The sequence below is a fragment of the Triticum dicoccoides genome, chromosome 3B, assembly GCF_002162155.2.
Source record: "Triticum dicoccoides isolate Atlit2015 ecotype Zavitan chromosome 3B, WEW_v2.0, whole genome shotgun sequence".
In the NCBI taxonomy this organism is placed as follows: domain Eukaryota; kingdom Viridiplantae; phylum Streptophyta; class Magnoliopsida; order Poales; family Poaceae; genus Triticum; species Triticum dicoccoides.
Window position 1 is genome coordinate 368211483 of NC_041385.1, and position 53171 is coordinate 368264653.

Consider the following 53171-nt stretch of genomic DNA (forward strand, 5'->3'; position numbering starts at 1 on the left):
CCATGCTTGGCCCCTGCGCGCACGCGCTCGCCGCCCGCGCGTGTCTGCGCGCCCGCCTCGCTCCCGCGTCCCCCTGCTCCGCGCTTGCCTGTGGCCGGCGGCTTCCCCCTTCGATCTGGGCGTACGCCGGCTCGGGCTGGGCGCCAACGCCCATGCGCTCTGCCCGCATCCCGCTCCGGCCATGGACACGCTGTGGCCACCGGCCTCTTCTTCCTTCGCCTGGCGCCGTCCACCGCTGGCCCGCGCCCTACCTCGCCCTCCCACGCGCGCCATGGAATGCCCCTGTCGCTGGAGCCGCAGCCTCCATCGACCGCCGCCACCACTCTCCGACGGCGCCGCCCTTCGCCGGCGCCGTTCGCTGCCGGCTCCCCCTCGCTCCACCTACCGCGGCCGACGCCACAATGGCCGCGCCCGCTGGAGCCCCGTTCCAGCCTCGCCCGCGCCCGTTAAGCCCCCAGGGGCCTATGACAAGGGGGCCCCATCACCAGAACTTTTTTTTTTAAAAAGAATTAAAAATATAATAATTAATTAATTAATTAATTAATTAATTAATTAAGGAATTAATTAAGTTAATTAATCATGCTTAATTAATCTAATTAACTAGTTAGTTTAATTAAGTAGTAATTAGTTTAACTAAGACCTAATTAACCTAAGCAGTGTATGACAGGTGGGTCCCACTGGACCCACATGTCAGTTTGACCCAGTCAACTCTGTTGACTGCTGACGATAGCATGACATCATGCTGATGTCATTAATTTATTTTCGAATTAATTTAAACAATTGATTAAATACCAGAAATTAATAAAATCTTTAGAAAATCATATCTTTTAATTCGTAACTCGGATTAAAATATTTTCAACATGAAAGTTGCTCAGAATGTCGAGACGAATTTGAATATGCAGCCTGTTTATCCGCCACGCATCCCTAGCATAGCGAACACACAACTTTGCCCCTCCGTTTCATTAGTCCGAGAACGCGAAACACCGGGAATACTTTTCCGGATGTTTTCCCCCTTCACCGGTACCCCCTCGTACCGCGTTAGGGCACACCTAGCATCACGTTTTGTCATGTCATGCATCTTTATGCATCTGTTTGCATTATATTTATTGTTTCTTCCCCCTCTTCTCTCGCTAGACACCGAGATCGACGCCGCTGCTACCCAGTACGACTACGGTGTTGACGACCCCTCTCTCTTGCCAGAGCAACCAGGCAAGCCCCCCCCTTGATCACCAGATATCGCCTATTCTTATCTATACTGCTTGCATTAGAGTAGTGTAGCATGTTACTGCTTCCCGTTGATCCTATTCTGATGCATAGCCTGACATTGTTGCTACACCTGTTGATACCTTACCTGCAATCCTAAATGCTTAGTATAGGATGCTAGTTTATCATCATTGGCCCTACATTCTTGTCAGTCTGCCTTGCTATACTATTGGGCCGTGATCACTCGGGAGGTGATCACGGGTATATACTATACATACATACATACTATACAGATGGTGACTAAAGTCGGGTCAGCTCGAAGAGTACCCGCGAGTGATCCACGGATTGGGGGCTGAAAGGACCTTTGTCCCGACGGCCCTCTGTGTGGATCTTTGTGGCGGAGCGACAGGGCAGGTTGAGACCGCCTAGGAGAGAGGTGGGCCTGGCCCTGTTCGGCGTTCGCAGACACTTAACACGCTTAACGAGATCTTGGTATTTGATCTGAGTTGGCTACGAGCCTATACGCACTAACCATCTACGTGGGAGTAGTTATGGGTATCCCGACGTCGTGGTATCAGCCGAAGCACTTCAGACGTCAGCGACGGAGCGGCGCGCGCCGAATTGGACTGGAACGCCACTAGGCTAGGTCTGCTTTCGGCCGCCCACGCAACGTGCAGGTGTGCTCAGGGCGATGGGCCCAGACCCCTGCGCGCTTAGGTTTAGACCGGCGTGCTGACCTCTCTGTTTTGCCTAGGTGGGGCTGCGACGTGTTGATCTTCCGAGGCCGGGCATGACCCAGGAAAGTGTGTCCGGCCAAATGGGATCGAGCGTGTTGGGTTATGTGGTGCACCCCTGCAGGGAAGTTAATCTATTCGAATAGCCGTGATCTTCGGTAACAGGACGACTTGGAGTTGTACCTTGACCTTATGACAACTAGAACCGGATACTTAATAAAACACACCCTTCCAAGTGCCAGATACAACCGGTGGTCGCTCTCCCTCAGGGATACGAGGAGAGGATCGCCGGGTAGGATTATGCTATGAGATGTTACTTGGAGATGCTACTTGGAGGACTTCGACCTACCCTCTTCTGCCTGTTGCAAGACGAAGGTGACCAGAAGCGTAGTCTTCGATAAGACTAGCTATCCCCCTCTTATTCTGGCATTCCGCAGTTCAGTCCACTGATATGGCCTCCTTTACACATATACCCATGCATATGTAGTGTAGTTCCTTGCTTGCGAGTACTTTGGATGAGTACTCACGGTTGCTTTCTCCCCCCCTTTCCCCCTTTCTTTCGTTCTGGTTGTCGCGACCAGATACTGGAGTCCAGGAGCCAGACGCCACCGTCGACGACGACCCCTACTACACCGGAGGTGCCTACTACTACGTGCAGCCCGCTGACGACGACCAGGAGTAGTTTAGGAGGATCCCAGGCAGGAGGCCTGCGCCTCTTTCGATCTGTATCCCAGTTTGTGCTAGCCTTCTTAAGGCAAACTTGTTTAACTTATGTCTGTACTCAGATATTGTTGCTTCCGCTGACTCGTCTATGATCGAGCACTTGTATTCGAGCCTCGAGGCCCCTGGCTTGTATTATGATGCTTGTATGACTTATTTATGTTTTAGAGTTGTGTTGTGATATCTTCCCGTGAGTCCCTGATCTTGATCGTACACATTTGCGTGCATGATTAGTGTACGATTGAATCGGGGGCGTCACAAAGACGGAGGCTGCCAGAAGCGTAGTCTTCGATAGGACTAGATACCCCCCTCTTATTCTGGCATTCTGCAGTTCAGCCCACTTATATTGCCGCCTTACACATATACCCATTCATATGTAGTGTAGCTCCTTGCTTGCGAGTACTTTGGATGAGTACTCACAGTTGCTTTGCTCCCTCTTTTCCCCCGTTTTCCTTTTCTTCTCGGATGCCGCAACCAGACGTTGGAGCCCAGGATCCAGACGCCACCGTCGATGACGACTTCTACTACATCGGAGGTGCCTACTACTACGTGCAGCCCGCTGACGACGACCAGGAGTAGTTAGGAGGATCCCAGGCAGGAGGCCTGCGCCTCTTTCGATCTGTATCCTATTTTTGTGCTAGCCATCTTATGGCAACTTGTTTAACTTATGTCTGTACTCAGATATTGTTGCTTCCGCTGACTCGTCTATGATCAAGCACTTGTATTCGAGCCCTCGAGGCCCTGGCTTGTATTATGATGCTTGTATGACTTATTTTACTTTTAGATTTGTGTTGTGATATTTTTCCGTGAGTCCCTGATCTTGATCGTACACGTTTGCGTTTATGATTAGTGTACGGTCAAATCAGGGGCGTCACAGAACCCCTCCGCCGTCGGTGTTTGGGAGCTGAGGTCGATACCGGCGTGGGTAGCAGGGCCGCTTGCAGACGGCTATGAACCCCACACGACGAAGTCGTTTCCGTCCATTACCGCCATGAACCGTGTTGGCGGATCAGATCACGCAATGTCACATGCGCTCCTTGTGCTGGCGGAGTGAGCCCTGGCTGAGGCAGACGGGGACGTGCCCGACAAGGAGCCGCGCTGGCCTCTCGCGCAGCCCACCGACCGAATTCGTCGTCCCTGCGCAAGGATCCGTGCGGGCCGAGGCCGACGGGGATGGGCCGCGCAAGGAGCCGCGACTGCTTATCGACGGGCGGACCGGCCGCGGGGAGACGAGGGGGTTGGAACGGGAGGATAGGCGGGGGCTGCTTACCGGCGACGGACATGAGCGCGGATACGGCGAGGCGCTTTCATGGGCGGTGCGAGTGGGAGGGAGGGAGAGGACGAGAAACTTTAAGGAAGTGGGGAGGGATCTGCTGCTGGGAGAGCGAGAGAAAAAAGTGTTTTTTTAGTGGTCCCGAGGGTGGGTTAGTATTTCTGAGTGGGTTAGATGCATTTAACCCAAACTAACCCTACTGTTTGGATATTTTTGATTAGTTGAGTCCAAACTAACCCAAACTAACTCCGATCCATGGATCCAAACAGAGCCCGTATTGAATTTAGGGACTGTATTTGATCAGTTTCAGAGTTTAGGGACCGTATTGGATCAGTTTTAGGGTTTAGGGACCGTTTTGGTTCTCGCGAGCAAGTTCAGGGACGGTTGATGCATTTTAGTCCAGGAAGGATAAGTCGCAAGTCGCAACTCCACTGCTATTACTACACCTACCCCCACCCCCCGCACATCTCCTCAAACTCGTTATCTCCCTGGCATGCTCTGCGCCCACTAGATCCGATCTATGGACCCCCTCCTCCCCGTCCTCCTCCTCCTCCTCTCCCTCGCCGCCTTCTCCGCTGCCTCCGACGAGATCGACGGATGCGGCGGTTTCGTCGAAGTATTCCTCGTGTTACTCGCTAAGCTTCAGTTTCGGCTTGGCTTGGCTTGATTCTAATGCATTTTCCGATTGGGCTCTTGGTGCAGGGCCTGGCCAAGTCGAAGAGGGCGTCGGAGTCCAAGTTCGACTACTCTGACATAACGGTATGCGATACATGCCGCACTCTAATTATTTCGTAAATTATCGTTGCGTTCTGTACTTGTTGTCGACCAAGTTGCTGCGCTATGTTGCCGCACTCTGATGTGAGGGGATTGCTGCACCCCCTCACTCTGACATAACGGTATGCGATCTACGTTGCTGCACTTGATCAAGCCTCTGCTAGTAGTTAATGGGTGCTTCAGCAGGGATACGTTTTGTTGCTTGAGATAGTTCACCTGAACTGATACCTTGTGGATTTTTCTAGTTGCTGTATGCCACTGGTTCCAGTGGCGCTGCTAGTTTGGGCCAATTGTTTATAATTACAAATTGCTAGATGCTTTGTGCAATGGGGCTACCTGCTACTGGTTGCTATCAATCGGACTAAACTACTTTTGCTTTCTTCCCATGGCGAAAATGAATACTGGGTCGCGGAGAATTATAACGCTAATGTTTCGTTGCCTGCAACCATATGTATGTTGTATTTTGTTGCTGCTAGTGATGGTGGTCACCAAATTTGCTTGGGATTAGGTGACTGCTCTCGTGACTTGATTACGCAGTTTTACATGAAAAATGACATGGAGGTTGTGACTTTTGAGCAAGTTCCATGCATTTGCAAAGCTTGGCGCAAGTAAAAAATGTTGGAGGTGTTAGAAACTCTGTCAACAATAGTTCTACTCTGTCAACAATAGTTGTACTCATGATTGACAGGTTCAATTGTAATCATGATGGTGGGTTTATATTCTCTGCCATTAATTATTTTTGAGCTAATTGAATCTGTTTCCCCAAGGATTTTTCTAACAATAACATACCCTGGTTATGCATAAGATGTATCGTACTACATCAGTGAGAAAATCTCATATCTTCCCTATAGTTGCTTATATGCATATCAAAGCCATAGAGACTAATTCTACATCTGCAGTATAATTATTAATTCCAGATTACTTTTGATGACCATATATTCTACTTTATGCTTTTGTTTTTGTCGTATCTGGTATGCACAAATTCATTGCCTCCTAAACTTTTTGAATCAGGTTGAGCTGTGTACTGTTGATGGTTTGGTGAAAGAAAGCACCCAATGTGCTCCTAATGGCTACTATTTCATTCCAGTCTATGACAAGGTATACTTGTGGGTGATGCTTGCCTTTAGTGTAGGTTTCTTCATTATGAGTTATCTCACCTTTTCATGTATAATTTTTTTTACAAGTAGGGATACAGATATAACAGTAATAGCTATTTTTTGTGATGTGTATGATATTTCAATAGTGAGCGCTGCATTCCCATTGAAACAGTTGTGGACCCTAATCTTTTGATTTTGGCTTGTTGTCTCTCCACAGGGTTCATTTATCGTCAGAGTTAAGGGGCCTAAGGGATGGTCATGGAAGCCTGAAACTGTAAGTTGATGTGTCGACTGAATCTTTTTGTTCTTCCCTTTTTCCTGTCTTAGTTATCTGCTTGGCTTTGACTTCCTTCTATTGTGTGAAATAAGTCATCAATTAACATTTTCAGGTTCCTGTTGTCATTGATCAAAATGGATGCAATGGAAATGCAGATATGAACTTTCAATTCACTGGGTCTGTTGCTTTGACCATTTATTTAGTACTTTTTTTTGGTGTGGATAATTATCTGATTCAAGTTTTAACTGTTGAATTCGTCATGCAGATTTACAGTATCTGGTAAAATAGTGGGAGCTGTTGGTGGTAAGAGCTGTTCAAAAGATGGAGGACCTTCTGGTGTGAAAGTTGAGCTGTTATCAGATTTGGATGAGTTAGTTGCATCTGCTTTGACATCATCAACAGGAGGATATGCGTTTGTGAATATAATTCCTGGTTAGCCTCACATTCATCATTAGAAAACCACAGCATATGCATGTATATAGTCTGATGTGAGAAGTGTTGGTCATTTCCTGTGAGTCCATCTCTTACTCATGTTATCAGTAGTTATGGAGTACCCTATTAAGGACTTGTATGATGTGACTTTAATTAAAATTTGTCAACGTGTCTTTCTTTTTTGTTTCATTTGAATATATTAGATGCTTAATTTACTCCTGTTAATGACATGCCACCATATTTAAATTTTTATAGGTTGTTCAACTATTTTATATTGTTGCATTTGTTCGGATCAAGTCCTCTGGAAAAGATAAGCAAATGGGTCGTTATGTTGGCATGAGTTTCTGGCTCGAATAACTTCTTGACCAGTCTGCTTAAGTGGTGAAAAATTCATGTAGAATCTAGTGTAATGGCAAACCATACCTGCTCCCTTCATGGGCTCATGGTTGTGTTGAACCCTAGAGCCCAGAAATCATTTCCCTCCATTGGTTTTCCACCGGAGGCATTTTGTGCCACGAACCTAGATCCCATATTTATATTTGTATAGGTTGTTCAATCTGTTTTTTTTTATTATTCCATTTGTACGGAATCAAGTCCTCTGTAAAAGATATGCAATTGGGTCATTATGTTGGCGTGTGTTTCTGATTGGAATAACTTCTCGATCTGTCTACTTAAGTTGCTAAAAAGTCTTTTAGAATCTAGTGTCATGGCAAACCGTACCTGCAATCTCTCTCATGGTTATGTTGAACCCTAGACCCAAGAGATCATTTCCCTCCTTTGGCGTTCCACCGGAGGCATCTGCACCACGAGACCCACTCCCACCCCACAACACATCAGCAGAGGCATGGTAGTAACTTTGTCTCAAATGTCTCACGCACCCCCTCTCCATCCTTTGCAAATATGACCCAGACATTTGGGGGAAACCTATTGCAGCGAACTGTTTCTTCAGCCATAGTTTTGGTCCAGTTCGCTCGGAATTCATTACCAAGTTGCCGATCTCCATGCACAAAATCACAAGCATCAGCAGCTAGCCTAGTGGTGGACAGGCTCTCCTCCAGCATGGTCGATAGAGGAAAGCGCTGCAGCAGCGTGGCGCATGAGTAGGTTGTGACGCTGGTGAACTTTTGGCGGCGGCCGGTGCTACGTGGATGTATGTACAGAGACCTCCAGTGCTTTGGCCTTTGAAAGTTGGGATCATGAAGTAAAGCTTAGTGAATCTGGGAGGGATTTGGATTTTTTTTGAACAGCGGGAAGGGACCCGAGGTTCTGAAATTGGCATTAAAAGAGTAGAATTGAACAACACAGCTTACAGAAGGACACCAAAGAAAAAGAAGATTATAGACACATCCTTCCTTTTTGCAAACAAGAACCCAGCATAGACACTTAGATTGCAAGCGAGTCCTGGTAGTTGAAAAGGAGCTCGCAGGTGATCGGCGACAGGCCGAAGCTGGCGATCAACCCTAGCTCTTGTCGGAGCAAACTGGAGACATATGAACGACCAAAGCTTGTCCGGAAGAACCATGAATGCGGCAGTCAAAGAGGTCGTGGCTGTGCATCTTGGAAACGAGAATCACCAAAGCCAGCTTCCTTTCCTGTTGGTACACCAGATTTGCATGGATTGAAGCCAAATCCAGCCCGATACTTCCTTCCACCACCTCAGTGACGAAGAAGGAAAGAAGAAGCTTCAGACTCCACCAGATTGGGCTGCCACAGGAGCTTATTGTGGAGCTCCCGATGGATCACCTCCAGCAGCTGTCCTCCCCCATGGAGGACAGCTGGAAGAGGTGAAAGGCAACCAGCTGACGCAGTTTGAGCGCCATGAGAAGCTCCAGTCCGGCATGACACCAAACACCATGAAGGCCGCCCTAACCTAGACCTACACCTACTATACTATATACAACGAGGATCCACACTCCCATCCTATCCTCACTCCGGCCGGCCTTGTTGGTGAAGGAGAAGAGGAAAAGAGGCGCTTAGTCGCCGTTCTGTCATCTACACAAGATGATTTGAGGCCTATGCTTTGCTGACAGTTATCATGTTATGCAACTCGTGGTGCATTTATGTTAATGCTAGCTGTTAAATCTCCTAATCGGCTGTCATATGTTATATATTTATGTGTAGCCTTGCCTTATGCTTTAAGCGCTTAAATTTTTTGGGTCTTTTTTCCTATCGAGCCTGCTCCTTTTTTACTTTCAATAATTCTGGATCTTTCAGTGAATAGAAATATGTGGTACTTCTAGCTCTTGATAAAAACTAGTAAGCTTGCACGTGCAGCGCACGTTAAATGTTGACCACAAATATATAAATTTGATTAATACACAATGTTGTTATGTCACTCGAGTAGTTTTTCCATAAATGAGACATCCTATGGTCTGATAGGCTGCAAAAGAAAAAGAAATCTAGTTATGATTGAAAAGCAACCTTGCATTGTGTTCAATACGTGGAGATGCAACTCTACAATTGGTCTAAATATCATTGTGTAAGCAATGGATAACTAAAACCTGGGGAAAAAGATAAAAGAGATAGTTAAATCTGCAGATACTATATAATATGAGGTTGCTAACCAAATGCTTATATAAACCTGCAAATGGCCTTGATTAAGGTATCATGAAATTTCCGGTAGTCAATTACGTGTTACAGATAAACATAACTCACACTCGAACGACTACTAAAATACAAAACAAATATCTCACATAAAAAAATCTTGTCTCATGGATGCCTCCTTATGCTTATGCTCCTCCCACAGGTGCTCAGATCCAACAGCATGCCCTCTTCCTGCTGGGAATCAGTACAGATACACATGTGTGTGAGAGAAAGTAGACCCAAAAGGAAGAACACAGAGGGGTGCTGTCCTACGTACCTCTTCCACAATCCACAGTGTGCGTCTTTGCTGTGCTCTCTCTCTTTCTCAACCGCTTATGTAGATCGAGACCGAGCATGGGCAGATTTCGCACGGTGCGACGAAAAAGAAGAAAACCGGGCAGCGAGGAGCGGCGTGCTCCAGTGTGGGCCGTGCGTGTGTCAGGCGCCGCTACAAGGCAAGGGATGCACTGAGGAGTAGGAGGATGACGGGGTGGGTGCTCTTGGGGAAAGGCGGTGTCGCGCGGGGAGGAGGCGGGGAGCGACATCGTTGCGTGCGTAGGAGTGGCAGGAGACGTCGCGTCGGCTGGCGGCGGGGAGCGGCGATGCTTTCGGGTAGGTGGTGTCGCGAGGACGGCCGTAGTCGCCGGGAAGCGCCCCCATCCAACCTCGCGCGCCAGGCGGCCGTCGGAGCCCGCTCGCCGGCGAGCACCTCCTCAGCCGCCGCCAGGACTCTCCTTCTCTTCCCCTCTTCTTCCGAAGATGCGCCACCGCCCGAGTCGGCTTGACCCGTATCCATCGGTTGGCATCCCAGGCGACCCGTCGCGCGACGAACCTGCCACCGTTCACCATCCCAACCGCCCGCCCGCATCTCTAGCGAACGGCGTATGGCACGGGCGGCGTATTGCGCGGTAGGCGGCGGACGGCGGGAGGGCGGCTACCGAACGACGGGAGGATGGGGGGCGGCCAAGTTGAGCGGAGGATGATTGGACCGGGTGCGGAGGAAGATGCGGGCGGCGGGAGGATGGGCGGCCCGCGCGTACTGTGGTGAACGGCTGGCGTGCTGGCGTGGATGAGGAGGAGCGGGCAGAAATCTTCTTTTTCTTTTTTGCGGGGCGAGCGGGTGGAAGTTGTTCGGGCGTGGTGCGCAGCGGTTTCTTTTTGCGAACGCGGCGGGGTGGGTTAGCGATTGATGGATTAGTGGATTAACCTGTGGCTTGCAACGTTAAACATCGAAGGATTTGGAGCCATTAGATCTTGTAGATGGATGGATCTGATTGTTTGGATCTGCCCTCTCTCTTCCTTTTATAGGGGTAGTAGATATGTTGTGTACAGCGATTTCGAAACGGAAATAACGAATGCATGAATCTGATTCCCAATTTGCGAATTGGAAATGTATACCCCCTAGTGAACCCAATTCATGATCGTGAAATCAAATTGTGAATCGAGCTAATTGCGAATCTGGTAACTATGGTCCAAACATAACATTTCTAGCTCAGCTTTTTATTATAGTGGTATCCATTAATGGATTAGTCTGGTCAGGCTCTTACTTGCACCCATTTACAAATGATAGCCATGTATATCTTGTTTCTCCCCCTTCTCATTTGAGCTTTTAGTACCTGACATGCATTTTCTACGTGACACCTTTGTTTGTTCATTTATGTGTGTCTTTGATCTTTTCCAGGACTCTACAGGTTGCGTGCATCTCATCCTGATTATGAAATTGAGATGACAGGTTCATCAGAGGTTAGGATTTCATCGTTCCTTATCTGCCAATATATGTTATCACACACATGTATTGCTTATAGTGGAGTCTGTTTTCTGTATGTAGGTGGACTTGCGATTTGGAAATGCTGTAGTAGATGATGTTTTCTTCGTATCAGGATACAATATTCATGGCTCTGTAGTTGCACAGGTACTGAAGGAATCTGTATGTTGGCAATAAGTTATAACCAATGCTGTAAGCATATGACTGAAATTGCCAGCTTTAGGGTTGTGATTTTCTTGTTTGCTGGATTTTTAGATTAACATGTACTAAGCATTTCTTGTACCAGGGAAATCCAATCTTGGGAGTTCACCTGTATTTATATTCAAATGATGTAAAGGAGGTTCCTTGCTCACAAGGTTTGACCGATGCACCCAGGGAAGGTGCTCTTTGCCATGCAGTATCTGGTGTGGATGGGAAGTTCTCATTTAGATCAATGCCCTGTGGTAAGTTAACTTGCCCATAGTTCATCACACTGTAATGCAACTGGTACATAAAATTCTGTAGTTAACATGCTGTGGAAGTTTCCTTTTGACATGTCCTCTTATTTGACATGTCTTCCAGGACAAAAAAACAACAGTTGTACATGTAATTTGTGTATCTAATTAACTAATAATAATCTTCTCCTATAAGGAACTGCTTGTCCTCATGCAGCATGGACTGTAAATTATGTATGCTAGCTGTTTATGGTTGTTTTCCATTGAAAGTCTTCTTTTGTTTTGCCAGGTCTGTATGTAAAGGAACCTACATGAGAACTCACATTGTATTTCACTCATATAAACCTTTAGGCTATTTTTTTTTGTTTTATTACACTTTCTAAATGTGAATGTATCATTGGTGTTGTAGACATTCTGTTTATGGTTGTTTCCCATAGGAAGTCTTGTTCTGTTTTTGCCAGATCTGTATATAAAGGAACCTACATGAGAACTGCACAGAATTCCAGCCATGTAAATTGTCAGGTTGCCTTATTAAATTTGTTTGGTCTAAATGCGCAAGTATCATTGGGGGCTAGTGCATCAAGTTGTAGACACTCCTTCACATGGTCCCTTTCCAAATGCTGTAAATTATGAGTTCATATTTTTATTTATGGCACTAAAGTTACTTGATGCGTTATTAGCATTGCAATTCTGTTGCTAATCGACATTTTTCACGTGTTATAATGCTTGTGAAGGTGAGGTGATGTGTAAACACCAAGCATGAAATTTTCATTATCTTGTATAATTTTGCAGGTAGCTATGATCTGTTGCCATACTACAGAGGGGAAAACACTGTTTTTGATGTTTCACCTTCTTCATTACATGTTTCTCTTGAGCATAGTCACATGACAATCCCCCAAAAATTCCAGGTAATTTTTAACTTACTATACATCTCATAATTTGGACTGTAAAGTTATGGATGAAGCTATTTTTGCTCGAGGATGGCTGACAAGAGGACTACCTACCATTCAAAGCTGGGTAGATGTTACTTGAAGTTTACCACTAATTGATTAGCATGTATGCTTTCATGGATATAAACAAAATATCTTCCCTACTTGTAAAGTCTAGAGTTGTCGGTGAGTTCACTCTCCCTCCATTTTTACCTGGGCATAGTATATGTGGGGCCAGTAACTTACAAATCAATCAAATAAACAAATATATTCATCCTCACATGTGGGATCACCACTCATGCAAAAGATCTTACAATCAATAAAAAATGCACTATTATGTTCAAACGTGGGACCCGTATTCTTGCAAAAGGCAATAATAAATTAATATACTCTTATGCTCTGTTTGGATGTAGACATTCAAAGGCATGACATTGAATAACTGAATTGACTTAATGCCAAATATCCATGACATTGAGAGCTTCAATATCAATTTTAGTGTTTGGATGGTCATATATTTGGCACCTGGAATCCATCATAAGCCACAATTTTCTTGTTTGGATGGTCAGATGTTGAATTGCACATGTACAAGTGTATGAAGTATGAACAGAGCAATGAATGTTCATGCAGCAGCGCATGCAAGCAATACTGCACACATAGCCACACACGCATTACCGGACATTATATCTCCATTGCCAGACTCGACGTCGCCGCCAATCTCCAGTCGAACTAGCAGCCCATCTCCAGCCGGTCTCATCGCGCCACCTGTTCCATCCAAGGCAGATCCCATGCCGGGGAGATACGGGGCGTGGCGAATCACACCAGAGCTAGATAGGGTGCACGAGGGAAGCATGGGGGCGAGGTGGGGAGCATGGGGGTGAGGTGGGGATGGCCGGAGGAGTGCCGTCATCGAGCTCCGCCTGGGTCGTCTCGCCCTGGGGATGTGGCCACCGAGTAGAGTAGCACAGAGGAGAGCACCAGCATGGTGGAGAAGTTCTTGACGGAAGCGGCCAGCGAGGGGCTGCTGCCATTGCCGGACGTGGAGTAGGACACAGAAAGGCGCGTGATTGGCCATTGATGCATCCTTGGCGTGCGTGGGGTAGGCGTGTGGAGGGGTTGTATGAGGATGGGTAAAGAGCGTAGGGGACGGCGTCCACCTTGATTCAGCGGAGAAGCTGCCGGTCTTGGAGACGGCTGCTGGGGCGGGCTGGCCTCGACCTCGATCTCTTTTCTTCGCGCGCAGGGAACGACGAAGGGGTAGCGAGGCCAAGATTCCAAGGAATATCGAACTCGGGGGGTTTGAATTTGCGGAGGGCCGTGCATGTGTTCAGAAAAACGCTTCAATATTGAGCCCGAATACCACGCGTGAATGTCTAGGCCATCCAAACAGCTGCATTCGGGTCAGCCCAATGCCAATTACGAATTCCCGCCACCAATGTCTACATCCAAACGGGCTGTTACTCTCATAGGAACCAACATTCCTCTAATTGGCACAAATAGACAAATGTGAAAAGCTACTCCTAATGCAAAATCTTGCTCTAGATTTTTTAGCTTTCCCCACTAAACCAATTTTCCTCGGTCTATATCATAGCATGCATCATCGAGCAATTTTATTTATTCTGGCATAACAAAAATTCCATTCTCGTGCCGTCTTTCTTCCTTGATTGCTGTCCTCTTTCCTCATCTCATTACTGCCCAACGTTCCTCGTTTGAAAAATTAAAATTTGCTCTCTTTGAACCTTGTAATACCACCTAATGGTCGTTTTTGTTGCTCATCCCTGGGTTATCACCCTCATTTTCTTGCCGAGACCACACAACGGTTGTAAGACACTAAGGCTCTTCCGGCGATCCCCATGCCCATGGTCCTAGTTGCATTTCTAGATGTTTTTCGCAGCAATGCATGGGCACCGTGCTATAACGTGATAGGTTAACCTATGTTAAGCTTCATGCACTAGCCAACGCAACCAAAAGTCTGAACTTATGGAAAGGGCTAGTGCAATCCACATATACTGTAACACCCCCTTTTACGTGTGATGGGGAAGACAAGTCAACACGTGCAATCGGAAGAGACCGACGGCGCGCGAAACTCATGTATGACTCAAGAGGCCTGTATGTGGACACAAAGGGGGTACCAGCAATTTTTTAGGTAAATTGCGAAAGCTAGGACTTGAACTCAAGACCTTAGCTCTGATACCATGTTAAGCTTCATGCACTAGCCAACGCAACCAAAAGTCAGAACTTGTGGAAAGGGCTAGTGCAATCCACATATACTGTAACAACCTAGACTTGAGAACTTTCAGCTGCTTAAGCAATTTGAGCTTGAACATGTTCTTTATTTGCTGTGATTTTTGAACATGTTTGTGCACATTCAGCTTCAGTAGTTATTTTCCTTGCTCTTTGGATGCAAACCTGATCTCCACCAATTTTCCACATTTATCTTGCTAGGTTACTGGGTTTTCTGTTGGTGGACATGTTGTTGATGGCTATGGTGCTGGCATTGAAGGTGCCAAGGTTATAGTCGATGGTCAGTTGAGAGCTGTAACAGATAATCTTGGGTATTACAGACTTGATCAGGTACTGTTATCTGATCAGAATTTTAATTAGCGCATCAGTTTATCTAGGGTGTTTCTTTTCTCTTTATTTGTATCTTTACTTGTATCTCAAGGTATAGCATGGTTTATTTGTGTACAGATCACTAGCACCACTAGTCCGCTTAGTCATTCAAGCTGGCTGAGGGCTCGTAGATTGGTTGTTGACCAAAATTAGCTAAGTTGGTTCTTATATATTAAATTTAGGAAAATACGATAAAAATAACAAAGTTACTAAAAACAAACAGAAAAGTTTGAACTCCAGTATAGAGGCTAGAATGTATGCCATAGGAACTGCAAATAGTGCGTTATAACTTAGATGCGCGGGATCAGCTAGCTCAACCGCGGTTGGATTGATCATTTGATCAGTTGGATACCTGACCAGTTTTCACTTTTCAGCCAATGTGGTGTACCTTTCTAATCCCGGTTTTCTACTCTGTGTAGTCTACCTATCCCAGCCTCTAATCCCACCTCATGCACCGTTCGCCACAAACAGCTGCAGCCCACTGAAAAGTGTAGCAGCCACGCTATGTAACGGCGAAGTACGGTTCCTATGCCGCTGCCACAACACCGTCAATTTTTTTCTGCAACATTTTAACACATGCATGCAAAACTATTCATCTTTTATCGTGTGCATGCGCATAGTTCCAAACATTTTTCTTATTGTTTGGTACTTGCTGGTGTCACTCCAGCGTGAGCTACGGTCTCCAACGAAGATGCTTGTTGGAGCAGTGTTGTCAGGCTTGCATCCGCGGCAGCTGGCTTTGCAGCATCGGGTCTCCAGCTCACAGCGTCGCTGGACTGGACTTGCAGCATCGTGATTCCGTCATTTGCCGCAATGGTGGACCTACCTTGCAGCTTGGTACTCACTTGCATTGTCGTCGGCCTGACATTGCAGCATCTTCGTCTCAGCATGCAACATCGCGTGCCCCAGCTTGCAGCATGCCACCGCTGTTGCTAGACTATTCTTCCTGCTGCAACATGAAAACTGCACATACAACAAAAACATTTTCTCTCGCGAACCCATCAAAATCAATCAAAAGTCTTGCAACAATTGAACATCCATTTGTTGCAGGGCAACGCTACGTGTTGGCAGGCGGATAAGAGAGAAAGACAGACCGGTCCCTGATATTGAATGGAGCAGATAAGAGAAAAAGACCGACCGGGTCCCTGATCATTGGATGGATCTGCGGATGGCCATCCTATCTACCCACGTGGCCAGCCATCTATGCAACAAATGAGCTGTTGCAATATTTTCTGCGACAGAGGTCTTATTGCAGATTTTTTTTGCAATAGAGGTATTGTTGCAGAAATTTTTGCAACAAAGGTGTTGTCGCAGTTTTTTTGTGTGAGGCTGCAATAGTGCCCTTTTGCAATAAGAGCTTTGTTGCAATTGCGACATGCCCTTTGTTGCAAAATAAACGTATCCGCTCGTGTCTGTGTTCGCCGTTCAGATCGTCTTCTCAGGGGTCGACACCGCCCTCTGTCGCCTTTGTCCGCTCCGCCGCCTCGCCTCAGCCAAGCCACCTCCTCTGCCTGGCTCAGCTCGCGGCTGCCTCAAGCAGGCTCGCCCGCGACCGCCAGTACCCGCATGTCTGGTCTATCACCTCGCCGTGGCCAGATACGGCGAGCCCTCACCGCCGCAGCCAGATCCGGCCATCCGATCAAAAAGAGATCCGACGGCGATGGAGGCGAACGACACGTGCGTGGGATCCATCAGGTAATAGGAAGTGTTTTCCTTTGTTGCAACAAAAGCGCTGATAAGAAACAGGCTCAATGCGCACAACATAAAAAGATAAACGTAAGCAGCACATGAAAAAGAACATGCAATAACAGGAGAGAACTTAAATCCATATTTTGTCCATAGAAGTGAGGAGCTGGCTTACCATGAGTGATGTCTTACAACAGAGTGATGTCTGTGAGGCTAGTTGCAGGCTAGCAAGCTGCAGGTCGATGGTGAAGATAGAGCCAAACCCATTAGTTGACACCAAAAAGGAGGAGATATAAGGAGCAAAGTTCTAAGTATATGCTTTGCTAGCCCTAAAAATTTAGAGGAGGTTGCAATAGGTACGGGCCCGGTGGGCTACATGGGCTTCTTAGCCCAAATTGGTGTGCAAACCGGCTGATTCCGGTTGGACGCACCAGACTGTCTGGTAGTGTAAACAGCGGCCGATCGGACAGTTCGGTCCTCAGGGCCGGACAGTCCATTGAGTCCGTAGAGTTAGGCCACCCGCACCGTCCATCTACAGTCTGGTTGCTCAGACTGGACAGTCTGGTCCCTAGGACCAGGCAGTCCATTGCTTCCAGAAGGTTTTGCCCGAAGCATTTATGCTGGACAGAGTGGTAGCGCAAATTCTGCACAGCTTCTTTTCCATTTCTTCTTGTCTCTACTCTTTGCTCGAGTCTTAGGGCTGATCTTATGCCTCCATTTCGAGGAAAAAAAAACAGCCGTAGTGTCTACTAGCTAGTACTACTAGAGCACTAGTACATGGCAGCAGAACATTAACAGGTGTGTATGTGTGTGGAAGCACCCGAAGTTAAAGACAATCGTGGACAGGAATCAGCTGCCCATGGGGACGACTCACGTCCTACGCGTGCTTACAAGAAAGCATGCGTGGTAGGCCTGAACATGTGGTTGGTTCCGTAGGCGACTCAGCGTCATTCTCAAATCAGCCGGGTGAGGACAATCGTTTTCCAAACTTATATGAGAGGTTCCAAACAGAGCACGTCTAGGTTTTCTCTTATGAACAAGCCTAGAATGTTAGCATTAATTTGTCTTATGGTAATTTGGTGCTGCATGCATGAGGTGATGCAATGCATGCAGATAAATGTGCACTAGCTTGCATGTCAGCTGACTTTCTACAGCAAGAAAGAAGGCAATGCATCTCTAATACTCCCTCCGTCCCAAAATTCTTGTCTTAGATTTGTCTAGATACGGATGTATCTAATACTAAAACGTAACTAGATACATCCGTATCTAGACAAATCTAAGACAAGAATTTTGGGACGGAGGGAGTATGACGGCAGGAACAGTCAAAATCCTTTTGACTGCTTGTTATCTTGATAAGGAAGTAGAAAAGGTAATGGCAAGCTCAATGCATGCATGCACCTAAGCTGGACATTGGATACATTGACTGAAGGACATGAGTTGTATGAGCTATAGGTCGGTTTGTAAAGTCATATATAAGGACATGTATCCATCTATGTAAGATAAGTTTGTGGCAGGATGTAGCCCCTCAAGCATGAATGAATGTAAGTGCATATGTGTGTCGTATGTGCATTTGTTATGAGAGAAAAACAGTGAGTGGATCCTTGTGAGAGAACCTAGTAGTTCTAACATATAAGCTAGTTTAGTTTCTGTTACTGTTTTGCAGTAAAACACCCTAATCTGTTCTGGCACAAATTGTCACATTGCAAACATTTTTTGAACTGCAAATTTCTTGATTAAAGGAATGGACAAATGTACTGCTGGAAACTAAAAACTCCTAAGAGCAAGCAATTCACTACCTTTGAAGCAGTAAACTTTGTATTGTATTATCTTGGCATGGGTGGAACATTTGGACGTTTAGTCTTTAGAACAATGCCTCACACCATTTACTGCTTTATCACGCCCCCTTGTTTTTAATTTTATGTCTATACTCCAAAAGTCCAAATAGAACTCAAGTCTTGGACAATTTAGTTGAAAGTTTTCTCAACATGACTGTGACACTGTAGCCAACATCAATTTCCCTTCATCTGGTTGTTAGTAAATCTTCAAACTACAGCTTTAAAACACAATCTGGTCAACAGACACTAAGAAAACTGTATATTCTTAGTGTTAGTTCTTGTCATAAAATGACAGGATTTAGGATACATAGATTACTGAAATAGAAGGTACAGAATTTTGTCTTTGCAAGCACTTAATTCTTCTAATTCTCATGTAAAGAAAGAAACAAGGATACTTATGCTACCTCATATTTTCTAGTTTAAACTTGACATTTTGATCTTTTCGCCTGTGTGTAGGTTACATCCAAGAAGTATGATATAGTTGCTGAGAAGGATCATTATAAGTTCAACCGTTTGGAGAACTTCATGGTAAGAAGTGCCTGATTGAGGGAACACCTTAAATTGTTAAATATCCAGATCAAGTGCCTTAGCTTCCCGATTGTGGCTAAATACTGTCCTTTTCATTAGATTTTGCCAAACATGGAAAGCATTGATGATATCAAATCAGTTCGATATGATGTATGTGGTGTTGTTCAAACAGTAACTCCAAACTCCAAAGCCATGGTAATATCTTGATGTGGTCTTTTGTTTCATTGAGATTACCATGAAAACTTCATCCTTACAATTCGTGTGGGATTGTTAGGTAACTTTAACACATGGGCCTGAAAATGTAAAGCCGCAGAGGAAAATTGTCAGCGAAAATGGAAGATTCTGCTTTGAGGTATGTGGTTATTTCTTGTTTTGTTGCTGGAAATAAACTTTGAGCTAATGATGTGTCATTCCTTTTTGCTACTTTTTTGTATGAACATAGTATCGTGCACTGTATGTTGCAATTTGAACATGTATCACTTAAGAATTATTAGATGCATTATTATCTTCAATGTTTACAGTTTGAACAAATGTAACGCAAATTGGGATGTCGTACTAAGCCTTTTTTTTTACCACTAGCTGTGTTCTATGTGTGAGTAGGAATAGGAATTTTGCATAGACCTACCTTGAATGGTTATTTATATCATTGTGAAATTTGGTCTGATCTTACACGAACCAGCTTGCGATGTGAGCTCCAGCATTATTTCATTCATTCAAGTAACTCAATTTAAAGTTATATGATGAAATTATCTGTTCTTCTTCCTTTCTTGCAATATGCAGGTTTCTACTGGTGAATACCGATTATCTGCGTTACCTGTAGATTCCGAAGGTTCTTCCAATCTTTTATTTTCTCCAGGATATATCGATGTCAATGTCAAGTGCCCGTTGCTTGATGTTGAGTTCTCTCAGGTAAATGAGTATTTCTTCACCGTGGTGATTTTTCAACATTATTTAACTTTCATCAAGTTGATGGATACTCTGACTTGATTGTATCTGAGTATTACCTCTTTGTAAACAGTCACAAGTCAATGTTCACGGTAAGATCCTCTGCAAAGAGAAATGCAACCAAAATATTCTGCTCTTGCTTGTTAGATTAGCTGGGGGTGTCGAGCATGAAACGAAGACAACCAGTTTGGAGCAAGATGCTAATTTTGTGTTCACAAAAGTATTTCCTGGAAAATATCGTCTGGAGGTAAAATCTTGTAATTTGATCAACAATATTGAATTTTCACTATTTTGTCTAAACTCTTGGCTATTTTGTGAAAATCCCTTCTAGGTGAAACATTCTTCATCCAAGGCTCCTGCAAACGATGATTGGTGCTGGGACGAAAATACCTTGGATGTAGATGTCGCTAATGATGATGTGACAAATATTGTATTTGTACAAAAGGGTTATTGGATAGAGCTAGTCTCAAGTCATGACACTGAAGCATACATTCGTCAACCAGACTCTTCTAAACTTGAATTGTTGATAAAGGTGCATACTTGGACTTATTAAATCTACAATATATTTGAATTAATACAACCTTTTGTTAATCCATCCACTATTTATCCTACACAGGAAGGGTCACAAAGAATTTGCATCGAAACTCCTGGGCAACATGAGCTTTATTTAGTTAATTCTTGCATTTCCTTTGGGACCTCGCCTATTGTGTTTGATACACACAACCCAGTGGTGAGCTGCTCATGTACTTTGGTTTTTATCTTTATCCATGTAAAGTTCAGTTTGGCACCCTAACGCAAAAAGTTACCCTCCCCCCTAGTTGGTTCACATCAGTGCAAAGAAGTATCTTGTAAGAGGTGAAATCCATGTGGACATAAGCTCCCCTCTGGAAGAGATCGATTTATTAGAAGATATCGTTGTTGATGCCTTCAAGAGTAATGGGAGCTCTATCGACAAAATATCTACCATGCCTGTTTTTGCAAAGAGTTATCAAAATGGTATTACTGTCTTTGAGTACTCTACTTGGACTGATCTTGGGGAAGACTTCATTTTTGTCCCTCGTGATTCCAGGTATAATTTTTACTCGTAGTCCTTTTGGTTTTGCTCCAACAGTCAGAATTTCTCAATAGTTGCAAATTACTTCTACCTCTAACTCTTGTTTTGTATGTTTCCCTTTCTCGATTATTTATCTATTATACTTTTCTGTAATACAGCACTAGAAGGAAAAAGATCCTATTTTATCCATCACGGCATCAGGTGAGCGATGGTTTATTAAAAAAAAACTTCTGAACTTGAATGGTGAAACCATCATTAATATTTAAATGCAGTTCTCAGTGTCTGCAAACGGATGCCAAGATGCTGTTCCTTCAATCACTGCTAAAATGGGTCTATACCTTGAAGGATCAGTGTCACCTGCAACTCCTGATGTTCATATCACGATTCTGGCAGCTGGAAATAGCAAGTATGCGATGCTGAAGAAAGGTGATATAGCAACAGAGACAAAGACAAATTCTGATGGGTCATTCTTTGCAGGGCCCTTATATGAGGATATAGGATATGAAGTCGAAGCCTCAAAGGTCTATACTTTTTTCTGCACACACATTATGTGTAATCGCTAGGGTGTTGACCTCCGGTGTTGACTTCATGGTCATATGCTGCAATTGTGTACCGTACTACAGTGTATTAGCATGATTTCTCAGTTTTCGTATTTTGTTTTTGCTGGTGATACAAACTGTTTTCCAGTCACTCTTTTTTTCAAATAAGAAAGATGTGGCAAGTGATGTTTGTATGGAGCACCACTTAATTTTATTTACCTTTGCACTAGACTAGTCAATGTGATTTCTTGTAAACTGCTTAGTCAGAAGTGGTTCCAGTCTTGTTCATTCAAGCTTAAACAGTGCACTGTTCAATATAGTATGCCCTAATTACATTTAACCACAACTGGGAAGGGAACTTTAAGAATCAGCAACCAAAAACGTGTGTTTTCTTTAATATCCTATACCTGATATCATTCCTTCCTTCAGGCTGGCTATCATCTCAAGCAAACTGGACCATACAGCTTTGCTTGTCAGAAACTTGGTCAGATATTAGTTCATATTTATGGTGAAAATGATACAGAGATGTTACCGGCAGTATTATTATCCTTGAGTGGTGAAGGAGGTTACAGAAAAAACTCAGTCAGTGGTTCTGGTGGAACTTTCAGCTTCGATAACTTATTTCCTAGGAGTTATTATCTCCGCGCTCTTCTTAAGGTACTTTGTTGTTATTCACACTCTCGGTTCTAGTTTGTACTGTACCACAGTTCTTCTAAATAATCTGAAATCTTCACATCAGATATTACTAGTTTTCAACAATGTGTTTAAATATATCAGTGGGTTGTTCATATGTTAATATGACGTCATAAAATATTCATAATTATTGTCTTATTTGCTCGTAACATGTACTGTCGTCTACATTTGAGTGACTTGACCAAACTGCATCCTATTTATTAGCTGTGAGTTTTGATAGCCTCAACTGAACTAACTTCTCAACATTTCTGACATACGGATATCAAAGAATAGGGAGAGATATATTTATAGTTCAAGCTTAATGTGGCGAGGATACAAAGGGTCACTTGGCTAAGATACTAATTTTTAAAAATCAATGACTTGTTGATTTTTTAGTCTTCCTGATCTTTATTGACTTCGTCACCAGGTAGACTTGCTCGCTTCACAATTCACACTCGAACTGATTGCAACAACAACAAAGCCTTTCAGTGCCAAACAAGTTGGGGTAGGCTAGAGTTGAAACCCATAGATCTCTAACTCATGGTTTTGGCACATTTATGGCTAACTTCCACGAACCCCTGTCCATAGCTAATGGCTAATTCTTTGGTGATATTCTAGTCATTCCGAACTCTCTTTACGGACTCCTCCCATGTCAAGTTTGGTCTACCCCGACCTCTCTTGACATCATCAGCATAGTCTAACCGTTCGCTATGCACCGGCGCTTCCGTAGGCCTGTGTTGTATATGCCCAAACATCTTAGACGATGTTGGACAAGCTTCTCTTCAGTCGGTGATACCCCAACACTATCACCTTTATCATCATTTCGGACCCAACCCTTTCTTGTGTGTGTTAGCAGTAATCCTTGTGTTATAATCTACTTAGCTAGGGAGTAGTAGTAGGATGATGGATAAGTCTGTGTACTAGGGTCCTTGTGGGGCTGCACCACATGGTCCTTAGGAGGATAAAGTCCTGGACCATCAAGGACTGGCTGTTAGGATAGAGTTCTGTTCTTGACCATCAAGGACTGTCAGTTAGCATCTTAGACTAGCATCTTAGACTAGCATCTTAGACTGGCATCTTAGACTGGCATCTTAGCAGCATCTTAGCATATGCCTTGGCTGGCTAGCAGCCTATAAATATGTATCCCCAACCCCTCAGGTTGGCATGGCATTGTGTGAGAAATAAACCAACGAAAATTGTCCCAACTCTCCTAGTGTCATCCACAACTATCAATGCTCAGGTTGAAAGGTCTAACAAGTTGTATCAGAGCCAGGTTAACCTGCACCCTGAGCATTTCCTGTGAGCAGCCCAAGTCGGTAGCAGCAGCTGCTCCGTCTGCCTCTGGTTACCTTCCTCCCTCCGGACTGTCGAGCAGCAGCTCGTCTTCATCAGCCTCCTCTTCACGCAACAGCCCCCCTGCAGCGAGCCATGTCTGCAGGTCGCTCTCAGCACACGGCTACCTCGAGCATGCGGCGCCGGCAAGAGGCCGAGCGCGCCGTGGCAGAGGAGCGTGAGCGAGCGGCTGTAGCAGCGGCTGCTGCGGCGGCAAGAGTGTCGAGGCTGGCTGCAGCGGAGCTGGCAGCAGCCAGAGCGGAGGTAGAAGCAGCCAGGGCGGAGGTAGAAGCAGCAGCAGCAGCAGAAGCAGCCCGTGAGGCTACGGCGGATGCCAAGGCACTCCGCGGCAGCCCCGGCAGCTCCAGCAGCTCCGCGCCTGCGGACGACGGCGTCGACGCAGATCGCGCCAAAGTGGCGCAGGAGCGGACGGCGCAGTGGGCAGCCGAGCACGCCCGCGCTCCAGGTGGAGGCGCGCACCGCGACGGCGGCTGCAACGACCAGGACCGCGGCCTCTACGAGGTCCGGACTGTGGTCAGGGATGTTGGTTCCAGTGTTGGGTGGCCTACCCTCACTAAAACCAACTACGTCGAGTGGGCCGGGATCATGAAGGTCAGGCTCCAGGTGCGGCGCATGTGGGAGGCAGTCCAGGACAGCAACGTCGACCACCTAGAGGATCGACGGGCGCTGGACGCCCTCATCGCCGCAGTCCCGCCCGAGATGCAGTTCTCGCTTTCCAACAAGCGGACTGCCAAGGAGGCTTGGGACGCCATCGCCGCAGCACGCATCGGCAGCGACCGTGCTCGCAAGTCCACCCTACAGGCACTTCGTAAGGAGTGGGAGAACCTGGGCTTCAAGCCAGGTGAGGACGTTGATGACTTTGCTCTCCGTCTCAACACTCTGCTGCAGAAGATGGTGAAGTTTGGCGATGCCACCTACACCGAGGAGAGAGCTGTCGAGAAGCTTTTTCGGTGCATTCCCGAGAAGTACAAGCAGATGGCTCGCTCGATCGAGTCGTTGCTGGACCTCTCCACGATGACGATCGAGGAGGCGATAGGTCGACTCAAGGTCGTCGACACCGACGAGCCACAGCCCCCCTCGGGGCCCGTCACCACCGGCGGGAAGCTGCTCCTAACTCGGGAGCAGTGGGATCCCAGCCTTGGTGACAAGAAGAAGGGGGAGCCTTCCTCCTCGACGGGCGGCCGCAAGCGTGGCAAGCAGCGTAAGGCGCGAAGAGGCCCCCCGGGCAGGGCACAAGGACGTGCCGAAGGTGACGCCCGCGGAGGCGCCAAGGACGGCGTCGCTGGCAAGCCCAGGCCGGCACAAGACAACAGTTGCCACAACTGTGGCCGGTTTGGCCATTGGGCCAATGAGTGTCGGCAACCACGACAAGGCCAGGCTCACGTCGCACAGGCGAAGGAGGAGGAGACGGCTCTGTTCATGGCGCATGCAAGCATTGAGCTACCCTCGGCGACTCCAGTCGCAAAGGCTTTCATCCACCTCGATGAGCCAAAAGCACACGCTCTTCTCGGCGATGGCTCCGGGAAGGACAAGGCTATGGGGTGGTGCCTCGACACCGGCGCCACCCACCACATGACCGGTCGAAGGGAATTCTTCGCCGAGCTCGACTCCGATGCGCGAGGCTCCGTCAAGTTCGGGGATGCCTCCGCTGTGGAGATAAAGGGCGTCGGCTCCGTCATCTTCACCACCAAGATGGGAGAGCACCGGCTGCTCACCGGTGTCTACTACATCCCCGCGCTAAGGAATTCCATCATCAGCTTGGGACAGCTGGATGAGAACGGCTCACGCGTGCTGATTGAGCATGGGGTCCTACGCATCTGGGATCGCCAGCGTCGCCTTCTCGCCAAGGTGCCCAGAGGTGAAAATTGACTCTACGTCCTTGATGTGCAGGTGGCACAACCGGTCTGTCTCGCTGTCCGTCGAGACGACGAGGCGTGGCAGTGGCATGAGCGCTTTGGGCACCTTCACTTTGAGGCCCTGAAGCGTCTAAGTGCCAAGGAGATGGTGCGAGGCCTGCCATGCCTCGACCATGTGGAGCAGTTCTGCGACATCTGCGTACTGACAAAGCAGAGACGACTCCCCTTTCCCCAACAGGCGAGTTTTCGGGCTAAGGAGAAGCTGGAGCTCGTGCACGGAGACCTGTGCGGCCCGGTGACGCCAGCCACACCAGGAGGTCGACGCTACTTCCTGCTGCTCGTCGACGATCTCTCCCGCTACATGTGGGTGATGATCCTCGGCAGTAAGGGAGAAGCGGCGGACGCCATCAGGCGCGCGCAGGTTGGTGTGGAGGCGGAGAGCGGCCGCAAATTGCGCGTGTTGCGCACTGACAACGCGGCGAGTTCACGGCGGCTGAATTCGCGTCGTACTGCGCCGATGAGGGCATCCAGCGCCACTACTCCGCGCCGTACAGCCCGCAGCAAAACGGCGTCGTCGAGCGGCGCAACCAGACGGTTGTGGGGATGGCTCGGGCTCTCCTCAAGCAGAGAGGGATGTCGGCTGTCTTCTGGGGAGAGGCGGTGCTAACGGCCGTCTACATCCTCAACCGCTCTCCTACTAAGGCACTCGACGGCAGAACTCCGTACGAGGCCTGGCATGGGCGGAAGCCGGCGGTCTCTCATTTGCGGGTCTTTGGCTGCCTTGCGTTCGCCAAGGAGCTCGGCCACATCGGCAAGCTCGACGACAGGAGCACTCCGGGAGTCTTCATCGGCTACGCGGAGGGCTCAAAGGCCTACCGCATCCTCGACCCAAAGACACAACGTGTGCGCACAGCGCGAGACGTCGTGTTCAACGAAGGGCGAGGGTGGCAATGGGACAAGGCGGTGGACGACGGCTCGACGCCGACGTATGACGACTTCATTGTCGAGTACGCTCACTTCAAGGAAGCTGGGGGAGCAAGCAGCTCCTCTTCACTGGGCACGTCTACCCCGGCCCCCAAAACTACATCGACTCCGGCGCCTGCTACACCGACGACACCACAACCGGCGACGCCGCATACTCCAGCCCCGGCGGTCGCCACTCCGGGCTCGTCTTCATCAGCACCAGCTCACGCAGAGCACAACCCGATGAAGTTCGCTTCCCCGCTCACTCACGACGAGGAGCGGGTCGACGCATGGTATGGAGGCGAACCGCTGCGGTACCGTACGATGGATAATGTGCTCGGCGACCAGCCGGTGCCAGGACTGGTGCCACGTGACCTGGAGGCGCAGCTACAGCTCGTGTGTGAAGACGGCGAACCACGGTCCTTTGCAGAGGCCGAGAGAGACGCGGCATGGCGCGCCGCGATGAAGTTGGAGATGGATGCGGTCAAGCAAAACCGCACCTGGGAGCTTGCTGATCTCCCTCGAGGTCACCGCGCAATCACCCTTAAGTGGGTGTTCAAGCTGAAGAGGGATGGAGCCGGCACCATCATCAAGCACAAGGCTCGTTTGGTGGCCCGAGGCTTCTTGCAGCAGGAAGGAGTCGACTTCGACGACGCTTTCGCTCCCGTGGCACGGATGGAGTCCGTGCGACTTCTCCTTGCGCTGGCTGCCCAGGAGGGCTGGCGTGTCCACCACATGGACGTTAAGTCGGCATTCCTCAATGGCGACTTGAAGGAGGAAGTCTACGTGCATCAGCCACCGGGGTTTACGATTCCCGGCCAGGAGGGCAAGGTGCTGCGCAAGGCTCTCTATGGCCTGCGGCAGGCACCCAGGGCGTGGAACGCCAAGCTGGACTCCACGCTGAAGAAGATGGGTTTCGAGCAGAGCCCGCATGAGGCTGCCGTCTACCGACGGGGGAGTGGAGGAAATGCCCTGCTGGTGGGCGTCTACGTTGACGACCTGGTGATCACCGGCACCAAAGATGCAGAGGTGGCGGCGTTCAAGGAAGACATGAAGGCCACGTTCCAGATGAGTGACCTGGGGCTCCTCTCCTTCTATCTAGGGATTGAGGTGCACCAGGACCACTCCGGGATCGCGCTCCGACAGTCCGCCTACGCCAAGCGCATCGTTGAGCTAGCTGGGCTCACCGACTGCCATCCAGCTCTCACTCCGATGGAGGAGAGGCTGAAACTAAGTCGCGACAGCACGACGGAGGAAGTGGATGCTACGCAGTACCGACGCCTTGTGGGGAGCCTTCGCTACCTCACTCACACACGGCCGGACTTGGCATTCTCCGTCGGCTATGTCAGTCGGTTCATGGAGCGACCAACGTCGGAACACCAGCAGGCAGTGAAGAGGATCGTCCGCTACATAGCAGGGACCCTCGACCACGGCCTCCATTACCCTAGGTGCCCTGGGGCGGCACACTTCGTCGGGTACAGCGACAGCGACCACGCCGGCGACATCGACACCAGCAAGAGCACGAGCGGGATCCTCCTCTTCCTCGGCAAGTGTCTCGTGAGCTGGCAATCAGTCAAGCAGCAGGTGGTGGCCCTGTCCAGCTGTGAGGCTGAGTACATAGCGGCCTCCACCGCCTGTACTCAGGCGCTCTGGCTTGCTCGACTGCTTGGTGATCTTCTCGTTCAAGACACCAGAACGGTGCAGCTCCTGGTGGACAGCAAGTCCGCCCTGGCCCTGGCAAAGAACCCCGTGTTCCACGAACGGAGCAAGCACATCCGACTGAGGTATCACTTCATCCGCAGCTGTGTGGAAGAAGGGAGCATCGAGGCGAGCTACATCAACACCAAGGATCAGCTCGCAGTCCTGCTCACCAAGCCCCTTGGGAGGGTCAAGTTCCTCGAACTTTGCTCCAGGATTGGGATGATTCAACTCTCCCACAAGACGACGTACAAGACTTAGGGGGAGAATGATGGATAAGTCTGTGTACTAGGGTCCTTGTGGGGCTGCAGCACATGGTCCTTAGGAGGATAAAGTCCTGGACCATCAAGGACTGGCTGTTAGGATAGAGTTCTGTTCTTGACCATCAAGGACTGTCAGTTAGCATCTTAGACTAGCATCTTAGACTAGCATCTTAGACTGGCATCTTAGCAGCATCTTAGCATATGCCTTGGCTGGCTAGCAGCCTATAAATATGTATCCCCAACCCCTTAGGTTGGCATGGCATTGTGTGAGAAATAAACCAACGAAAATTGTCCCAACTCTCCTAGTGTCATCCACAACTATCAATGCTCAGGTTGAAAGGTCTAACATAGGACGGGTGGAGCTTCCTTAGTAAGGTAGTGTATGCATCTAGACAGCAGTAGTCAGTTTGGTTTTTGCATGTTCCAGAAACTCAAAAAAAAAACAGCTAGAGCTGCATGGTCGGTAGTAAAATCAGACGGCGGTCGCCAGTGCTCGTGCCCGGCTGAAATAAAGGAAGCTGCCAGCAGAATTTTGGGGGGAGGCGGTCACAACTGCAGTTTTCCTGCTGAACCGAGCCCCCACCAGAAGTCTGGCTGGCATGACACCATTTGAGGCATGGCACGGGAGGAAGCCCGCTGTCCAGCACCTGCACACCTTTGGGTGTGGTGTACCTCAAGGAGGTGCGCCCGCACCTTCTCAAGCCCGATGACCACAGCTCCGCCATGGTCTTCATCGGCTACAACGAGCGCGTTAAGGGCTATCGCGCATACGATCCAGAGCGTGTCCATATCACCCATGATGTCATCTTCGATGAAGAGGCCAGCTGGGATTGGACCATGCAGCGACTTCATCATCACAAAGACCCAACAAGTTGCTCCTTCCACACCAAGTGCAGCTGCAGGGGGAGCACCTTCCCTTGTTCCTGGACCATCTCCTGCTGGACAGCCATCTCACCAAGACAATCTCCACAGCCAATGCAACCTGAGTTTGTGTCACCATCGCCCAATGATAGATCTTCCAAGCGACATGGGCATATCCAACACTTCCAATGTTGCGGACTTGACTCTCTACCATCCAGAAGAAGCGCTCTACGACGATAACTCGAGGGCGAGTTCCAAACAACCAGGGGAGAATTATGAGGAACAATAGATGAGAAACAAAACACACATGCCAGATCTGTTTGACTACTTCTAGATACTTCCACTCTAGTGTAGTATTTCTTTTCTTTTCTTTACCCTACCTGCTGTTTCTAGAGTTCTCTAGTTATAAGTAGCTGTGAGTAGAATGGTGAATCCTAAATAATGTTTTCTAGAGTGTTCCAGCTATAAGTAGAAGTATGTGAAGGCTTCCCAAAGCCCTATAAATAGAGGTCCTCTCCTCTATTGTAACCAGACGATGTACCCACTACCTATAATAGAACTTGTTGTTCTTATCTAAGATACTGGAGTAGATCTTGTGCTCTAGGAGTTCTGGATTGAACTCTTGCTGCCATATCGGCCTACATTCGCCTCTAGAGCGATATCTAGCGAGCACGTTGAAGTTGTTCCTTCAACACTTGTGCTGTACACGTTGTAGCGGCAAGGTGGAGTTGCTCCTCCACAACCTTTGTGCTGCTTCACTTCAATCACAACTCGTTTTGCGCTGTTTGCTGCCTTGGTACTTCTCTATGTTGTCTGCACCCTTATCCAGGTGTAGGCGTTTAAAACTGTCTTTCTTCTCCTTAATAGCCTTCTGGACAACATCGTTCCACTACCGGGCATCTTTAGGGCTCCTTTGATTCAAAGGAATTCTATAGGATTTCTGGAGGATTGAAATTCTTAAGAATTTTTCCTATGTTGGTTCTTTGATTCATAGGATTGGATCCCATAGGAATTTTTCCTATGGAATCTTTTGTATTACATTTCATAGGAAATCTAACATCCACTCCAACCTCTTTTTACAATTCCTTTGCTTTTCCTGTGCCATCAAACACTCCATGCTAATCCTGTAGGATTCATGTGTGCATGCCACTCCAATCCTATACTTTTCCTATTCCTACGATTTGAAAATCCTGCGAATCAAAGAAGGCCTTAGTTTCACTTTACTTCCCGTCACCCCAAACTCTTCTGAAGCCACCTTTAGAACGGAAGTCGCCATCGTCATCCACATATTGTTTGCATCACCTCCTTCCTCCCAAGGGCCCTCCTTAATAACCCTGTCCTTGAAAGCCTGAGCCGCATCCCCTTGAGTTTCCACTACTTTCTAAGTTTTTTTTAAAGCCGGGTGGGCATATAATGATTATGGTGGCGCACTAACCACCAGATATGCCATATACACTGCACAACATAACTGTAATTGGGCATTATATACAAGTTTATTGGTTGGAGAGCCCTTGATGGTTTGGTGGTTTTCTTGTAGGAATATAAATTTACTCCATCAACAGTTGCTATTGATGTCAATTCTGGGGAGTCTAGAGCGGTTGAGTTCCGTGCAACCCGTGTTGCCTTCAGGTTTGTTTGATTTTTAACATACGTAATTTGATTTGTATGCATGTTCTAATTTGTTCCCATCTTTTGCCATCTATCGAAAGAAACCACCTCGCAGTCTGCAGATAATTCATGCACATATATTTGTTTGCATAGATTTCCTTTTTGGAGTCCAATCATTTGAGTATCAATTAGGCTATGTAATGCTCACGAGATGATAACATATATACCATTGAGAAATTTTCCAGTTCTAAAGAGGCCACTCAAATAATCATGGTTATGCCCTCATATGAGCTGTATGCAGATAATAGGAGTAATGCATTTAATATTACTAGTGTTATTCTGGGAAATGTAACTTTTATACTCTGTATGAGTGCTGAAGTGCAGCAGTGGACCTACCACTAATGTTTTCGAAATTATGTTTCCTGCATGATTCCCACATGACGCGAATGTGCTCATGAAGTTCTAATCAATATAGCAGTTCTGGCACACGCTTTTTCACTAAACCAATTTTATGCTACTAACTAAACCTGCTTTTCAATGTAGTGCCATGGGTTCTGTTACACTGTTAACTGGCCAACCAAAGGAAGGTGTTTTTGTTGAAGCTAGATCTGAATCAAGAGGTTATTATGAGGAAGCTACTACAGATTCTTTTGGTAGGTTCCGCTTGAGAGGACTTATCCCTGGCTCATCTTACTCAATAAGAGTAGTTGCAAAAGATAATCTCAGGTTGGCAGCAGTTGAGCGTGCTTCACCAGAATCTGTATCAGTTGATGTAAGTCACTCTTGATGTCCTTTGCGCGCATTTGCGTACTGCAATCTTGTCACTAATGACAGAGGCACTGCTCTTTTTTTTAATCAGGTCGATGAGGAGGACATCTCTGGTATTGGTTTTGTGGTTTTTGAACGCCCAGAAGCAACAATTTTGAGCTGTCACGTGGAAGGAAATGACATTGATATGTTGCAGCCACATTTATCTGTTGAAATTAGATCAGCTGTTGACCCTTCTAGAATAGAATCTGTAGTTCCTGTTCCTCTTTCCTACCACGTCGAAGTAAGAAATTTACCCAAAGGAAAGCATTTTGTTCAGCTTCGGTCTGGCCTTCCATCACATACCCATATATTTGAATCTGAGTTGGTTGAAGTTGACCTAGAAAAGCAACCTCAGATTCATGTTGGTCCTCTTAAATATAAAACGGAAGAGCGGCATCACAAACAGGTAACCTTTTTCATGCACTTGTGTCAGCATTGCATCACAATGACATATACTTTATTTGTTTGTCTTCTCAAACTGGGAAATTTGAGGTAAGAATTGAAGAAATTAGCTTTTTGAAACCATTCCTTTGCCTGTCTGCAAATGAATGATACAGTAGACAATTTCAAGGTTTTATTTAACCAGAACCAAGATATCTTTGTACTCCATGCATTTATATGTTTTGTTGTTGGAAAATCTTTAACGTGTTCCTAAATTTTGTGTTTATGTACTCCCTCCGTTTTATTTATTCCGCGTATTAGCTTTGGTCAAAGTCAAGCTTTGTAAACTTTGACAAAGTTTCTAAACAAAAATATTAACCTATTCAATAACAAATCAACACTATTAGATTTATTATAGAATGTACTTTCACATAATATAGATTTGTTATGATAAATGTCTATATTGTTTTCTATATACTTGGTCAAACTTTACTAAGTTTGACTTCAGTCAACTCTAATATGCAGAGTAAATAAAAACGGAGGGAGTATCATCTAATTGCTATCTCTTGCAGGAACTGACCCCAGCCCCAGTTTTTCCTCTTATTGTTGGAGTTTCTGTTGTTACAGTCGTGATCAGTATGCCAAGGTTGGTTGCTATATCATGACCAGCCTCTTTGTGTAAACTTAAGTAATCATGGTTGTAGGAACTGCTTTTATATGATATCATGATGCTATAGGTTGAAGGACTTGTACCAAAGCGCTGTAGGAATGACTTCCCTAGGTTCAGGAAACACACCGAGCAGAAAGGAACCACGCAAGACAATATTGAGAAAGAGAGCCTGAAACATATGATCCTGATTAGGTGTGGAGAATTTGAACTTACACATCAGGATTACAAATGTAGCTGTTTCCTTTCTTCCCAATGGGTAATTTTGCAGATGCGGAAGCTAATAGTTAATAGTTTGTACCATTGTTGACTAATACAAATTTCGTCTCATTGTTGGTCATTGAGAATGTAGTATTATACTCCCTCCGCCTGAATTACTTGTCTAGATAGGAATGACTTCCCTAAGTTGAAACACATGGAGCAGAAAGGAACCACGGAAGACAATATTGAGAAAGAGAGCCTGAAACATATGATCCTGATTAGGTGTGGAAAAATTTGAACTTGCACGTCAGGATTAGAAAGTACGTATTCCCTCGTTGCGGCAAGTAGTCGACCGGATGCACAGGGGGAGATCGACCGCTTGAGTCCGGTTTTGGGAATCTTCTAGGTGGTTTTCAGCCGGTTTTTTTTTGGTTTTGGGAACCTTATAGGAGGTTCTTGAACCGTTTTTTCTATTTCCCTTTTTTTCCATTTTGTTTCTTTTTCTTTTCTATTTCATTTCCTTTTTCGTTTAAATTTTTTATTTAATTTTCTGTTTTCTTGTCTTTTTTCGCTCTTTCGTTTTTTATTTTATTTTGTTTGAGAATATCCAGTATCTATTCGGAATTTTATAACATGTTCTTGTTTTCAAAATTTGTTCTGAATTTCAAAAAATGTTCCTGTTTTCAAATTTTGTTTACAATTTTAAAAAACGTTCATGTTTCAAAAAGTCTTTCAAGAATCTCAAAAAATGTTCTTGTTTTAAATTTTGTTTACAATTTCAAAAAATATTCATGTTTTCAAAAATGTTCAGTCAATTCAAAAAAATGTTCTCGTTTTCAAATGTTTTCTCATGTTCATGTTTTAAAAAATGTTCAGGAATTTTATAAAATGTTCCCGTTTTCAAATTTTGTTCACAATTTCAAAAAATGCTCTTGTTCTAAAATTTGTTCACAATTTCAGAAAATGTTCGTGTTTTTCAAAAAATGTTCAGTAATTCCAAAAAATGTTCTCGTTTTCAAATGGTTGTTATGTTCATATTTTGGAAAAAATGTTCTCTTTATAAAAATCTCTTTAGAATGACATTCATACAAAATTTATGTTTTAGAAAATGTACAGGAATTTCAAAATATGTTCTCACTTCCAAAAATTTGCTCACAACTTCAGAAAAAGTTTCGTGTTCAAAAAAATGTTCATGTTTTCATTTTTTCTGGAGTTTAAAAAAATGTCCCACTTTCATAAATTGTTTTCTAGTTTCAAAAAACGTTTGTGGTTTCAAATATTGCTTAGGAATTTCAATGTTCGCGTCTCCAAATTTTGTTTTGGAATTTGGAAAAATGTTGCCGTTCCAAGAAATCTTCATGATTTTCATAAAAGGTTCCTGTTTTTTTGAAAACAGTTCCAAAAAAATTGTTCAGAAATTTGGAAAGACTTGGTGTTTCGTAGAACATTCCGTCTTTTGATTTAAAATGTTTGGAACGTCAAATTTTGTTAATTCTTTTGCAATACGTTTGTGGTTTCAAAATTAATTCCTTTTTGTTAAAAAATAATTTTTTAAAAATGTGCTCTAATATTTTGAAAAATTGTTCCAAAGTAAAAATAACCCCTTCACCAAATTTGTTCTTATTTTACTATTTTTGTCAAAATCTGTTTGAAATTCCAATTTTTTGCTTGTTTTTCAAACACTATTTTGGAATGTCAAATTCTGTTTACATTTCTTCAAAAATTCTTTCGCGTGTTTTTGAAATTTGTTCAATTTTTCAAAAATATATATTCTACTGTACATGTCAGAAAATAACATCCAAGTGGGAATAATGCGCAAAGGTAAGCTGCTAAATACGTTTGCGATGCGATTTTGTTCACATGTGGTCATTTAGTCTAGTGGTACGCAGCGCTCTAGAGCAGAGCGACGTCCCGTGCTCGAATCCTGGTGGCATCTCTTTTTATTTTTTGATTTTTACTGCTTTTAACTATTGGCGGTCTGTCTTAGTGGGCCGGCCCAGCCACACCGCTCCTGTGTGCGTCGCGCTCCATATTCGCCGCAGAATGCGGCGAATGGGAGGTCCCCCTCGTCTCGCATATACTACATCTAATCTTTGTCAATCTCATTAGAGTCTAGTCTTGGACATGATGATCTCCCTGTGTATCCATATATTGGCATTGGATGCCCATGAATATACGACGTGTTTTGCAGCCTATTGTCTCCATATTGTATCAGCCTAACCTGATAGCGCCGCCACTGCCGCTATCTTATCTCGCTGTGCTGTTGCTGCTTCCCTGAAGCCGCATCGTTGCATCGCTACTCTCGTCGCTGCATTGCGGCACTCGCCACTCCATTGCTATGCCCCGCGCTGCCTTGCTAGCTGTAGGCTCACGTGCTGCCTTCTACTTGCCTGTGCGTGCCACTGCATCGTTATTGCTGTTCGCCCGCTCGCTGCATTGCTCCTGCTGCCGCTGCATTGTTATCGCCGCTGCATCGCTATGCCCGCGCACTACATTGCTATGTCGTGCGCTGCCTCGCTAGCCGATCATTAGGGCAACATCACTCCTCCCGATCGCGCCGCCTCCCTCTCTCGGCCGTGTCACTACCTTCTCCCACATCCTACGCCCAACCCTAGCCGCATCATCTCCCCCGTTTCCGCTTCCATGACTTTCTGCCAAACTCTTCTCTCTTTGGCCCTAGCAACCCATGTGCCTCCCGACCTGGGAGTAGCAACCCCTTCAACGGTCGCTTGGCTGTGGTCATTTGTGATGTTTCGATATTCTAGCGCGTCCTGGTGAAGCTCTTCCACTCAGAGGCCAACTTCTACTCGTGGAAGACATACTTTGATCTTCTCTTCCGCGAGTATGATTTTCACGACCACATCGATGGGAAGGCCGATCTCCTGGCACTGCTTCACGACGTCGAGTGGACGGCCAGCGGCGGCACCATCATCTGGTGGTTCTTCCTCACCGTCTTCAAAGAGATTTTTCACACCGTCGATGGTGACACTACGCATACGGTGTGGACCAAAAATCACTGGCCTCCTCACCGACAATAGGCTGCAGCGCATCGTATTTCTTTAGGAGTTTTTTTGGTTTACATGCGTGTCAAAACTCTTGTTGATGAGTTGCGAGACTTAGAGTTTGAGGTATCCGATGAGCTCCTCCTCTCCATGCTGACAACCGGTCTCAGTGAGGTCCTTAGCAACGCCGCCTCCAAAATACTGCTGACCATGCCGTCCTTCGAGAAGGTTGTGGCGTACCTTCACCTTGAGGAGCGCCGGTTGAAGCAGTTGCGCTCTCACGTGGTTCACACCGCATTCGCCGCTGGTCTCTCCCGCGGCCCCCTGCTCCGCCACCTACGGTGTCACAGTCGTAACCTCCGGTGCCCCCCGTGCACTACCCGCCTCAATCAGCACCCATTGGGCAGGCGCCTCCAGACCACAACCTCCAGCTTCGGGGCGCCTCTAGACCGCAACCTCCAGCATCGGGGCAACCACGAGGGCAATGATGGTTAGCACAATGGCGGCAACCGTAGGAAGCCGCGCATCACCCTGCAGCACCAGCCGACTCCGCAGTGGACCACGGGTCACAACCAATACATGGGTTGTGCACGCGTACACCATGTTGGTGCCGCACACCCCTATCTCGGGTCTCTTCGGGCCTCGTTCGGCCATGCACCAAGTGTTTCTCATGACGCCTCAGTCTAGTGCGCCGCCCGCCTATGCCGTTGTGCCCGTCTACTCTGGCAATGTGAATTTAGGTTCAAAAGGATCAATATCACATGACGAAGTTCAAGTGTTTTCTCTTCAAGAGAATAGAGCATAATTGTAGGATTATATGGATATCAGTGCTTTTATTCAATTTTCGAGGCACTCTTCAATGATTGAGGAGATTCCCGAGGCAGTCTTAATGCTAGCGTCAGGGTCACCACCCTACTGTAACCCTTCCGCACTTACTTCAAAACTTAGTGTGTGTTCATTTTCTTTCTCGTGATAATTCTGAAAACTGTGGAATTTGATGAATTCGGTTTTTCTGTTAAGGATGCTCATACTTGGACGGTCCTCCACTGATGTGACAGCCCCAGAGATTTGTACCCCATCCAACCACCTTCACCATCATCATCTTCCGCTGGACCTATTGCTCTCTCTGCCAGCATTGACCTCTAGCACGCATGCGTTGACCACCCTAGCTCCACCACTTTTCATAAAAAAGTGCGACGATTTTCCTCTTCCTATAATAAAGCGGATGCTCATACTTGTGAAGCATGTCGTGTTGAAAAACATGTTTGCCTTCCATTTAGTTCTTCTTCCACAATTGCATCTTTTCCATTTCAGTTGAATCATAGTGATGTATGGACCTCGCCTGTTCCGAGTAATTCCATTTTTCTCTACTATCTTCTCATTTTGGATGATTACACGCATTTTTGTGTGGATTACGCTAGAAATTCGACGTTCCCGCTACCCTCACTTCCTTTTACTCCTATGTTGCCACACAATTTGGTAGGCCTATACATGCTCTTCAAACTCACAATGCAGGAAAGAATTTGATAACATCACCATTCACACCCTCCTCGCCCACCATGGCACCATCTTTCGGCTGACTTGTCCTTAGACCTCGCAGCAAAATGGTTACGCTGAACACATTCTTCGTACTCTGAATGATTATGTCTACACACTTTTGTTTCATGCTCATATGCCACCCCGGTTTTTGCCGGATGCGCTCGCCATCGCCACTCTTCCTGTGAGCATCCGACCTTGCCATTCCCGTAGGCACTATTTGCCCCACCGTCTCCCCTTTAGTTCGCCACCCTCCTATGACGATCTAGGCATCTTCGACTGTCTCTGCTATCCTAGAATCGCCACCACCACTCCGCATAATCTTGCTCCATGCTCCCTTCCTTGTGTGTTTCTTGGCTACTGGTTACTTTCTTTGGTGATCCAGAAATGGATGAGAAAGGATTCTCGCCTATTTCCCCAGAGGTGACCCTGAGTTATCGAACCCATGGGAGGAAGGCCCCCTTGAAGCTAGGGTCTCAAGCAAGCTTTCGTTAAATAACAATTTCAGCTTTTGGCCGGATCAGATTCAAACAACCTGAAGGGGAACACTTATCAAAAATAGGCATGGGTATGAGGTCTTAATCCTTACAAGTTACAACCATACATTTGTGTACGGACCAAATATGATCTTAATTTGTGCGTTGGGAGTCATCCATCGAGATGTTCTTGTTACGAACTGAAGTGGGGGATGTGTCCAAATTACATCTTGACCGACATGCGTCCTGCATCAAGAGTTAGTTGTCCAACCAAAGGCCCTATCTATCTCATGGGGTTGCCTTGATAATTAAGATTACAATAATCAAACAAGAGCTTTGGGCGTTTAATGGCTGCATCTCTTGAATCCGTAGAGTTAGGATTCAGGTTACCGTACTAAACCTTTTTGTCACTAGTGTTCAAAATAACACTTCACGGTCTCCCTTCCCTTAGCCTCTCTATGGCTCGCTCTTCATAATCCTGGGTAGGATCAAGAACACAATCGAGACAAGAGACATCTACGGAACAATTTCATTTCACACAGATGGGACATTAATTCAAAGCCCTTCCAATGATCCCCACAACAAATATAGAGGGTTGCAAGGCTCTTGCCTCAATCCATAGCTGAAAGTGCAACTAATCCCTGAGTGGTTTTGGTAATTCATAACAACATATATCTCATTGAACTAATGTCCATTCAAGATAAATATTTTAGGAAGTTCAATGATTGGAATGGCATGGACTAGAGATGTGGACCCCTCAAAATGCTAAGGACAGGATTGACAAAAGCTCAAGACTACATTTTTTTGTTTAAGTGATCCAAGATCACACTGAGTCCATAGGAAAGCCAATACTATTAAAAGGGGATGAGGTGTTGCTTAATGATCTATTTGCTCAAGTGCTTAGTGATATTGCTCCAAAACCCTCAACCACCTTCTCTATTCAAATGTGTCCAAAACCTAATTCCCAACTCGGCCCCACCAAAACTTCCCATCCGGAGCCATGAGTTCATCTGGACTTAGCCAGAGCCAAAACCCTAACAATTCGGTTCCGCCAATACAGATCTCGGTCCCACCGAGATGGCCTTGCTAGCTCTCCGTGACTTGTTGCAATCACTTCGGTCTCATCGAGATGTTGCAATCGGTCCCACCGAGATGGCTTGACCGATTCTCTGTTGCCTTATTACTTCACTTCAGTCCCACCGAGATGAGGTTTTCTCTAAGCCCTAGCACATCGGTCCCAGCGAGATTCCTAACGTTCATATTTTTACACAGATCCGTGCCACCAAGTTTTCTATTCGGTGCCACCGAGATGGGTCAAAAGTGTGTAACGGTTGGGTTTTGTGTGGAGGCTATATATACCCCTCCACCCCCTCTTCCTCAGAGAAGAGAGCCATCAAAACATGCCTACACTTTCACCATTCATTTTCTAAGAAAGAACCACCTACTCATATGTTGAGATCAAGAGATTCCATTCCCACCATTTGAACCTTGATTTCTAGCCTTCGCCAAGTTGCTTTCCACTCAAATCCTTCTTCCACCATAGCCAAATCTATTAAGGAGAGTTGAGTGTTGGGGAGACTATCATTTGAAGCACATGTGCAAGGAGTTCATCATCAACACACCGTCTATTACCTTTTGGGGAGTGGTGTCTCCTTGAATGAAAAGCATGATTGCAATGATGTTATTATAAATTCTATTAATGTCAATTGTGTTAGTGATATGCAAAACCCCAAGCTTGGGGATGCTTGCTTTGCTATGTCCACTACTTATCGCAATGATCATGATTGGGGTGATAATGATTCTTATGATCTTGAAATTTTATTTAAACTTCATCATGAATATGCTTGCGATAATATTAAAAGTGGGTTTGGAAGAGTGTCAACTTTAGCTAAAAATAATCCCACATATTTGGAGAGTGTTCAATCTTATGAAATTTTTGATAAAAGTGGGTTTGGAGAGGTTATGACTTTAGTTGATGTTAATCCCACTATCTTGGAAGATTATAAAACTTTTATGCATGTGGATCATGAAGAGAAAATTTTGTATGATAGCTATATTGTTGAATTTGATTATGATCCTACATGTAACTATTATGAGAGAGGAAAATATGGTTGTAGAAATTTTCATGTTACTAATTTACCTCTCATTATGTTGAGATTGCTATTGTTTCTTTCTTCTTCCTTGCATATGCTATATATTTCTTGTCTTGATAATTTGTTTGCCTACAAAATGCCTATGCATAGGAAGTATGTTAGACTTAAATGTGTTTGCCACAGGTTTTATGATGCTCTCTTTGTGCTTCAATTATTGTCTTTCATGTGAGCATCATTAAAATTCCAAGCCTATCTTAATGGCTATAAAGAAAGAGCTTGTTGGGAGGCAGCCCAATGAATAAAATTTATTTTTGCCTTTTTCTTTCTGTTCGTGGGTGTTTGCACAATTATACTATTGTTATGCTTGTGTTTTTTCTATTTTAGTTAGTGTTTGTGCCAAGCAAAGCCTTTGGGATCATGTTGGGTAATAGTTGATTTAATCTTGTTGAAAAACAAAAACTTTATGCGCCAGAAACATAATTGTTTAGAATTACACAATATTGATATACAAATTGCTCACGTTGTCCTAATTTTTCAGAATTTTTGGAGTTACAGAAGTAGTCGAAGTTTTCAGATTGCTGTAGACTATTCTGTTTTTAACAAATTCTGTTTTCTTTGCGTCGTGTGCTTATTTTAATGAATCTATGGACTTTATCGAGGGTATAAGCCATAGAAAAGTTGTAATACATTAGATATAATGCAAAAATAAAATATGAATGGGTTTGCAACAGTACTGAGAGTAGTGATTTGCTTTGTTATACTAACGGATCTCACGAAGGTTTTGTTGAGTTTTGTGTGATTGGAGTTTTCAAGTTTTGGATGAGATCACAATGGATGAAGGAATAAAGAGTAAAAAGAGCCTAATCTTGGGGATGCCCCATGGCACCCCAAGTTATTATCCAAAGAGAAGCAAGCAACTAAGCTTGGGGATGCCCCCGAGTGGCATCCCTCTTTCTTCTAACGACCATCGGTATCTTACTTGGGGCTATATTTTTATTCGTCACATATCGGGAGTTTTGCTTGGAGCGTCCTGTATTATATGAGTCTTTGTTTGTTTTGATTTTTGTTTTATGTCATCTATCCTTGCTGGACACACCTATTTGAGAGAGCCAAAATTATGCTATGATTTGCTAGAATTGCTCTTTATGCTAAATTTTTTGAGCTATGGAATTGCTCTAGTGCTTCACTTATATCTTTTTGAGCACGGTGTGCTTTAGTATTTTTGAAGAAATGCTCTCATTGCTTCAATTAGATTTATTTGAGAGTTACTAAAATTTTGAAGAAATTCTCTCTTGCTTCACTTATATTATTTTGAGAGAATAAATTTTTTTATGCTCATGTTCTTCACTTAGATTTGCTTGAGCTATCAAAAGCAACATATGAAATTAGTGCCGAAGTGATAGATATTCAAGAGGGGTATAATAAAAACTACCATGAAGATCATTGGACAAAATAAACTTGATTCCTTGTAATAGTTTTGCGATATGATGATATAATATGTGAGTCATGTTGCTGAGTAATTATGCTTTAGTAAGAATATTGGTGTTAAGGTTTGTGATTCCCTATGCAAGCACGAAAGTCAATAGTTATGCAATGAGATTACATCCTACTTATGGTGCATTATTCGGTGTTAGTTATGCTTAATGCTCATTTATGTGATGTTTCATTTATTGGTTGGATGCTTCTCAATCTATTCGCTAGCCTTCCCTTGTACTAAGTGGGATTACTACTCGTGCATCCCAAATCCTTAAACCTAGTTTTGCCATATGAGTCCATCATACCTACCTATACACGGTATTCTCTTGCCGTTCTAAGCAAATTTGTATGTGCCATCTCTAATTTTAAAAATAATTTCTCTTTTGTGTGCTCGTACCGCTCATGAAATGGTAGGGGATGGCTGATACTTTTCCATGCTAGATGTGTTATTCTCAAGATGAGTGTTTATTCACTTGTCATTGCATGAGAGTACGACAAAGGTATTAGGGATGCCTAGTCCCGAAATGAAAAATGAATTTACTTTATGTTGTCAAATAATAAATTCCTTGGAAAGTGTTGGTATGGACGGCACCCATGGATACGGTTAGCCGTGGAATGTGAAAGTATGGTGGAAAAAAGAATAAACTTTAGTTTCTGTTTGGGAAACGCCTATGATATATCTAGCATGGAAAGTATTGGGAACTACTCGATCATTTTCGTTGATAGGAAAAGCATGCACACAAATTTTTTTATCTCTACCTTTTTTGCTTTGAGCTCTGGCACCTCTACAAATCCCTACTTCCCTCTACGAAGGGCCTTTCTATTTACTTTATGCAATTTTTATTTTTATTTTGAGTCTCCATCTTCTCTTATAAAGCACCAACTAAGGGGCACTATGATTGTACTTGTGCATTAGGTGTAGCTAATATGCGAGTGTGTTTCATGAATGGATCAATGTTTGAGCATGATGGGCTAGGGATAACTTGCTTTAGTGTTGATATTTTGAAAGACATGGTTGCTTGTTGATATGCTTGAGTATTGAAATCTTCATGTCAAAACTAGACTATTGCTTTGAATCATATGAAAGTCCAAATGTCCATGCTACAAAAGAAAATAATATGTGATGAACATGTTAGGCAGCATTCCACATCAAAAATTATGTTTTTACCATTTACCTACTCGAGGACGAGCAGGAATTAAGCCTGGGGATGCTGATACGTCTCCAACGTATCTACACTTTTTGATTGTTCCATGCTGTTATATTATCATTCTTGGATGTTTTACAATCATTTTATAGTAACTTCATATCATTTTTTGGGACTAACCTATTGACATAGTGCCCAGTGCCAGCTGCTGCTTTTTGCTTCTTTTTTTACTTCGCAGAAAACCAATACCAAACGGAGTTCAAATGCAGCAAAACTTTTTGAAGATTTTTTCTGGACCAGAAGACACAAGATGGGCCAAAGAAGTACCAGAGGGGTGCCCCGAGGGGGGCACAACCTACCTGGGGCACCTCGGTGGCCTCCCGCACCGCCTCTTTGCTCTATAAATACCTTGAAAATCCAAAAACCCTAGGAGAGTCGACGAAACACAATTCCATCTGCCGCAAGTTCCACAACCACCAGATCCGATCTAGACACCATCACGGAGGGGTTCGTCATCCCCATTGGTGCCTCTCCGATGATGCATGAATAGTTCCTTTTAGACCTATGGGTCCGTAGGCAGTAGCTAGATGGCTTCCCCTCTCTCTTTTGATTCTCAATACAGTGGTCTCTTGGAGATCTATTTGACGTAACTCTTTTTGCGGTGTGTTTGTTAGGATCTGATGAAATTTGAGTTTATGTTCAGATCTATTTTATCCATGAAAGTTAACTAAGTTTTGATCTCTTATATGCATGATTACTTATAGCCTCGTATTTCTTCTTCGAATATTTGGTTTAGTTAGGCCAACTAGATTGATTTTCTTGCCATGGGAAGAGGTGCTTTGTGATGGGTTCGGTCGTGCGGTGTTGTTTCCCAGTGACAGAAGGCACAACAAGACACGTATTGATCGTTGCCATTAAGGATAAAAGGATGGGGGTCTACTTCTACATGAATAGATCTTGTCTACATCATGTCATCGTTCTTATTGCATTAATCTATTTTCCATGAACTTAATACACTAGATGCATGCTGGATAGCGGTCGATGTGTGGAGTAATAGTAATAGATGCAGGCAGGAGTCGGTCTACTAATCTTAGACATGATGCCTATATAATGATCATTGCTTGGATATCGTCATAATTATTTGAAGTTCTATTAATTGCCCAATAGTAATTTATTTACCCATCATATGCTATTTTTCTCGAGAGAAGCCACTAGTGAAATTTATGCCCCCGGGTCTCTTCTTTATCATATTTCCTTTCCGATCTATTATTTGCCTCTTTTATTTTCAGATCTATTAATCCAAAAACCCAAAAATACCTTGCTGCATTTTTTTTGTTATTTATTTTATCTCGCCTTCCCGCGAGATCTATTTATCCAATCTACTAGAATTTTATCTATCTTTTACCTGGGAAGGATTGACAACCCCTCTTACGCGTCGGGTTGCAAGTATTTGTTCTTGTGTGCAGGTACCAATTTTGTATGGTTCTCCTACTGGTTCGATAACCTTGGTCTCATCACTGAGGAAAATACCTACCGTAGTTGTGTTGCATCATCCCTTCCTCTTCGGGGGAAATACTGACGCGGACACGAGCCATCATGCACAACTACATGGAGCGCTCTCCCCGGGCAAGAGGTGGGAAGAGAGCAGCTACATGATTACCTGTGCTTGAGGTTTGCAGAGGTTCGAACCCCTTCTAATGTTGCCCTGGCCCTCCTTTTATAGTTCAAGGGGTTACCACCGTGGTAAAAAGGTCATTACATGGGTGATTAGACCGATATAGAGCTATCATACCTAACTCTGGCAGTTAGGACAAAGCGCATTAAAAGAACTGCTAGGTGTCATGTGGAGGTTGAATCCCAACAAGGTTGCAGTGCCGCTTATCCAACTACCTCCTATTAGTGCGACACACCATCAGGACGGGTGTCAATAAAGGTGATTTACCCTCCCAGCAAGCTGACACGCACGTGTTACGTCCACCTAGACACCCGCGGGCTCAACACCTCATTATCAACGACCAGCTGGGCAGAGAGGTGAAGTGCCGGTATTGGCGAGGAGCCCATGCCCAAGGGGCTTGTCGAGGCTTGGCTTGCTGGTTCGTTCCTGCCGAAGTTGGTTGCTTCCGCAGTGATATATGTAGCTTGTTCCAAGGCTTGGTCTTCTTAATGCTCTCCTTGATATCATGAAGAGAGGCTTCTTTGGTTTAGTGGTATATGAGGCTTGGTACTTGACATATGAATTCATAACGTGCATGCGCATAAGTCAGGGCGGCAAACACTCATGTTTGTTGCACCGACACGGGTATAGGAAGTAGCAAAGCACCGTGAGTACTCGTCCAAAGTACTCGCAAGACTTACATCAGAACTATGCTAAGTATGCATCAGTATCAAAGGAATGAGGCCATATCTTTGGCTGAATTGCATAAATGCCAGAAGAGAAGGGAAAGCCTAGCCTATCGAAGACTACCATCTTGAAGCATCTTGGAACATTAGAAGAGTGCAAATTAGGATAATATATAGTAGCAAGTGTGTGGTAACAACGCCTAGAGATCCTTTCTCGACTCCCTGCGAGAAAGCAATCCCGGAGTCACATATCCATTTCATGCCTCAGCATCCAGTTCTAGTTGTATAGATCGGGATATAACTCCGAGCGTCCATTACCCTGGACACCGCTATTCCAATAGATTAACTTCCCTGCAGGGGTGCACAAACCTATACAACAAACTCGATTAAATCCGGTCGAACACACTTTCCTAAGTCATGCCCGACCTTGGCTGATCGACACGCCGTAGTCCTACCTACGCTCAATAGAGAGGCCAACACACCGGTCTACATCCTAAGCGTGCAGGGGTCTTGGGCGCATCACCCTTTGCACTCCCACACATTGTGTGGACAACCGCGATCAGTCCTGGCTACCTCTTTATACAAAGCAGGTGCTTATGTGGACCACCCGGGCGTGTGCCAAACATACGACGAAGAGTGCCCATACTTATTCCCGCGTGGTGCTCAGTGCGAAAAGGACAGAGGCATACTCGGATCACATACCCAAATCATTAGTATCTTGGGAGCACGCGGAGACGATCAATGATCCACGATCTGTGGTCCCGTCACCCCGCCTCATAGACTTACGACAAGGGCTAAGAATGCCCGTCCGTGCCGCGTAATTAACATGCGGGTATCCTCCAAATCAACCCGACTCCACATCACTCGCGGGTGCCCTCACGGTTAACCCGACTTCACATTTCTCTCGCAGGTACCCCTCGGGGCCAACCCGACTTCATCATGGTTTTGGGGTAAAGTCAAAGTAACTATGTGTCCATAACATCAAGGGGGAATTCGAGGGCTCACCCTTGATGGATTCCACTTGATGTAACCATCAAGGTGAACTTGGATGAATCACCCTCGAGGGTTCACACTTGAGGTGTTGGATGACAGATTCGTTATCAGGAGTGGTGAAGGAGGAATCACCCTCCGTAGACCACTACCGATTAACTACACTACAGAGATCTCATCAGAAGTACTATATGAGGTATCACCCTCGGTACTCGATGGTAGCTCTGCAGAGTCGTACAACTAGGGTGTTTGAGGTGATGTGTCAGGCTCTGGACGCCGGTCACGTTGATCGAGTTATCGATCATAAAGCGGGGGCAACACGGACAAGGTGAGGGGTCACTAGTGGATCACTAACCAACCTATACTAAGCATATAGGATAAGCAGGTAGGTAACAATAGGAGGTTACAAAATCAGGCTATGCATCAGAATAGGTTCAAACAAATAACACTGGCAAAATCTAATGCAAGCATGAGAGAGAAGGAAATGGGTGATATAGGAATAATCAAGGGGGGTTTGCTTGCTTGGAAGCTCCGCAAACAGATACAAACCCTCGACGGTGAAGTAGTCAATCACCGGATCAACAACGGTCTCGGTGTCTACTGGAAAAGAAGTAATGGAGGGGGAATACAGTAAATAACAGAGAACTCAAATGCATCACAAAGCATGACATGACAATATGCTGTGCTAGGGGTGATCTAACGCGGTGCTACGTGTTACAGACGGAGCAGGAAAATTTTTGGGAATATTTTCCAGGCTCCAGGCATTTATCGATCAGAGATCCAGAGGGGAAGGTTCCATGTTTGTTGTGTTGGGGGCATGTGACAGGTAGGTGGATAGCATATTCAGATTCGCCTCATTTTTATGATCATTTTTCATATATAAATTATTTTCATTCGAGTTATGATTTTTTTATGAATTTTTAAAGTTTAAATGATTTTTTTTGAAATTACAGGAATTAAATTAATTCGAAAAGTGCTAAAATGCTAAGTGCACCAAAAACTATACCCAGTTGTACAACACATAGGCTGACAGTGGGCCCAGTTGATTATGTCAATGCCCAGTCAGCAGAGGCTGACTGGTCGGCCAGCTGGCCAGTCAGTGCTACTTCTTGAGCTTGCGTTAGTTTTTCCCTTGAAGAAGAAAGGGTGATGCAGCAAAGTAGAGATAAGTATTTCCCCCAGTTTGAGAACCAAGGTATCAATCCAGTAGGAGGTACATGCAAGTCTCCAATCTATGCACCTGCGCAAACAATCAAACACTTGCACCCAACAAGATAAAGGGGTTGTCAATCCCTTCAGGGTCACTTGCAAGGATGATATCTGATAGAGATAGATATAAAAGATTACTAAAACATAAAACAAAATAAAAGTAAATAAATTACAGCAAGGTATTTTTGGTTTATAGATATGAAAATATATGATGAAAAATAGACCCGGAGGACGAAGAAGAGGCTCGACAGATCGTCCGCCGATCTAAGGCCTTTACCGTGATAAGAGGACAGTTGTACAGAGAAAGCGCGACTGGAGTTGGTCAGAAATGCATAACACCGGAGGAAGGTCGAATAATCCTTGATGACATCCACTCGGGGACCTGTGGCCATCATGCGTCTTCTCGGACCATCGTGGCCAAAGCATACCGAGCCGGATTTTATTGGCCAAGAGCGAATGAAATGGCGAAGGAGATAGTCGACAAATGCGAGGGATGTCAATTTTACTCCAATATGTCACACAAGTCCGCGTCAGCTTTGAAGACTATACCACTCGTCTGGCCCTTTGCAGTGTGGGGTTTGGATATGGTCGGTCCTTTGAGAACAGGCAGAAGCGGTTTTACCCATGTGCTGGTAGCAGTCGACAAGTTCACCAAGTGGATCGAAGCTAAACCCATCAAGAACCTCGATGCCGGTACTGCTGTCAGCTTCATCAGAGAATTGATATTCAGATATGGAGTCCCGCACAGCATCATCACTGACAACGGGTCAAACTTCGATTCCGAAGAGTTCAGAGCTTTCTGCACGTCTCAAGGCACACGAGTCGACTATGCTTCAGTCGCTCACCCACAGTCGAATGGACAGGCAGAACGAGCCAACGGTTTGATTCTCAAAGGGTTGAAACCCCGTTTAATGCGTGATCTTAAGCATGCGGCTGGTACGTGGGTCGATGAACTTCCCTCGGTGCTTTGGGGGTTAAGGACCACGCCCAACCGGTCGACTGGAAGAACTCCGTTCTTCTTGGTCTACGGAGCTGAAGCAGTCTTGCCGAGCGACCTTCTCCATAATGCTCCCCGGGTCGAGCTCTACACCGAAGCTGAAGCAGAACAAGCGCGGCAGGACGCAGTCAACCTTTTGGAGGAAGAAAGGGAGATGGCTCTGATCAGATCGACCATTTACCAACAAGACTTGCGTCGCTTCCACGCCAAAAACGTGAAAAGTCGAGCCTTCCAGGAAGGAGATTTGGTTCTCCGAGTGGATCAGCAGAAACCACACAAGCTTGCTCCTTCTTGGGAAGGTTCCTTCATCGTCACCAAGGTTCTCCACAATGGAGCATACCGTCTTTACAATGTCGAGCATCAGATCGACGAGCCCCGAGCTTGGAACGCGGAGCTTCTCCGCCCCTTTTACACTTAAGTATTCACTCGGATGAGTTGTAATAAAAGTACTTTTGTAGTTTATTTATCAAAGACAAGAGCTTTATAATTTTCCCAGTAATCGTTATTTCTTTTGTCCACACAAAACAATTGTCACATCCCTAGCTTCTGGTGCTGCCTAGTGTTTGCATCATGTTTAAATTTCTGAAACTTGAACTGAGGAATTTAGAAGCCTCAAAACCCTAAATAAAAGAAGGGCAAAAACCCTAAAATCTCATTCATTGTTCCAAAATGCTCTTCTTAGATGTTTAGTATTTTTGGCAAGGGTTTTGATCCAAACCAAAAATATTAAACATTTTTAAGGATTTATTTTTGGGACTTTGAATTTAAATCATTAGCTATTTGAATTTGAATTATATTCATATAACTAGAATATAATTTCAAATACCCCTGAAATATTTTATGAGCTTTTGGAAAAGTCCATCTAGCAAAATAAAAATATTCAGAGGAGCTTTTGGCATTGTTTGAATTATTTTAAATTCAAAACAGTGGCAAAAGATTAAATAAAAATAAAACAGAACAGAAAAATTAAAAGGGAGCAGAAGACTTACCTGGTAGCCCACCAGCAGCCCAGCCACTTACCTGGCGCCACCAACCGGCCCAGCACGGCCCAGCCCATCTACCTCGCCGCTCGTCGTCTTCCTCTGCCAGTAGGCAGAGGCGAGGCGTGGCGCGCGCCCGAGAGCCCCGGCCACCTCCTGCTTCACGCTGGAGGCCGCCCTTCGTCCTAATCCGCGCCACGGAGACGCCCAGCACCTTCCCCCTCACTCCCCCAAACCCTCTGGTGCCTCTCCCCTCTCCCACCGAGCTCATTCCCCTCCTCTGCTCTTCCTCCCTCTCATCACCGAACGCGCCTGCCGCCGCTGACTTGCACCACCGCGGCCATGGCCCCTCCCTCGTCCCCTTGAGCAGCCCAGGAGCTCCGCCTTGACCCCCTCCTCCTCCCCACCAAGCCAAGCCCCTCAGGAAGCTCTGCATCGCCTCCACGCCGTCGTCTTCATCCTCGACCGCCGCCGATGGTCGCCGCCGATTCGCCGTCACTCGTGCGCCCCCGAGCTCGTCGATGACCCCACCCGATGCGCTGTGAGATCCTCCGTCTTTCCCCCTCCTCCCCGAGCTTGTTCCTATCCTCTAGCTATGCCAGCCGCCGTACCCGAGCGCCGCCGTCCGCCATGGTCGTTGCTCTCGCAGCCACCGTGCGTCTCCGCTCGATCTTGAGCCTTCGGCGTGCTCCTGGAGCAACGGCGAGTCCAACGGAACCCCTAACTAGCTCCCCCATGCACTGGAACCACGCGGCCGCCCTCGCTCGAACTCCGGCGTCCGCCACGGTCGACGCCGGCGACGACTCCGGCCACCTCCGCTTCAGCCGCCTCCACCACTGGAAGCGCCACTCTGCCAGCTCCCCGTAGATGCTCCCTGCGCCCCAAACCATGGCCTGTAGTGCAATCCCGACGCGGACGCCGCCGCGATCTGAGGTCGCCGGCGGTTAAACGCCGGCAGCTGACGTGGCACCGTCGTTAGTAGTTAATGACTCCACTAATTAACCCACACTCTCACTGACATGCGGGCCCTGCGGCCTAACTAACCGGCTAACTAAAATAGATTAGGTTTAATCTAATTGCAGTGGCCCCACGCGTCAGTTTTGACCGCGCTGACGTGGCCGTTGACTGGGCCCACACGTCAGCGGCACTAACCAGCCCCAGTCACTGACACTCGGGACCCACAGGTCAGGGTTTGACCTGGACCGCCGCAGTTGACCTGCTGACGTCATTATGATGTCAGGCTGACGCAGTAATGTTTTCTGGATTTATTTTATTCAGAAAATTCCAGAAAATAGCTAAAACTTCAATAAACCATAGAAATTCAACCGTAACTCAGAATGAAATAATTTATATATGAAAAATTATCAGAAAAATTCAAGGAATCCATCTGTACCATTTTCATGCATGTTTGAACAATGTTTGTCCTCTGTTTTGGACAAAACAAATAAAGGGCATTTAAATAATCATATATGGAGTTGGAATTTGAATCATGTATTCAAACCAACTTCATTTAAATCATAGCTAGGTGCATTAGCCCAAAACACATTCATATTGCCATGTCATAGCATGCATCATATTGTGCATTGCATTGATCGTGTTTCTTCTGTGTTTGCCGGTGTTGTTCCCCCTCGGTAGACGCTGTACCGATGATGTGATCGTTGACACTGATGAAGACTCAATGTTATCTTCAGAAGTGCCAGGCAAGCAAAACCCCCTTGTTCATTCCGATAAAATCCCACTCTCCCGCTCCTGCTCTCTTTTACTGCATTAGGACAACAACGACATATTTGTTACTTGCTGCGTTAGCTGAACCCCTTTATCCTTTGCATGACCTGTCATTGCCACAGTAAATAGATGAAACCCACTAGCATGAGTAGGAGTTGTTTGAGCCCTGATGTGCCTACTCATTCATGTATGTTTGTCATGCCTGCTACTGCTTAAAGTTGAGTCAGGTCTGATTCATCGGGGATGAATCAGAGGTGTGTGAACATGTCCTACCGTGTGTGAGCTAAGTGTGTGAACACGATTTGGTAAAGGTAGCGGTGAGAGGCCATGTAGGAGTACATGGTGGGTTGTCTCATTGCAGCCGTCCTCAGGAACTGAGTTCTGTGTTTGTGATCCATGAACAGCTACTACCACACATTGGGCTCCGGGCGCTCCAAGCTCTCTCGACTTATTAATCAACTTGATCTCTGTCCAGGAGTTGCAACTAGTTTCTGGTGTTTGTAGGTAGTGTTAGTAGTCTACCAAGTGGCACCCGGTACAGGTGGGCTTGGGACAGACTAGGCACAGTGGCACGGTGTACCAAGCATAGATCCACCCGTCAAGGTGGGCTTGGGAACCCTGCTCACATCGTTTGGGGCCGTGAGCGACACCCCGGCCGGATCTCCTTGCGGATGGAACCCGAATAGGCGATAAACCTGGACGAGAGGCTTGTATGGTTAGTCAGGTCGTGGCTGACTCCCTCGCCCGGCTTCCGCTTGAAGGTTGCCGAGGTACATGACGTGTACAGGGCGATAAGTGGCGAAAGCGTGTGTGAAGAAGTACACCCCTACAGGGTTATCATTATCTATTCGAATAGCCGGATTCCTCGGATATGGAAACTTGGACCCCTTGTATAGTTCATAGACAAGTGAAATTGGATACTTTAAAATGCGCAAGATAAGCGTGAGTGCTATGGATGGCGTTCTCGTAGGGAGACGGGAGCGGATCCATAGTGGTGTATTGATATGGTGAATATGTGGACTCGTGTGCGCCACCTCTAAAGAGTTACTTGCAGTCGTAGTTCAGGTTAGCCACCGAGTCAAAGCTGGCTTGCTACAGTTAAACTGCACCACCCCCTTTGTTGATAATGATGCATATGTAGTTAGATCTGATGTAAGTCTTGCTGGGTACATTTGTACTCACGTTGCTTAATTTATGTTTTTGCAGAGAGACTTCAGTCTCACTAGTAGTTCCACGTGGACTTCAACGTTTAGCTTGTTACCTCAGCTACGATCTTGTGCCCTCAGCAGGATCTGGTAGATAGTCAGGCTTTTCAGCCTTTTTCATTTATAGTTGTCTGTACTCAGACATGTTAAGCTTCCGTTTGTGCTTTGACTTGTATGCTCTGATTGTTGGGTCATGAGACCCATGTTTGTAATATCCCGCTCCTCGGAGCCTATTGAATCAATACTTGAGTCGTAGAGTCATGTTGTGATGCCATGTTGTATTTGCACATATCGAGCATATTGTGTGTATGTTATTGAAATGCTTGGTATGTGTGGGATCTGACTATCTAGTTGTTTATCCTTAGTAGCCTCTCTTACCGGGAAATGTCTCCTAGTGTTTCCACTGAGCCATGGTAGCTTGCTACTGCTCTGGAACACTTAGGCTGGCCGGCATGTGTCCTTCTTCGTTCCTGTGTCTGTCCCTTCGGGGAAATGTCACGCGATGAATACCGGAGTCCTGTTAGCCCGCTACAGCCCGGTTCACCGGAGTCCTGCTAGCCCAGTGCTACAGCCTGGATTCACCCGCTGATGACCGACACGTTCGATGCTGGGTCATGGATGCCTGTCCCTGTAAGTTTGTGCCACTTTGGGTTTACGACTAGCCATGTCAGCCCGGGCTCCTTATCATATGGATGCTAGCGACACTATCATATACGTGTGCCAAAAGGCGCAAACGGTCCCGGGCAAAGGTAAGGCGACACCCGTGGGAATACCGTGCGTGAGGCCGCAAAGTGATATGAGGTGTTACATGCTAGATCGATGTGGCATTGAGTCGGGGTCGTGACAACAATCCCCCAGTGGGTGGCTTGGCTGCGAATCTGATTAGCCCAAGTCTGTAAAAAAATCCTAACCGAGTGGTGAGCCAGTCTCCCACACGAAGGCTTAGCTGCGAAATCCGTTTCGCCTAAGATAAACAAAATCCTACCGAGTGGTAAGCCAGCCTTCAACTCGGAGGCTTAGCTGCAGTCCAAGTACTCGCCTAAGATAAACAAAATCATGTCGAGTGGTAAGCCAGCCTTCCACTCGGAGGCTTAGCTGCAGTCCAAGTACTCGCGTAAGATAAACAAAATCCTATCGAGTGGTAAGCCAGCCTTCCACTCGGAGGCTTAGCTGCAGTCCAAGTACTCGCCTAAGATAAAGAAAATCCTACCGAGTGGTAAGCCAGCCTTCCACTCGGAGGCTTAGC

The 53171-nt window shown here is 45.9% G+C and overlaps 1 protein-coding gene across 1 annotated transcript; it reads left to right on the forward strand.

The window, feature by feature from the left end:
- Window positions 1–4381: 4381 nt before the first annotated feature.
- On the forward strand, window positions 4382–32920 carry LOC119276082 (nodal modulator 1-like). The gene is made up of 27 exons (XM_037557068.1): window positions 4382–4546; window positions 4633–4689; window positions 5716–5802; window positions 6019–6075; window positions 6191–6255; window positions 6344–6510; window positions 10775–10836; window positions 10922–11005; window positions 11145–11301; window positions 12085–12200; window positions 14664–14792; window positions 18809–18880; window positions 18980–19075; window positions 19155–19232; window positions 19661–19789; window positions 19899–20072; window positions 20157–20357; window positions 20442–20555; window positions 20644–20894; window positions 21038–21080; window positions 21152–21400; window positions 21848–22075; window positions 30622–30713; window positions 31236–31464; window positions 31552–31908; window positions 32456–32529; window positions 32621–32920. Exons 1-27 carry the CDS (start codon window positions 4451–4453, stop codon window positions 32724–32726), a joined length of 3570 nt encoding a protein of 1189 aa, XP_037412965.1. The 5' UTR covers window positions 4382–4450; the 3' UTR covers window positions 32727–32920.
- Window positions 32921–53171: the final 20251 nt, after the last annotated feature.

What these genes read in the sequence shown, in the direction of transcription:
- LOC119276082 (XM_037557068.1), top strand. Translation starts at nt 4,451, where the DNA reads ATGGACCCCCTCCTCCCCGTCCTCCTCCTCCTCCTCTCCCTCGCCGCC. An exon ending in GTTTGTGAATATAATTCCTG is followed by an intron (nt 6,511 to 10,774) that starts GTTAGCCTCACA and finishes GATCTTTTCCAG; the next exon opens with GACTCTACAGGTTGCGTGCA. An exon ending in GCAACCCGTGTTGCCTTCAG is followed by an intron (nt 30,714 to 31,235) that starts GTTTGTTTGATT and finishes TTTTCAATGTAG; the next exon opens with TGCCATGGGTTCTGTTACAC.